General features: G+C 42.5%; 1 protein-coding gene across 1 annotated transcript; it reads right to left on the bottom strand.

Moving 5' to 3' along the window:
• Nucleotides 1-7,596: 7,596 nt before the first annotated feature.
• gabra4 (gamma-aminobutyric acid type A receptor subunit alpha4) lies at nt 7,597-46,949 on the bottom strand. Its single transcript, XM_044127412.1, has 9 exons — nt 44,824-46,949; nt 44,531-44,649; nt 40,394-40,461; nt 39,376-39,596; nt 38,228-38,310; nt 32,362-32,505; nt 31,716-31,868; nt 23,781-24,037; nt 7,597-16,369 (listed from the first exon to the last, which is right to left on the bottom strand). Exons 1-9 carry the CDS (start codon nt 44,910-44,912, stop codon nt 15,833-15,835), a joined length of 1,671 nt encoding a protein of 556 aa, XP_043983347.1. The 5' UTR covers nt 44,913-46,949; the 3' UTR covers nt 7,597-15,832.
• Between the last annotated feature and the right edge of the window lie 9,415 nt (nt 46,950-56,364).

The following is a 56,364-nucleotide window of genomic DNA, read 5'->3' as shown; positions in this document are numbered from 1 at the left end:
TATCAGTTCTGTCTGTACTGTATACTTTACCATGACTACAATAAATAAAAAGAGCAGTATATTGCTCATGAACTGAAAAGCTGTTTTTGTTACAAATGTGCGTAAAACTAATGTTGGAAGAGCACAATTTCGCAGTAGCTGTGTTTCCATTATAAGAAACGCCATTAAAATCTCGCGTGAATACGTCTGTTCACGCAATAAGTCATTAAAAAACATGCAGCACTATCATCCTCCAACCACTTTCAGTCGCCTTCTTCTTTGTGGTTTCCAGCAGTAGTAACATCCTGTGACTCGTCTGATGCGAACAAAGTGCTTCCATTGCAGTTTATATAATAATCCTATGGCCGAAAAAAATCACCTCATCTTAGAGCCAAAACGTTTTAGCAAAAAGTGACTTTTTTCGATTGTTTCCATTGTGCAAATTAATTTTCAAAATGTCAAATTGCGGAATTATATGGTGAAATGGAAACACAGCTACTGACATCCAAAACTAAAACACTCAAATATAATAATATAGCCAAGAAAGTATTTATTTGATGGACGGCTTTATTAAAGCTCCAAATATATCTTGTTGTATATATTTTTCAAACTACTCCTGTATTTTAGCACCTGTGTTTGTGTGTGTGTGTGTGTGTGTCCGTGCGTGCGCATAGGTGTGTGTGTGTGTGTGTGTGTGTGTGTGTGTGTGTGTGTGTGACATGGTGGATGGCTGGCCCTCTTGTCATCATGTTGTTAGGCCTGTCAATTGTGATGGAAACAACAACTCTCTTTTTTTGGACACCTATTATAGTTGCAGTGTTTACAGCTTCACCCTGTATTCCTCTAGCTCACCTCTGCTATGAAAGACAAAGAACAAACCCAAACCAGAAAACCAAAGGTCCAGTTATCTTTAGAAAATAGTCTTTTGCTGATTTTCGTTGTTGTTTTTGATTTATGTCATCTCCTTCCAGGATTTGGAGGTTCTTTATTCAGGAACACGTGCATGCCTTCATGCATTCTTCTGACACATCCCTTCACTTTGCCACTCTTACATAATGAAAGTTTAAATTAATAGTTTAGGGTTTAGTTTTTACAAGTCAAACAATGTTATGACATGTAATTCCTTTTACTGTAATCAGCTGGACAAGTGTAAGAAACCATCACACAATTTTTGAAGTGAGGTTCTCTCAAAAGGCTATTAGCAGTCGTTTATAGCAATAGATAATGACATATTGATATCTGGGGTTATAATAATTCCAGACTAGTTGTACCCAGAAGTAGAAGGTAACAGTTAGTAAAATCACGGCTAAGACAAAAACAAAAAAATATTCTGTCCTAAAACTTCTTTTATGGATCTTTAAACTGTCACCAAACAGAGAAGCAAATTATTATTTACGCAGGAAACGAAGGTTGGAGGCAGTGCGCTCATCATCATCTACCAGCCAATCAGAGGAGACAAAACAGCTGTATCGACGCGTATCGCCGTTTTCATACGTTTCGAAACAGCCTCATAATCTTTTCATTTAAAAAAAAACCAAAACATGCATTTTTTTTTTTTTTGTGCCAAATTTGCCGTGTTGTCTACACTTATGCTCTTATTACCGCCTTACTTTTATATCAGGCAATTACTGCCTACCCGATAAGGAAAACTCATGACCTCCAATGAACCTATCATGCATGTTTTTGGACTCTTGGAGGAAACCAGAGTACCGCGGGCCAAACATGCAACCTCCAAACATTGAACGACTCCAGCCGAGATTTGTACTCATCTGAAGCATCAGAGGAGCACAGACCGCCACTCCAGAGTTACTGCTTCCCCTTTGCCATCCGTCAGCTAGAAGGTTGGGCCCTTAATCTCCCCAGCATAAATCCATACCTGTGCGTCAGGCGGTGAGTGATGCAGGTCATCTCAGTAACAGAGGCACTTAGGCAGTTTGTCAAAAGCAAAGCAGGAGTCTTATTAAACTGCATCTGCAAGCGTATTTCCTTTTCCTTTAAACAGCGGCCTCTTCGCCCTTTGGGTTACAGCGGCGTTGCTTGTACCGAGACGTTGCGTCATGCTCGACGCGTCGACGGCCGTAAGCGCATCTCTTTAACTGGTGATGCTTGCAGAACGGATCAGTGGAGAGCAACAGGCAAATAAGCTGCATATCTAAATTTATAATTTTTACATTACCGGTTTTTTTTTGTACCTTGGATTTAGTTGCAGACTTTATATGAGTAAGAGTACGATATGTAAATAATTTCATCCTCGTTTTGATACATGAAAGAATGAGAGGGAGCCACCAATCAGTTTGATTGCTGGCATTGACGAAGTTCAATCCTCTCCCTTCCCCCCGGCTCTGATTTAATGGACTGGGAACCAGTAAACAGGAATGATTCCTGGCAGAGAGCTATAAAATTTAAGCTGAGTCAGGGAAAAATTTGACTGCTGAGCTGTGGAGTCGGGGAAAAGAGCAGCTCAATAGTGTCGTATTCATCAAAAACAGCAACATACACAGAGCCGATAGAGACGAAGATGTGCTGCCTCTATCGTCTGGATTACAGATTAAACCGGTTTTATCGTGATGTAAAAAAAAAAAATGTATTGACCCGAAGGCGCTGGTTTACAATTAGCTGAACTGTAAAGGACCAGTATTCTGTAAACTAAACTTTTTGATCTTTACATCATGTTTTAATGTTATTCCTTCATCAAAAACATACCCAGAGTGTTGCTTTGATTATTTAATTCACGGAGAAATCGTTGAATCTCCATGGCAACCGTTCAGCTGTTCAAAACGCCTGGGCGAACCTAGATCCGCCTTTGAGGACGAAGCTCCTCTTTGAAGTTGCAGTTTCCAAAATTCACAGAGCAGCCCTCCTCTGCTCCTTCAGACTAGCCAGAAGCAATTAGCAAACATCATGGTGGAACTGAGTATCAGCTGAGCTCATAAGAAGAAATACTTCTCAGTAAAACGCTGGTAAAAACTTTCTTAAAGGGTTATTAGAGGAGCCATCTTGTGATGACTTCCTAAAGGCAACGATTCAGAAAGACCAGGAGCTTCTTAAAGAGACAGAGGCCCAATTTCACAGAGTTAAATTACAAAGTCAAACGTCTTTTTAATCATATTTCATATATGTAGCATTTTTATAACAACTGAAGATAATTGCGCTACAAAGTGTCACTCTGTGGATAATACTGTCCCTTTAAAGCAGAGGTTGGCATGCTGAAAGCCCATGTGGTGAGACAGGACTCACTGTAGATACTGGCACACAGCGTCCTCTGCTGGACAAACATGGCAGCGCATCACGCAGACTTGGAGAGAGATGAAGCAAGTGGTTGACGCAGCACAAAACGAGATCTCTGCAGCCAACGCCGGCTTTCCGATCCCTGACTCACAGCAGCTTGATTGTTTCTGCAAAGCAGAGACATCCAGCGCATCACCGTTCAAGTGGTTCTGATCAAGCAGCATTTCATAGCACCAGGTGGTTGATCTGTCATGGAGACATTTCAGGAAGAACCCGCGTCCCTCTCTTGTCTGTCCTGCACCATGTCAAACAAGGGGGGTGTCAGCCTGCATGTCAGCATGGCTTGATTCACTAGACGGTGTTGAAAAAGACTGAGCCCGTTACCTTGGCAACAAACCATGCCCCGACAGAAGAAAGATGTTGCGAGAGAGGAAATATGAGGAGCCCACCGAGGGGCTCTGACACTCTTAAAGTGATAGGTCACCTTCTAAAGCCCATGCACAGAGATTTGCACAAAGTCCGGCGCTTGAATCGATTTGATCTCCTGCTTAAAAGAATTTAAAAGAAATACCTTTTAAATTCTGAGAATAAATGGAGAGAAAAAAAGGATTGTGTTCTTTGGCAGTGCACTCTGCCTTTGCGAGACTTGTCACTTTGGAGTTTTTATATGGCAGCTCAACACAAAGTAGTCATTTATTCTAAGGTAAGAGGAGAGGACTCAGTAGTCGTAAAGACTTTTTTACAAATGAAAATCGGAAAAGTGTGGTTTTCAGTTACATTCAGCTTCTACGGAAGAGGATTAAGGAAACTCAGAAGACCAAAGTCAGAGTTCTGAGATTAAAATTTGAATTTTGACACTGAAATCAGGATTCAGAGAAGAAAGTCAGAATTCTAATGGGATGAGAGGGGAAAAATTCTGAGAAATAAAAAAATCTGAATTTTGAGATTAAAAGCAAAATTCTGGGGGAAAAAGTCAGAATTAAAAAAAAAAAAATCAGAAGTCTGAGAAAAAGAATCCAAATTCTGAGGAACAAGTCAAAATTCTTTAAACAAATAAAAAATAAAATCAGAATTCTGAGGGGAAAAGTAAAACACCTGAGAAAAGTCAGAATTCTGTCAGTTGCAACATTTCCCAGCTTTCAACACAGTCCTGTCGTGTGGACAGACAAATCTCTACTTTCTTCACAACTGGGTTTTTCTGGTGAGCCTCAATACTGAGGGCACTACTACTGAATCTTTGCATTTGACTCTATTGTATTTATAGTAAATTTAAGTATAGTAAATGTATATTTCTTGTCATGTCTGTCTTCCTACAAAAAAACAAAACAAAACAAATCATGTGGGGTATAAACCACAGACCACAACGTTGACCAGCTCAGTCAGGCCCAAGATGTCAACACAAGAGTCAGCAGAATGTGCAGAAATGAAAAGCTTGTGATCAGACAGGATCAGTCAGGCCCAGTTGGCAGCGCCAGTGCAAACAGTGCAAACAGAGTCAAGTGAAAGTCAATGTGGAGTTTGTGTTGCTGGATGCCAGATGACCCAACCTGTACAAAACATCCCAAAAGCACACCATCCTTTTTCGTTTTTAGCGGTCTGTATTTAAAGTCACCTTCTGTAGCGCACGCCGCGCCGTTCACGCAGCAGCTTCCACTGCTGTTGCTAATTTCCTCGGTTTGCCATGGAAACTAAGCCCAGAGCGGCTCCTCCGTCCTCCGTGTGCTCTGCCAATCCGTCTGCATCTGCCATCTTCAGCTCCAGAGTTCCCACAATAACTCTCCTTTTATCCGCAGCTAAATTTAACCGCCGCGCTCGTGTACAAACAGCAGAGAGCTAACGCGTGGGTCCTCACACCTGCTCTCAGCTGTCACTGGAAAACCTCTCACATCGCTACAAAGGAGGCAACCGGCGACAGATTTTCTTTGACTCTGTGAGCTTTCTTTGTATTTCGTGACTGAAATTGTACAAAAACATCACTTTCCATTGGAAATAATCAAACTGGGAAAGTTGCGTAACACTGGTGGCTGCAATGCTTGTGTTGCAGACTTCAGAGATTTCTCAGCTAATTGTTCTTTTGGTGCAGATAACCAGACATCGTTGCTATTGAATATAGTGGTACTATTGTGTTGGCAAGACACTGTTACAATAAACTTATGCGAGTGTTTTATATTTGGGTATTTGGGAATCAGAAAGTGAACAAGTGGCAAATTTGTGCCAAATTTACACCAATCGGGTCTTCATTTTGACAATACTGAACTCTTCTGATCTGAAATGGAGTCCTGGTTGTGGGACTTTGGCGTCCAGACATAAAAATGACTTAAACCCAATCAGATTTCATGCATTTTCCTTCACATAGCTACTTTGAGTCATTCGGCATACTTTAACCCTTTGAAACAAACTGAACTTACCATCCTGTTGGTCCGAACTGGGGCAGGTCCGGAGGAGGCCGCCCCATCACAATCCAACCCTGGGACGAATCTGGCTGAGAAAGACGGACAGGGTGAAATTCTCGCTGACAAATTGAAATCTCATCAAAGTGGAATACGTCCAAAGCAACCCGCAAAGTTGCTTTGGACTGTAAAACAACGTCCAAACATTAAGCGATTCAAGTTTCTTCATAAGGAAATGGTTTGCACTAAATATGAGAAACTGTCTTGCTGTGTTGTTGTTACACAGCATTGTTAGCGTCAGCATTACTATGATTACTTTGTTGTTAATATTGTTAGTATATTATCGAACGTATTGTATTAAGCAAGAATCCGAAAGCAGAGTGAAGGTGTTCTGATGCAGGACTTACAAGCAGGATGAGATCATTTTGTGACGTTGCTGGAGGAGGGATGGGTTGTAAACGATGAACGTCCTTTGAGCGTTCATTGTTTGCATTGCTGTCATTTTAATTCTAACTTGACGCGTTCAATAAAATACAATGTGACTTATATGACTTAGACATTATGGGCTGTGGTTATTTAAAAGCAAATAATAACCATTTTATCTGCTTTTATTTTAAGACTTGTTGTAAAAGACTTGGACCTGGAGCTGCACTGAAAGGTAATTTCGCCACAATTTTTTACTTATTTTTATTTTACCGGTAAAAAGAAAGTAAAGCCCAGCGTCATTTTCCTTTCACTTTGGTAAATAATTTCACAAGGTTAGCTAGAGTTGATTGTTTAATGTGCAGGTCTGGTTTGGTGTTTTATTGCTTCTAAATTCTGATTCTTTCGTTTTCGTCTTTGTACATTTGAACATATTATTTCATTTAATGTTGTCACTAAAGGGATATAACTTTGTTGAGCATTTTTTTCCTCTTGTCCATGAAAACAAAGCAACATTGCGTTTATCTAACATGTTTAATTGGGACTAATAAATAAGACAGTTCAAAAAAAATACTTTGTCCCTCGTAGTGCCTGTCGGAAATCATGGCACCAGGACTAATTACACAACCTACAGATCCATCTCACTTTGCTAAAAAAAAAAAAAAGCAGAGCAACATTTTACATACAATTTTAAAATCACATGTGCATCTCTGGAGTCTCGGTTTCTAAAGATGAGTGCAGGAGATATTAGATGGCGCTTTAATAAATGAGTCAATGGGAGATGAGTCCTTTGGTGCCACACTGGTTTTTATTACAAAATCCAGCTGAGATCGTGTACACGTGTGTTAATGCAAAAACCTTATTGCTCCATATTTTTGGTTTCTCTAATGTGGCGAAGATAAAATCTGTCGGGGGCTCCTACAATCATCGTTATTAGAACCGAGAGGCTTCGTTGTGATCTCCAGAAATCTTTACAAACCACGCATCAATGCAAACATTTACCAGTAGAAAAGAACTGGAATCCTCTTCTCTTGGAGGATTCGAGAAAATCACAGAAAGGTGTTCATGTAAAAGAAATAAAAGATAAAAGAAAATAAAACAGTGTAAGAAACTGATGTCTTATCAGCAGGCTTTCTCAAACTGAGGTGCAATTGTCACTGGTGATATCTACGTTGTTTGGTAAATAAAAACACTTTCCCAGCATTTCACTGGCTGCGTTTTCATACTATATAACAGCACAAATTGGAATTATTAAAATAAATTCACATAATGGAAACACAGCAGGGTTGCTCAGTGGCGCAGTTCCCGGCCCGGGGATCTTTCTGCATGGAGTTTGCATGTTCTCCCTGTGCATGCGTGGGTTCTCTCTGGGTTCTCCGGCTTCCTCCCACAGTCCAAAAACATGACTGTCAGGTTAATTGGTCTCTCTAAATTCTCCCTAGGTGTGAGTGTGTGTGTGAGTGTGTTGTTTGTCTTGTATGTCTTTCTGTTGCCCTGCGACAGACTGGCGACCTGTCCAGGGTGAACCCGCCTCTCGCCCGGAACGTACCTGGAGATTTGCACCAGCAACCCTCCTGACCCCATTAAGGACAAAGGGTGAACAGAAAATGGATGGATGGATGGAGGGATGGAAACACGGCAATTTCAAAAAAAAGTTTTTGAGCTAGGAGGAGGTGGTTTTCCAGCCATATCAAGATTAGCGTGTTTTGTAAAAGTGCGATGGAAACACTTTTTTTCCACATCACACGAGTCGTGATCAAGAACCCAATGTTACTACTGGCGGAAACGATGAAGAAGACGACAGGAAGTGGTGGGAGGATGTTGGTGTTTCTCTTTCCATGGAAGCGCTGCAATTACCAAATTGTGTTTTTGCAACATCAGCGGAATATCAACAAAGTTTTTTACGTACATTTGTAATAGAAGCGCAGCTATTGACGCCTTATGTCAAAACTTGGATCGCGGATGACTTCAAAACCAAACTCCACCATGTTACAGCTCCAAGTCTGAAAAAAATAAAATAAAATTGGGGATTTTCTTACTGATGCACTCACTGATTAAGCTAAATGCAACATAAGCTAATAAAGTATTTCTCTCCGATTTGCACAATGCAAAGCTTCAACATGGTCACTAAAAGAGGATTCACAGAAACATAAAACTTTCTGTGAAAGTTTTACGTTTTATGTACAAGGCAGCCATTTTGGATTCTGGGTCAGTGAGAAACCTGCTGATTTTCTCTTAAGTTATGTTTCTGTTCATTCTTCCACCTACAACCTTTCCAACGGAAGAATCAAGCAAATAACAACGAAACACCAGGAGCTTGAGTACCGAGGCAGGCTTGGAAAACGACAACGGAATCAGATGAACTAATCAAAGGAGTTTTGGTCCAGCTGCAGCAGGATGAAAGCAGGGAAACTGAGGGAGGGAGACTAATTAACGCCGAGGGAGCTGAGTTAAAGGATCTACAAAGCAAAAGGGAAAAGGCCTGAAACTAACGCGCAAGAGAAAAAACTCTAAATGTACAGATGAAACTAAGAGGATGAGATGGTCCAACAAATACGGGTTTTGACTACAAACTGAAACTACTAAACAGAGAACCAAATGGGGAAAGTGAAAAATATTTTTGAGAAACACAAGATCTTGATTAAAGCAGTCAAGAACTATAGTTATTTGCCTCAATCTGTTCAATCTATCCAATGATTGAACAGTTTGCTTTTCTCTCTCCCAAATCTGTGCCGTGAGCACAAGGTTCACCATTTTCCATCTTAAATATTACAAAATCTTTGTTATATTTCCTTTTGTAAAATCTTAAATAATTTTCACTGGGTGAAAAGTAAACCATCACAATGAGCTGGATATTCCATTCAGCGGGCTGAAATACATAAGGATTATGACTGGATTTGAAAAATAAGTAAATAAAAATCAGAAAAATATTTCAGAATGACTTTCTTTAAAGACATGAAATCTACTTTGTCTAGGTGTAGTGTAGAAAAATCAGAACCCTATAAAGTTAACAATCCGAACGCCTGAAGTCTGAAAAAGACGGCTGCAGCACCCTCTAGTGGCTCGTTTCAGACACTGCGCTCCGCTTCACGTTTCCACAGTCAGGAATTACTTTAAAAAAAAAGAAGAAGAAGAAAAATTACGCCGCTCATCTTGGAACAAAATGAAAATAAATTTAGTGAGATACCTGCTCTTTGAGTCACAGGCAATCCCCCACACCTTTAAAGGTTCAAAGCTTGCTTTTAGACTAAAATGGCCAATACCAGCAGCTTCAAAAAGAGCCAAGGCCCAATGATGTTTAATTCCCACAATGCGAAAATATGATCTCACAAACTGCATCCCGGCCTTCAATCCATCCAATGGTTAATCCTGTAAATGGTCACTGGGGGGCCGGAGCTTATCCCTCGTGATACCGAAGGAGGGGTGAGGCACAGGCCTTGGAAAATATGAACGTCCTCCAAGTGGATTTGTTAAAAGTACAGAGAAAATGGGCTGATGTGAGAATCTGTAGCTCAAATTGGTGAAGAAGTTGAAGCCAGTTCTGATAGAAAAAAGTCTAACCATTATGTTTGTATATATGTTTGTAAATGGGGATGTGTAGCCACCGAACAATCAGGGTGCCCATTTTGTTCTTGATGTTATGCCAGAATCAGTTTCGCTTTTCAAATTGTGGATTCCTCCTCTTGGTGCTGGACCTCTTCCCTTACCCGGAGAAGGCACTCTTCACTTTTCCAGCTCAAAACCTTCGTGTCAGATTCGGACACACCGATCCTCTTCCCAGCTGTTCACACTTAGCTCCAGTGAAAGCTGTAAATCACCACCTGATGAAGCCAATAGGACCACATCATCTGCAAAAAGTTGGGACGTGACTGGAAGACCACCAAGAAGGATCCCTTCAATGCCTTTGCTGCAAATTCCATCTACGAAGGTTACAAACAGAAATGGTGACAAAGTGAAACCTTGATGGAGTCCAAGCTGCGTTGACCTTTGGCTTACTGCCAGCTGTCATAAGGTGATCCCTTATTACACCGGCCTTGAAGGGTTCTAACAGCCCGTACCAAAGGACCTGGTACCCCACACCCTATGACCTCTTGGTCATCAGTGGTTTTGACCTTGAAACTCTCCCATGGTTGCCTCTCTTTTACTGCTGAATCATGAACACTGACCAAATGACCTTGTGAATATTTCAAGTCTGGTAAATATAAGGGACTTTGTGTTTAATCTATTTGATATTTCATGTTTTTATTAGAGCAAGGTGGGTGTTGCTTTTTGAGATCTTTCAGCCTATCTCATGTTGCCAGACAAGTTCTGTCAGATTTCTTGCACAATCAGGCCTGGACACAGATTGACATTAAACCCAATTATCCCCCCCCAAAAAAAGGATAATTTGAGCCAAACTATCATGATTCCAAGATGAGAGCAATCAGTTTTCCACATAATGACACGTTGGCTTGGATAACTCCCTCATTTGAATGTAGTTGTCATTGAAAAACTCAATTTTGTACTCACTGAGGTTATCTTTTTTCCAATGACATTTGTTTGATGATGTGAAATATTTACATGTGCCAAAAAACAAAACAAAACTAAAACTAAAATTACTTTTAAAAATAATAGACATTTGAAATGGTGCAAATACTTTTTCACAGCATTGTCTGTCCCTAAAACCAAATCTCGAAGTAAATGAAATTTCTTATGTGCCTCGTATGGGTAAATGGCAAGCAAATTTAGTGGTGAACTGAACCACTAGAGGGCGGGAGAAGCCATGTTTTGCCTCCTGAGTCCCGTGTAAAACTTCCATCACGGACCCACTCAAAGGCAAACTGTTTGCCTTTGCCGCTTCAGGTTTCCTTGATAGTGATAAATTGAAAGCTCTTCTCGTGGGGACTTTGTATGCCGATCCTCCGATCAAAATGTCAAAGTGAGCATCTTTAATCTGTTTATCTAGAAAGAAAAACAAAAACAAAGCACCAAAACTCCCCCCCCACAACCTTACATTGGCAGCTCCAATCAATCACGCTCATGCTCAGAGAAATCACAGAATATAGGGTTACGGTTGGAGCAGCAAGCATCAATTTGTTGCTGACAGGGTCCTCATTAGTCCCCCGGACGTCTTGTGTTGTCTGAGTGGGATATGCTTTGTTCTACCCTATTAGAGACAAATACAGAAAAATAAAACAACAACAAAAAAACAAACAAACCAGAGATCAATGGAGAGCTAATGATGCCAAAATCAATTTCACACATGGTTAACTGCAGGAGAGCAGAGTGGTGTGTGGAGTTTCTTGATCTGCCTATCAGCCCCGTGTGTTTCTCAACATCAGCACTCCAACCAATCGACGAGAAGCAACAACCACACATGGACGATACGGTTATTATCAGAGGCAGAAACGAGGCACAAATTGCATCATGAATCCCCGTCCATGTGACAGGTCCGTCAGCAGACGCGCTCATCCACCAACTGTTCAGTGAGACAACTGGTACCACCTCATTTTGGTTAGTCACTGGTCCAAAATGGAAGGTTTTATGCCGCACATGGTAACTTTCTCATCCATAAGCAGAGCACACCGAACAACAACTCCTATCCTCTTCTCTTGTTGTGGTTTCTCAACTATATTTTCTTGTGTATTTGCACCAACACACTACAGTCCATTTTCTTAGGCAGCTCGCTCAATGACTTCTCTACTTCACCTCCACCAGCCTATTACAGCAATAGAAGACCCGGGAGGACAATTTAGTATCGTCATGTTGTCTATCGTTATCGGGATAATGGTGTGCGAACTTTGGTCACACAAGAATCAAATTACCGCCAACGGACTCTGGCTTTTGATTTTTTCACCAGGTTTTCATGTAGTGCCACACTGGATTTAATAACATACTTCAGAGTTTCCTGTCTGACTCGGACATTAGTGTGAACACTGAGGTAGATCTATTTTCTTGGCGCTAGGTTTAAAGTAGAGCTGGACGTTATGGTTGAAAAACAATAACACGAAACAAGCGTTTCATATCAGTCAATATCGATAATTGTTGATTAGTCTTTTGTTTTAAATATCTCAAATACTGTCAAACTGATGCTGTGGCTTTAACTGTTTTACCCGGCTTTCACTTCACGTTTATTTTTAAGCAGTTACGAGGCACAGTGGCGAAAAATTAAACTGCTGCCGCAAATTACTCAACAAGTTGTTGCTAGGTAACGAAAGAGCGAGTGAGTTGAAGCCACCAACTGTGCTTATCTAGCCGTAAGAATTTGAACGGCTAAAGTATTTCCTCCTTTGCCTACATCCCCCAGAATGCTGTGCGGTTCTTGATAGAAGTTCAGTGAAATTTCTGAGTATTCTATGGTACAGTCAAAGGAAAAAGGTAATAACTGTTGAACGGTCTTGTTCTTCTTCTTCTCCATTCCCTCTCCTGTCTCGCGCCACCTATGGTCAGGGTTGGTAATACGTTTACTGACGTGTCAGCAAACGCACAGTAATGATATTAATCACGTGTCTGTTGCGCTATTTTTATGGTTATTGTTATTATCCAGTCCTAGGTTAAAGCGTGGAGATTTGATGAAGATCAGTCGTTGAGACATTGCATTCACTATCTTATTTCCACAAGTGCAGATTTATAAATAAAGTAAGAAAAGTCGAGTTTTAGCTATTAACAGCCACAGATGGAACAGATCCACTTGGGTTTGTGAAGGTTTTAAAACACACACACTTTCCATCTGTACCCTTCATGGGGTCTGAAGTCCACCAATTACAATTTATCTGATTGGCATAGTCATAGTGTTGAAACAAAAAGAGGAGGTCACTTAAAAAAAACAAAACCCCCCCCCAAAAAAACCTACTATTTTAAAGCTAAAATAATGTCAGCAAAAGAAGGAAATAGCAAGCGTCTCTCACATGCATCACAGGTTCAATTTAATACAGTAGAAGATTTTTCACAACACTGCAGGTGCGTGCTGCAGGTAGACTGCACAAATCCCAAACTGTTGCCAAGTATCAAATACCTTAGTACACTTGAAATAAGACAAACTAACTTACAAGTCACTTTTCAGCAACATGTGGGAGCTTAAGTGAATAATTCCTTAATGTTGATAAAAAAGTACTAACTATAATTGAAATAATCTATCAGTGGAACAAGCCTTTTTATGTTATCATGCTGTAGGATAGAATGTATTATTCCACAGGCAGGTTATTTCACTTACAACCAGTATGTTTTCATCAATATTAATGAATGACGGAGTTTAAAAAAAATCCTATTTTTTGCTGAAAACTTTCTTGTAAATAGGCTTTGCCTTATTTCAAGTGTACTACGTTGTCTGCACTGGAAACCAAAGATGCTTTTTAACGTTCTGTGTTTTTGCAGTGCAGACCGTTAACCAATTGAGATGCAACGCAAACAGAAAGTAAGGCATATAAACATCTTCTGCAAATCTTCTGCATACATTGCAATTCTACTGAAAGCTGTCACACTGCGTGAGAATCTCGCACCAGCCCAGAATCTCTTCCACGCCCAGCAGAGGGAAGAGATTTCATGTTTAGTGAAGGCAACATTTAAGCTCCGCATCGCCATTTCACCTAAGAAAAACGAGGGATGGATTTTTGCATTTCTCATTTTAAGTGGATGTGCCGGCGACAGCATGGGAATCTGGGTCACCGAGTGTTGAAGCGTTAACCTGAGTCAAACAGTTGATAAACGTGGCCTCGTTTGTCGCTTGACATTGAAGGGATAGACAGAGGTTCGCCAAAGTCTTCATCACTAGTTGTGACGCAGTCTGCAGCAAACAGAGCCCTGCAAAAAACACTAAATCTCACCAAGTAGTTTTGTTTGTTTTGTCTAGTTTCTCGGTGAAACTTGTCTAGTTTTGCAAATACCTCAGTACACTGGGAATAGGACAAAACAAGAAACTTTTCAAGCAATATATAGGAGCTTGTTTTAAGTCAGTAATTCCTTCATACTCATGAAGAAGTGCTAGCGTCTCTGGCAGATCTTTTCACTTGTACCACACGTGTCAAATTCAAGGCCTGTGGGCCAAATCTGGCCCGCCACAGCTTTTAATGTGGTCCTCTAGATTCAACACCAAGTGTGCTTAAATATTATGTTTTCAATCAAATCAGTGCAGTTTTTATCTGTTTACTGTCAAGTTACATCAATCAGCCCCTCCAGTTTCTTGAAAGTCATTGTGGAAATTCACGCAAAATCAAACAAATCCCTGCACTTTTTGTACTAATAGTTGGGAGACACCCGTGATTTATAACATGTTATAAGTTAAATAATCTATTAGTGAAACTAGAACTCCTACTTCTTGCTGAGAAGTTACCTGTAAGTTAGTTTTGTCTTATTTCAAGTACTACGATACCTGCACTGGAAATTAGAGCAAAAAATACTTTCTAAGGTTTAGTGATTTTAACTGGAGGTCTCCGTTTAACCTGCTGACTCAATCCTGGATTGGATATGAAACTCACTCCGGTTTCCAAACTCCCAAGTCAGAATTTGGTTTTGACCTTCCACTCCTCTGAGGATTTCTTCAGACTTTCAGCAGCATGACATCTGCCGCGTGTTGTAAGGGAACTATCGCTGATGATATAATTCACGCAAAACCTCACCTTGAAGAAACCGAACGATCCTTTCAATGAAAGGAAAGCAAGGGCACCGCTAAGTGTTGGAGCTGCAGGAAAACGAAGCGCCGCCGTCTGAGTGACCAACAGCTGCACTGATAATAAGGTAACATCTGGCTGCCTGAAACAAGATGAAGCCCCATCCGGGTGTCTGGGTTGACGACGCCCTTGAGCGGGTTCAGTAACACCGTTACTGTGTCTCAGAGCCTTTCTGTGTCGCACAGCAGATGATCTCCAGCGAAACGCATTAAAAAGAGCAACATGGCTCCAGAAGAAACAGCAACTTACTCCCCCCCACTATGATCTACTAGTCAATGTCTTTCCACTCTCTTTGTTTTTGTTTGATTATGTGGATTTCTTTCCTTTTTTTTTTTAAACATTTTACGTAATCAAAGTATGAATCTTGGCCAGACAGTGAAGAAGCTTAAACCTTTCTACTGTAAGCACATCTCAGCCGCTTCCTTCCTGATTTATCCCCACATTTCATCTTGGTTTTTTTTGGAGGGGGAGGGGGGCGTTCTCTCTCTCTCCGTATTGCTTAATCCATCTTGTACAACGCAGATTCTCCACACGGAGATTCGGCGCAAGAAGCTTCCGCCGCTCATCCAGTTGTGGATGGATAAGCCTCGGTTTGAGGACTTGATGCTCATTTTTCCAGAGAGCATTTAAGACCAACGCGGATCTCTTTGTGCTCTCTGATGGATTTAATCCTTAAATCTACTGGCACAGCAGTGCATCAGGTTTGTACATTAAATATAAATCTGTTTAGCCTAAGAAATAAATATTTATGTATATATATATATATATTTTACATTGTGGACAAGGTTCAGTTCCGATTGATGACATATCCAAGCATCCCGAAAGGTTACAGGGTACAAAAACAGCAAAATGACAAATCCTTCTGCTTTCTCCAGGCCTAATGGATCACCAGGCAGTTGGAGACCTTTACAATCAGATGTGAAATAGAAAGAGGATGGTGGAGTACTCCAGTGTGCGCATGTTCTTTCTGAAGCCGAGCCAGTTCGTTCTAATTATAACAATTTGTTTCCACGCTTGTGGTCCTTCAGCAAATGCATCCCAACCGCGTTCCCCAGGATCCACTGCTGACCGATGAGCACATTGAACTGTCTGGAAAGAGCCAGCAGTGTGTTGTTGTTGTATCCATGCTAGAGGAAATCACCATCAACCTTAAAGCCAGAGTGAGATTTACCCGCCTTTGGCCACCATTGTGTCTTTCGACAGGTAGACCACCCAGTAGACCATGTTGAACGCCCCAAAGGACACTGGGAACAGGATCCGGGCGTATTTGTCAATTTTGCTGGTTCCGCCCATGCCGGCGGCGGTCGGCTGGGAGCACGGCGTCTGTTTCGGCTCCAGCTTGTTGCCCATCATCTGGATGCGCTCCAGCTTGGGCCCGAGCAGGTGCTGCAGAGATGCCGGGCTGGCGGGAGGCCGGCCCGGCGTCCCCGCCATCACGTCCGGGCTGGACGCCGCGGGCTGAGGCGTGCCCTTCACCAGCTGCGCCGAGGACGAGGCCACGCTCAGCAGGCTCTCGGACTTGGGGCTGGCGCGGGAGAGGGTGGAGGAGCTGCCGTTGGCGCCGCCAGCCAGAGCTCTCAGCCGCCTTCCTCTTCCCAGCCCTGAGATGTTGGTGGTGGACTGGGCTCTCGGCTGGCCCGCCGGGTCTTGGTGTGAGACGTAGTTCACCCGTTTCCTCAGGGAACCGTTGGTGTCGGGAACTTGCTGCGAAGGATGAGAGAAAGCCATGTCAATAGAGCCTTTCAAGATGTTCTTTACTTAGGCGGAGGCGAATTCATGAGGTAAAAACACTCTGAAGAGATATATAATATCCTTTCATTGGTCCAAAACACCCAGAAAAATAGAAAAACATGAGAAATCTTGTAATCCTGTAGCATAACGTTGTTTCTTTCTCTGTTGTTAACCCTTTGCACGACGCCTAACCCTTAACTCACTTGGACTTGGCTAACTAAAGTCACACTTAACTCCACCCAAAACACCTTGGAAATGCCCAGGCATGCTCTGAAACACACCTGAACAAGCTTTCACACTCACTGCAACCTCTGACCTTCTGGCTCCGGTCCTTGGCGGGTCACTAGAGCACAGGGAACCAGCGAATTTATCTGTTATTCTTTGTGTTTAGTGACATCCTAGGTTTTGACTGACCGCCACAACACGATCGCTCCACTTGGGATGCCACTGATGTACACACTCTTTTGTCACCGAGTGTGTACATCCCGCTCCTGCAGCTACCACAATAATATTTTTATATAAGCTAAAATCAGAACCTACAAAGTGAATGGTTTCTAGAGCATGTGATGCTCTATGCTCAACCAGCCTGGATTGTTTCAGTGAAAAGTGCATCAGGCAAACATCAGCCTTGTGCTATTGATCAGATTATACCCCCCCTCCCCGCCGCCTCTCTCCTCCTCTGACACAGATGGCGGACGAAAGGGCGCGTGCATCACAGATGTCACTTAACGAGGATTTCACTCATTTCACACAGGCTTAAGACAGAAAGTAAGTAGCGCTTGCATCCGGGTGGTAATGAGTGTAGCGTCAAAGGAGCTTATCCTTCGAGAGTTGATGTTTTTTTTTTTTTTTCCCCCAAGCGGGGAGAGAGTGATGCCGGTACTGAGGCATTTGCAGAAATAATCCAACCCCCACCACAAATATCCACTCTGAAAATTGAAAGGATCCGAAATTATTATTGTTTCCAAAGCATGGCTGGGGATGGCTGAGTGTGTGTGTGTGTGTGTGTGTGTGTGTGTTGGCGTGGAAAAGCCAGACGTCTGAGAGGCTAAACCCATCAACGACCCCCAGGCCCGTGTGCCGGGCCTCGGACTAACGGGGCCTCCTCCTCTCTCTCCCTGTCGAGGAAACCAGCACTAATTCCCCTGCCGCCTCTCTGGCTCTCTGAAACCTATACAGATGTACCAGGGCTCCGTTGCCGTGGCAACCTGCTAATCCACTGAAGTGCCGTTGTCACTGTGCCGCATTCAGGCACGGATACGCCACGCTGGGATTTGGACCGGAGGGGGCAACTCAAAGTGTTTAGTGTAAAAACAGGCGCACTGTACGCGCTGCCGTGTTGTGTCAGCGTCACCGATCAGCTAACAGTAGATCTATATATATGGTTTAGTGTTATTGCCGCAGAGAGATTCACACACCGCACACACACACACACCCACGCACGCACACACACACACACACACATACACACACGGGGAAATGAGCGCCCTTCTTCTCGCCTCCACAGCTGAATAAAGTATAAAAACTGGGTTTTAAGAACACACAGAATCTGGCAGTAACTTTGTGGCGTGTATTCAACAAATTCAATATGTGTTGAATCTCTACAGTAGCTACATGGCATGCTCACTGGTCCTGATTCACTTGGCATGTCAGCTCCCACGCTACACGTGCACTCTGCCTCGCAAAAGTAATCACACCCCTGGAACTTAAAGGGGCGGCATCACATGTGTTCCAGTTGCATAGTGCCATTTTAAACCACAACCAAGTGTGGTGCACCTAAATATCCCACCACAATCTTTAGGTTTTTTTTTTTAAATTAATTTGTAAATAAGTTTCAGATAAAATTTATTCTATGTTCTAAAAGAAATATAACAAATTGCATTTTTGTTTACAGTTTTAATGCTTTCCTGGGGTGGGGACGGGAGTGGTGGCGGTGAGGCGGAACCTTCGTTTGGGGGCGGGGCGTTGCTTCCAGGTTGGTTTTGGGATGGACTTCCGCTCTGTCCCAAACGCAATCTGGAAGCTAAGGACAGCGTTGCGCTTCACTGCTGACTCCTCTCTGTTCTTCCCTTTAGGTCAGTATATAGTGAAGAAAGCCCACCGGGACGACTTTGTGGGATGTTTGTGTATTGACTGTATTGACTGTCGCTGATCCGCGGTTTCTGTGCGCTTTGTTGTTAGTGTTTTCGGGCGAGGGTTGCTGTTGTGCTCTCTCGCTCTGGGGACCGTTATGTTCCCAGAGCGACCGTTGGGACCGTTGAAATATAACGTATTTTTTTTAGGACCGTTATACTTTAATGTGGAGTAATTTGCTTCTGTATATTTTAAAGGTTTTGTGTGTTCACAAATAAAAAAAAAACCGCAATCTGGAAGCTAAGGACAGCGTTGCGCTTCACTGCTGACTCCTCTCTGTTCTTCCCTTTAGATTACACCAATACTATTACAATAGTTCTGATACTCAGGACGTGTAATAGATTGTGGGGGCTCGCCCGGGATCAGCACACCACACATCCATGGGCTACTGCTGATCCAATGATACTGATTGCCAGGACCTCTCGTGTTATATGTTCCTGGAGCCAGGAGTGACCCAGTGCGCGGTAAAGAGGCCAATAACCGGTGAAAAGGGTGTATTAGCCTACAGAGTGCAGCACTGTGGACTCAAGCGTCCAAGATCAGCAAGATGTCTTCTGGTGAGAGAAAACAACTAGTATGGAGCATCAAGAAAAAGTTACACCAACTAACAGGTAGTGAAGCCCACCTCATCGCAACTTCTCTTGGAGAAATAGAAGGACTGGACTACAGTCAGCTGAATCAGAATGATGAAGAAAGTTGTGTTGAGTATCTGACTACCTACCTGACATGTTCAACAATCCTGGGTCGGGAGGACCAGGGCTTGCCATTATTAAAAAGACTGGAATGTTTAATAGATGGCGCTATAATGAATCGTGGGCATACTGCTGTACCCCTTGAAGCAGAAGCAAATACAAGTGAGCAGGTCATTTCCCTGCTCAGCCACAAAGGTGATACAGACATACAGACATTATTGGCCCACTATGACACCATTCGAGCTCAACTAAACCAAGCCTTACCCACTTCTGCTTCTCCAGACCCACAGCGACGGAATCCAACACCACCACCTCGCACCAGCCAATCTCGCAACCAGCAGGCAACTTGGGCATCAGTTCCACCAGCTACAGGGGAACCACTTCTCCAGTCTTCCCAACTCCATCAACAGCTGTGCTCACCACAGTATTCTGTTCCTCATTCAGGGAACATTCCTAGTCACGCTGGTGAGAGTATGATAGCCATGAAAGATTTGCCACTGCTGTCCCGCAGAGAATTCAAAGTGCATGGGGGAATGATTAGTGACACAACATCAGAAATTTGCTACAATAGCATCTGTAAGCAAATAGATGAGGGTCTCGGGGAGAATTACACTCCAAATGAGGTGATTAGAGGAGTGTTACGTGCTATTAAGCCAGGTAACTTCCGAGATATGTTAACAATAAAAGACGACCTCACAGTTTCTGAGCTTAAAAGTTTCCTGCAGTCTCACTTAGGTGAGAAAGGTAGCACAGAACTCTTCCAAGATTTAATGTGTGCTAGGCAGTCTGAAAATGAGACCCCTCAACAGTTTTTGTATAGAATGATTGGACTGAAGCAAAAGATCCTGTTCTCCCTCAGACAACCAGACTCAGTTGTTAAGTATGATATTTCCACAATTCAATGCATCTTTCTCAACACTATTTGCCAGGGCATAGGGGAGAAGTATGACAGTGTTCGTCGAGACCTCAAGACCCTCCTAGGTGATGAAACTGTCAGTGATGAGGCACTGCTTCGCCAGGTAATAAAGACCACGGCAGAGGAAAGTGAGCGGAAGCGTCGACTTGGCCGAAGTTCTACCATCAAAGTGAGTCATGCCCACGCTGCAGACAGTGAGTTGAAAGAGAAAACTAAAGACAATGTGAAAGTAAATCAGATTAATAATGACTTCACACTTCAAAGACTAAGTGCCCAAGTAGAAGCACTGACACAGGCTATGGAAAGCCTGAAAGCTCATGTTTTAGCACCAGAGCAGAGGAGCTCAAAACCCCAACCAGAAAAAAAAACCTAAAGATTGTGGTGGGATTTTTAGGTGCACCACACACTCCCCGACTTAAAAGGTGGCTCCCGACACTTCAAAGCCAGTGATGACAATTCACCAAATATTAACTATCCAATTACATTACTTAAAAAGTAAAGTATTCCTTCTAACTTGTGTAGAAATCAACGGTTCACATGGCTGGACGATGGCAACGTGAAGCTCACTCCACCCACTCGGCCCGGGTATCTCCGGCAGGGGGCACCGGGAGGGGTGGACTGGCGAGGGAGGAACCCGGCAGTGGAGCCGCAGGAACAGGTCCTCGGGGCCACCCCCCAGGCGGGCAGCGGCACGCCCCCAACCCCTTTAGACGAGAACAGGAGCAGGAACCGGAGTACGACCAGGATCAGCAGGAACCACAGGGGGAGCCAGAAGACGGAGAGCGGGAATACGACACGGAGGAGAATGGCTCATTTACGTTTGAGGAAGATCCAGAGGAGGGGGAGGGTGCAGATACGGAAGCAGGCTCTGAAGACCACACGCCCGTACGCAGATGGGGCCCCGCTGACAACGCAGAGGTGTTTGCGGCGCTGGTGCAGGGTGGCGGGGTCCTGCCATGCATGTTCCCCTATCTGAACGTGGAGCCATTCTCTCTGGAGGTGATGGGGGGCCGAGGATTCGCGTCGAACACCTGGCTATGATTGGCGTCTTATGTGCGCTGCGAGTCGATCGGGATCAGCCGGCGTTAGTGCGGCAGCAGATAATTGCCGAAGCGATTGCCCCCAACCTACCGGTCAGGCAGTTCTTGGCTGAGGCCGAGGCCCGCACCGAACTGGAAAGGGTGCTACGGGACACACAGCGACTGCGAGACGCCGGCTGGTTTTCCGATGGGGTGGCCAGGTTGGCTGACGCGGACCTCGCGGGGGTGTATGACAAGGCGGCCGGGGCTTGGGATCCGAAAGCCACCCTGGAAGAAAAACTGCAGCTCATACGGCGGCTGATACTGCACCCCGAGTGCCGGGAGCGGCAGCGGTGCCTTTACGGCATATTCATCATGCTGATAGCTTTTGCCACTAGGGGGACTATCAGCAACCGAAAGGCTGACCGGATAATGGGGGAACTCAGGCAGCTAATGCCTACGGTTGTCCAGATGTTTCAGTACTCTGATGTGGCCTTGACGTACCAAAACTTTGGACACCTTATCCATGAGGAGAACGCACATCTCATCATGGCCCGATGGCTTAGAGAGATCCCCCAGGCAGCCATTCGATTGCGGGTCCTGCTAGCCCAGGCTGCTGGGTCCGGAATAACTGCCCTTGATCTGGTGGCTCGCGCCATTCACATTCACCCCAACTTCGAATGGGTCGCTATCAGGCGGCTATACCCAGATCAATGGGACAATGTCCAGCAGGCGTTCCGAGAGGTAGACGGCCGGATCTATTATGGCTTCCGGAATGACCTGGGCGCTGTGCGGGCGACTCGATTTCGGTCCATCACCTGGGTGGCACACCGACTCCTGGTCCAACTCGGGGACCGCGATCTTGCCGGGTATCGGGGGGTCACACCCGACTCGCGACGGGAAGGACTAATCGATCGGCTAATAGCCGCTTATATGGCGGTAATGGAAGACGATAGCCACGTCCACGGGCCCATGACCGAAGAAGAGGAGGCAGCATTCAGCGAGTGTCGGTCCGCGGTGGCAAACCATCCGAGTATCGCGATCGAGGTGGCGTCGTTGGAGGGACATCGGGAGTCTCGGGTTCCCGGTTACGCCTAGTTGGAAGGTCTGATGGGGTCTGGCAAGGGAGGGACGTACCTGGGAGGGCTGGGCCACCGTGTGTCGGGTTGTTACTTGTTATTCGGCCGGTCATCCGCATTGAGAATGCTGGGATGTAAACGCACTTTTATCTTCTGTGGTTTAACCATTTGTTTGCACTGATGTGCCCAGCGAGAGCCTTGGGTCCAGAGCTGGAGTATTAGGTCACACAGTAGTCGCTGATGTCATTGTTTTAAAAAAAAAAAAAAAAAAACCTAAAGATTGTGGTGGGATTTTTAGGTGCACCACACAAGGAACTATGCTGCCTTCAGTAAAAATGCTGTTTATGTCCAATATACCTTAAAACCAATTCAAATTTGTAAATTAGCGTCTTGAAATTGGGCCTCTGTCTCTTTAAGAAGCTCCTGCTCTTTTTTTAAACTCCACCTTCAGGAAGCCATTATAGCATTATTCCTCTATTAACCCTTTAACAACGTTTTTACCAGCGTTTCACTGAGAAGCAGCTCCTATGATGAGCTCAGCTGACGCTCAGCTCCACCAGGTGTTTGCTAATTGCTGCGGGCTAGTCTGTAGGAGCTGAGTGGGGGAGACCTGCTCTGTGAGGCAGAAGCTTCAAAGCTTGGAAACTGGAGCTTCACCTCAAAAGGCGAAGCTCGATCCACCCAGGCGGTTTTTACCAATGAATGGTTACCGTGGAGATTAAAGGATTTCTCAAGCATGCATGAAAGAATCTAAGCAACACTCCAGGTACGTTTTTGATGAGGGGATAACTTTGTAGCATCATGTAAAGCTACAAAGAGTCGATTACTCATATTAATGCCCCTTTAATCATAAACTTGAACACAATAATTAGGATTTTACGTTTGATCCACACAAATTAGCACACAATTGTGGGATGGAATAAAATTTTGCTTGGCCAACATGACATCTGAAAGCTGTGGTGTCCATCTGTCCCCAAATGACACTCCAAAGTAACATTTGATACGGTCGGCTCTCGTTGCTGAATGAACTTTAAAATGGATCCATAAACGGCTCCGTCAATTGTTACTTCGGTAAACATTGTGCTGCTGTGTGACGACAACGTTCTTCTTCTTCTGCGCACGCCAGTCACTTTGGGGTTATAAACCAGTCTAAACCATTCAACCCCAAGTCTCACAGTTCATTGAATCAGCAGAATGAACAACCAGGCTAAGAGCAAAAAAAGAAAACCCAAAAAAACAAAAACAAAAAAACCCTGCTGTGTGAACGCAGCCACAGATTCAGAGAATATCACGTCCTGGAATCAGGTCTTGCTCGATTCAGCTGCAAAATCCTCCACACACACTCACAAGGGCACAGCTAATTATTCTCAAGCGCACTCTCTTCACGTCATTCAAGGGTCTAGGCTAAGTGCCAGGTACAGAGAGCCCATGCCATGGGCTATGCTGCCCGAGAGCCTCTTGAGGTAAAAATGCGATCAGATTATTGAGCCAGCCTGAGAGGCGTAGAGGGAAAATAAGAAAAAAAACAAACACACACCACCTCACCTGCTGCACTTCCTCTGTGTCCTTCACCTTGACGGGCGTGCTTTGGGGCACGGGGGGACACTTGCCTGGCTTCTTCTTGGCCCTCTCAATCTGTGCGTTGGTGAAATAGTTGACGGCAGCAAACTCGATGAGGGCAGAGAAGACAAAGGCGAAGCAGACGGCGATGAACCAGTCCATGGCAGTTGCGTACGAGACCTTGGGGAGAGAGTGGCGGGCGCTGATGCTGAGTGTCGTCATGGTCAGGACGGTGGTGATGCCTAGAAAATAAAACGAGTCAAGAAAATTAGACGAGTCGCACGAATGTTTGCACTTTCTTTTTCTAAACAAGCATTCGCTTGAATTCAGCTTCTTCACTCCAACACTAGAAGAGAGTTTGGTACAGAAAACAAACAAGATCGTCAAAACCGAGGATCGTCCTACATTTAAGTCGTATTTTAAGACGAAGTTGGGCTACAGGACAGTATAGAAAGATTGTCATGAAAACTCTATGTAGTACATAATGTGTGCATGGTATTAGTACAGCACAACTGAAATCTAGGGGTGTACAGATTGCAGTTTTCTTTAAAATGTATGACGATTCCAATATTGGCCTATAGCGATTTTACAAAAGAAGAAAAGCCTGTAAATATAGTCAAAATTGCTACGTTGGCGATGGTGGTTTTTGTTGAAAGAAAACCATTAAGTAGGTTCCAAATTATAAATGCTACAAACTTTACAAGTTTAAATAATCTCTTAAACATATTTCTAATTTAGTTCACCATTCTATAATTGGTCGTAAAGCTCTAGCTTAAACATTGCTGTCGTAACGTTGCTTCACGTTTGTTTGTGGCGGCGTTATGTTGCAGTTTGCATCCATGAAATGTTTGTTAAAGATGACAGTACCCGACCATTAGGTTCATTCAAATGGGGTTTTTTTCTGTTACAAGGTGATTTATTTCTGTTTGCTGCTTTCATAATGTCACTGATTACCAGCTGCAATCACATTTTATTTTTGTTTGGTATTGCTCATTTTCTTTAAAGTGACCTTCGGAGTTACCCTGCATTAAATGTTTTACTTCATAGCTCATTTAATTGTGTAGATGAGTTTGTAAACTAGATGTGAAAGTCCTTGCTTTGGTCTGATCTATTTTCTAACCGTGCAAACTAGTGAAGTGCAGATGTGTTTCCAGTTCTGACTAAAACTTGCAAGATTTTGTCTACTGAGAGGTTAAGACGTCTGAAATACGAAACGTCAGAAAATAAAATCCGCCAAGAAGAAAATTACTCATCACCTTCCTTGGTACTTTTGACTGTGCTGCTTCTCAGTTTGTATTCAGTGCGTCTGAATATATATATATATATATATATAACCTCAGACATCAGGTTTTCACTATATCCATAGAAACACAAACACACTGAACCCAATTAAATTAATGAAGAAGCACATTGCTTTCAGAGTGTGTGCTGTTCTCTCTCTCTCTCTCTGGCTGTGGAAACCGCAGCTTCCATTTGTAGGGAAGCTGCGGATCCTCCTCCTCCTCCTCCCTCCAAAATAACACATTACAAATTGGAATAAAAAAAAACAAAACAAAACAACAAGTGTTCAATAGCCCATGCATGCACAGTAATGTTGCTCTCATCTGCATCTTTCATTAACAGATTGCAGAGTGATAATGAAGCATTTTGCTCTCTGCAATGTGGAACATGTACAAAAAGGACTGGAGTGCTTTTCTCAGCATGAAGGGACTTTTTTCCCTGCTTTTCGGGGAGCTAAATGTTGGCAGATCTGAACCATATGTGCACATCCAGCAGATTAAGGGTAATTTAAGCTTTTTTTTTTGAGGATGAGGCGACGGCAATATTTAACTGGCAACGCTGGTGAAGACTTGAATTCATCTCAGATTGTTCTTAAGACAGATTTAAACTTTAATTAGACGCAGCGAGAGAAAACGGGAGAATGAGGAGGGACGTTTGTGTCTGGTAAACCATTTGTTTGTGTACATATGGTTACTATCATTAATCTGTTGAAACTCCATGACAACGGTGTTTTTTTTTATTTTTATTATTATTATTATTTTACTACAGAACCGGTGAGCCAGCTGCAGTACATCAAATGTTTTGCTATTTCAAAGAAGCCACAAAACTGTGAACTTTAAAACGTTTCCGAGGACGTCGAGTGTCACAGATCCTCCACCACACTGCATCATGGGAACCAGGCTCTTTCCCATTTCGTCCATTTCTTTTACACAAAACCCACCAAAAGTGTTAGTTACTGAAAACACGCAGCTCCAGCTCAAGTCCAAGTAGAGTTTGTTTGACTCTGTACGTTTGTGATGGTGGGACATCAAAAGGCCTTTTTTGTTCTTTCACGTCACTCCCAAACATCAGTTTAATGTGAAAGCGCTCATATAACGGTTGCTATGGAAACCTAGCAGTGCCTATATGCTCTTTGGTGTGTGTTTGAGATTTCTTTTATACCTTCCCATGTGGCACATTTCAGCAACAAGACAGTTCAAAGTGCGTTGCATCTAAAAAAAATGTAGTACAATTATGACACAAGCAATAAACATTACACTTTGTCAAATGCAGTCATTAAAATCATCAACCAAATACACATCAAGTTTGTTGATCAGAGTTTGACTTACTATTAATCAAAGGTAACGTTAAACTGGTGGGTTTTTAGCCTTCATCTAAAGAAACTCAGTGTTCCGGCAGTTTTGCAGTTTTCTGGAGGTTTGTTCCAGATTAGAAGAGCGTCGAATCTGAAAGCTGTTTCTCCACGTTTGGTTCTGGCTCCAGCCATCCTGCTCTCGTTTGCACAGCCGCGATATGAAAGCAGGTCCACGTCCAGCCCGTCAAGCCGGCCAAAACCAGAAAACCCGACCCCGTTTTGAATCCAAAGCAGCTCTGACTCAACAAGACGTGGACTCAGTTTGACCTCTGAAGGTCTGGCGCTGCACCTGGCGACAGGCCACCATGGTAGAGCCTCTCTTTTCTGCTTCCAAAAGCAAAAGTGAACTTTTTTTTGTTTGTTTGTTTGTTTTTTTTAAAGTCACAGGCCAAAAACAAAGACGCCTACAGAATCAGACGTTGCTCAATAAAGACAGTCACCGATGACTGGAGGAAACAGTCATCGCTGAGGTTACATACAGTATATATATATATATATATATATATACACACAAACACACACACACACACGCAGTCGCGCTGTGTGAACGGAAAAACTACGCGTTCCTCTGTTCCAGATGCAACAACAGTCACAGCTGTGCTATTTGTAAAGGGCTGCAGCTGACGATTAGTTTAGTAATCGATTGTTCTATTGATTATTCTGACGATTAATACAGATTATACAGATTCTTTTATTTTACCACTTAAACATTTTTATATAACCTCCCTAATTTTTTAAATAGGAAAATAAACATTATTGCATTTTAGGCTATATTATTGCCTAAAATGCAATAATGTGGAATTCCTTTAATGAATATGAACCAGGTGAAGCTACAACTAGACCAGTTGAGGTTTGGGTTAAACTTATACTTATAAATGCATATTTTGCACAGTTTTGGCTTAATTAAGGCTCTGAATATGTTGGGATTTTAATTGATTGATTACTAAGTTAGTTGACAATTATTTCAATAATTGAAGTAACATGATTAATAGTCCAGAACTAATGGCAAATGGACTGAAAGCTCTTTACACATTGGCCCATTGTGAAACACACATTAATACGCAATACACAGATTAGTAGGCAACCATGTGCCTCGTCACATTGACATGAGGAAACTGGAATCGAACCTACAACCTTCCGATCACAAGACCACTTACTCTACCCACAGATCCACAGTCGCCTCCAACAAAGGAGGAGGTTTGAAAGACAAAAGAAAAGATCTCCTAAAATCTCCTGGCAACAACAACAACAACACTGAGGATTACTAAAAGACCCCCAGAGGCAGAGAGCTTCACGCTTCAAACACGACACTAAATGGCTAAAAGTGTGAACAGTTCCAAACGGCGCTGAGCAAAGAGACAAACTTTCCAGTCTCTGCTAGAAACGATGACGGATGGGATGGGATCAGTTCGACAAACTAACAGCTTCACGGGAACTTTGGACGTTTTGGATCGGACCAGCCAGAGTCCAGAGCTAAATTTGACAAGAGAATTTGTGGGTGCGCTTCAGAGGTGTCTTCACAGTCTGATAGATCTGGAGCCTCTTTGCAGGGTAGAGTGGGTAAAAACCGTCAAATTGAGACACGGCATGCTCATCGACCTTAACCAAAGAAGATTGATTTGCAGAGACTGACAAGCCTTTTTCTAACAACTTCTATTTCCAATAACCTTAGTTGCTTTTCAGTCGAATTGGACTGAAATAAAGGTCACATTACATGTAGAAACACGTAGATTTATATTGTCTCATCTCTTAACGTCACAATAACCTGGCCTCATCAGTTGGCAGAGATATTTCTTCCCCTGAGCAACCCTACGTTACTTCAGATGAGTCTGCAAATCACGAATCCATCCCTCACGCCACCCTAAACACGACCCCTGACCTTCTCCGCTTCAGGCACAGACTGAACCGCTCAGCTGGAAAATTCTGTCTGAATTCTCAGCTTCAAATTTAAACGAAGTGAGTCTGTCAAACTTGAACTCCTCGGTTTGAAAATCTCTGTTTCCTACTGATTTAAGACTTCTGAGGACTTGGTATTATTTTCCCGAAGGTACAAAAGCTCCAAATCACGTCCCAGATTGTCATTTGATGCTACTGCTAATCAGAATCGGTTATTATCATGCTAAGTAACTGAATCATATGTCTAAATCCAACATGTATTTCCTACACTGGGTGAGTCAACAGTGGCTGACGAGGCTAAATACCATAATCGTTAAAGTAAAGGAGCGACAAATGAAAGGCTTTGTGGCGTCTGTGCAGCTCTTTCATATCGACTAGGATTATTCCTGCTAGCATGCAAGCTCTGCCTCCAAATGCTATTCTTGTATCAAAAGACCCAACGCCACCAGCTTAGAGTTGAATGAACCGCATCTCTTCTGCTCCATCGTCTTTATCTGCGACTCTCTCCCACAGCGGAAGCAAAGGTAGAAAGTAAAGGGGTGTTTATACGTCACAGAGCCAGAGGACACATCGACCGAGCCTCATGTTCCTCGCACATCACGGATGTTTGTAAGAGAGACGCCGCTGCTCCAAGAAGAAAGGCCCCACCGAACGAAAAGACAAGGTTGTGTGTGTAGATCGCTGCTCGTCCTTGGGATTATTAACAAACAGCAATAATCTGATTTGGAGAAAATCCCCTTCGGTCGCAGGAACAAGAACAGGAACGGGGCGCTCTTTAAAGTCCTTGTTGCCCAGACGTGACCGCCATATAATTTACCTGTCAGTCAAAAGCTGGCGGTTGACATTGACAGGTGACCTGCGGCTAAAGTGAACACGCGGAGAAAACTGCCTCGAAATGTTGCAGTGAGCTCGAAAACTTAAAAAGATAAACCACTGGTTCAGTAAGAGCGCTAATGGAAAATCCCATTTGCTGTGAAAGTGGCGTTCTGTTTGGATAATTAATTCAGTGTGGAGGATTTACTGCCGGAAATGGCAATTAGCTTAGCTTGTTTCAATGGCTACGGACACAAGCCGTTCCAAACAAATCAACAACAGGGTCCGCACAGCGAACGTCAGGGTTTCATTCAGATAAACAAACTGGTTTGACTGGTTACACAAGATTATCGATACGTCATAAAAGAGATTCTGGTTCATTTGTTGGGTTTGCACTTTGACTAAGGAGACAGAGAAAAATACGTCTTTACAACATGCGGCTAAGGAAGGAGGCTCGAGATCTGTGTCAGAAAAGACAGACAAGAACATAACCTGAACGATTAATCGTGATGATTGATTATTCAAATAGTCGGCAACTATTTTAGTAATTGATTAGTCATTAACCAGAGGGTATAGACTCAAAAAAAAGGCCAGCCTGTGAAAGAACATTATATACAGAGCTTTAATTAAGTCAAAATTATACAAAAAAAACAAACATGTATTTTGCATTTAAGATAAAAAAAATAAAAAAACTAACTTTGTAAGTATGCTTTACCCAGAACTCTTCAAGTGGCAGTTTTAGCTTCACCTGGTTCAAATGATTGAAACAAAATCTCCTTTTAGGCGCCACTTGATATTCAATTATTGATTGGTTGATCCATCAACAGATTTATTTCTAATATTGTATTAAAAACGCTTAATTTATCTGTTGCTTTATTGGAAGAGGGCTGAAACTGGTGCAATCCAATGTGTTATTTTTTCGCATGCACCATGTCGTCAGTATTATATTGTTAAGTGTATTAATAGGTGTAAATGTTAAGTAAGAATTGTATATTGTCATTTGTTTGGGTCTAATAAAAATATTTGGGAAAAAAGGGTTAAATGAAAAATTCCAATTCAATTGATTAATCGCCAGAATAATCGATTAATCGATAACTAAAATAATCGTTAGTTGCAGCCCTAGTTGCCATCCATCCAATCTGACAGCATCAGTTACTTTGTGAAAAAAGGTGCGTAGATATTTTCAGTGTTTAGATGTTTAAAGGTAGCTGATTAAAAATGGACGCCGCCCTTTGTATTTCACTTGTGAAAACGTGTGAGGATCATTTTTTTCATCCACATTGCAGTTATGTGCAACTTTATGTCAGTCTGTCGCACAAAATCCCAGGAAAATGCATTGAGGTCTGTGGTTGTAACGTGACAGACCGTGAACAACACAAGAAGCTGCTGCCTCCCGTTTCTCCTCTTGATGAAACTTTCCCCGTCCTGGAAACGGGTCACTGAGGCTAAAGTCACTGAGACAGGGAGTAGAAACACACTGCAGGTGCAGGGCGGACGGGGACGGATCTGAACGCCGGCCACCCGTTCATCCCAAACGAACACATGCACACGTTCAAAACACCTAAAACAACAGCAGCAGAAACCCCACTCCGACCCCTCTGCCGCACTCAGAGCCTTGGATGACGCCGCTGTGATGCTCCGTCACGCTGAACGCTTTGGGGGAACGGAAGCAGAGGCACTGACATATATGTTGACGACTGCAGGAAAGCGGCCCTAATCCCCCGGGGCTTTATTAAACCACGCAACAACCAACACACGCTTCCACTTAGGGTCACGCAATATCTTTTTACTCAGCAAACAAGCGTGTTAAATATATATTGGTTACAGCGACGTGTAAGGGCTTCTGAAGAGAAAAGTGACCTCAGGCTGAGTCCTAGAGTGCCTTTCGTGGACGACAGCCAAACGTTTACGGATGAATCCCAATTGCCGCCGCTTTAAGTTGGATGAGACATCTGCATCCAAACGTTTCTTTGGATGAACCATGCAAACTCTATCGACGCAGCAGTTTGAGGTTGGATTCTCCAAACCTTCAGACTCTTGTTGGATGTTTTTCCCCATTTCTCTTACTCTCTCTCTGCAAAATTTTGCTCTCTGACTACAAAAACTTAACAAATGTGAATATGAGAGCAGCTTACATCAGCGAAGAAAACAGAAAGGAATGCAGTCAATTTGGACGTCGTCGATATGATATGTAAAAAATACCGCTCTGGAAAAAAACAAGAGCATTTAAAATGATCAGTTTCCATGAATTTTACTCTCTATAGTTGTATGTTTGAGTAAAATGAACTTTGTTGATTGTTCAGTTGATGGCAGGACATAAAAATATTTTTATGATACCTGATTTCTGAGTGTATTAATTTTAAAATTGATTGGAATAAAAACGAGTTCAGCGCACATAAAATGTCCGATACGCCTATTTCTAAAGGCTGCGCAGATTTTTCCGTTATTCTCTCATACAGTGTGTTGTTATTTGTTCATTTATTTTCACTTTTCCTGTGAAACTTTATATCTGCTACACCTACATTTTCCCCCTATGCAGGACAACAAAAGCGGTGGCTAAAAGGCGCGTTACGTACCAAAAACGGTCCGCGCCGGGACCGACTCCTTGTTTATCCAGAAGGACACTTGAGAGAGGATCACTGTCATTATGCAGGGGATGTAGGTCTGAATCATGAAGTAGCCCATCTTCCGCTTCAAGTGGAAGTAGACCGTCATCACCACATATTCACCTGGATCAACAGAAAACCAATCGGCGAACAATCAGTGAAAGACGGCCGTCGTTACATCTCCCGTCTACTCCCAGTCAAATCCGTCATCCGTCCGGCAAAACACAAGCCAGGATAATAAATAAATAAAATCTGTTTTTGGATCCATCAGCTTTTCGGGTGAACCAGTTGGCCTGTGAAATGACTCAATCCGTGATGTTTACTTCATGAGGCTGCTGCTGCGTGCTAGTCAGGCTTCAGCTGACAGACTGTCGTGTCTGTGCAAGTGTCAAGGCTCCAAAAGTCCCTCCGATATCGCCGGCGGAGCCGCATCCAAACATTACGTACATACACAACGCTGTGTGGGGGAATTTAGAAACTCTTTTGTTTTCATTGTATGCAAAATGAGTTGAGGGTGTGGAGGGTTAAAAAAACAAAATAAAAAGAAACAGCTGCCCTTATTTGAAGCAAAAATAAATAAATAAATACAAACGCTGACAGGACATCTGCGGCTCACCTGTGATTGATTTAATGGTCTCGCTGGAAACCGTCTGGCCGATGAGATCATACTGGACGAGGCTGGAGGACTCGGGAGGGACCTCCACCGAATGCTGAGGCCCTTTGGTCCAAGTGTAGATCATCTCCGTTTTGGGATAGGCGTCTGAAGACAGACAGGGGGAACGAATGAGACGTAAAAAAAAATAGAAAGAAAGAAAAAAAAAGAGAGAGAGAAAGTTCCAGCTGTCTGCTTTTAAGCCTCTGGCGCCACAGCTAGATTACTGCTAAGTTTTCTTTTTTTAAATTAATTTTTTTTTTTTTTACAAGTGTCACATTTAAATGTGTGCTGCTTTTTCCACCTTGATTCCAAACATTCAAACATTTCTCTGTCATTTCCAAACCGTAGCTTGCTCTTCCTGTGTGCTTTCTGCCCTCTGTGATAATAAAAAATAAACAAAGAAACTGAGGATGTCCATTTTAAGTGTCTAATCCTCCGTAATAAAAATCCTTATGACTTAAAATCGAAATTGGTAGACTGCATTTTATACAAACCTTCAAATCTGTCGGCTGCCCTGTAAAAACACAAAATCTTACCAGGTATTTTTGGTCTAGTTTCTGCTGCATCTTAGCACACTTGAAATAAGACAAAACTAACTTTACAGAAAGATATATGAGCTTGATTTGAGTCAATAAATCTTTAATATTGATGAAAGAGTAAAATTTCCACTGGTATATTATTTTACTTAGAACATGGCGGGGTTTTTTCCATGTTATGAGAGACATAATCTGCCACTGGAACTATACTAAAGATCAATACTAAAGATTTATTGACTCAAAAGAAGCTTACTTAGAACTTAGTTTGGTCTTCAGAGATTTGCTCCAGAAACTCGACCAGAAGCACTCGGTAGGATTTTGTGTTTTTGCAGTGCAGGAAACGCCTGACTGGTGACTCTAAAATAAATCCTCACAAGCTCTTTTCACTTTCCCATTTGGTTCTCCCTCCCTATCAGCTCTGTGTAGCCGGTGCCAGTCTACTCTGCGTGTGTCACAGACCGTGAGCTGGTCCTCCGCCTTTTGCAGGCGCCAATTTACAAAGTCAAATTTATCTCTGAGCCTGAAAATGTAGATTTCTAACTGCTTAGACTATCGGTAAAAATGGGTTGTATATCAAACAAATTGGTTGTATTAGATATCAACTGTATGTGTTGTTGTTTAATTTCGTATTGTATACTTATAAGTAATCATCAATATTTCCTATCAAACTTTAAATTAATTATGCAACATCCACTTAAGGGCCTTCAAGTGTATCTCAATGTTTTCCAAGCATTTATTTTTCACTGGAACGCTCCTTAAAGAGGGGAAGCCACAAAAGATACAAAAAGGCTAGCTAGCCAGCTAGCAAGGGTAGCTTAGCAGCTAGTTAGCAGTGGTCTTATCTACCTTCCAATGATGGATGCATAAAAGCTAGCTAGCTGGGCAGCAGGGGTATATCAGCAGCTAGGCAGTGGTCGTCTCAACTGTCTCCCAACGACAGACAAAAAAGTTAGTCAGCTAGCTAAGTTAGGGTGACCAGACGTCCTCTTTTTCCCGGACATGTCCTACTTTTCAGACCTAAAAAAATGTCCGGGGGGAATTTAAAAATCGTCCGGGATTTTGGTCAACTGCCTCAAAACACATTACATAGCTTACAGTGCATTGTGATTACATTGCCACTCCGTTCCACTACTCCATTCCAGGTTTCTTTGTATGGCAAATTAGTCACGCCCTTCTCCCCAAATCCAATCACGTTGCATTATGTGGGAAAAGTAAAGATAGGTGAGTTGACTTGTACACCGGCCGGTAGACTATTTAAATCTTGTGTGACAGGCTATAGTACATGTGTGTCCGCCGATTCTACGGCAAAAATGCCTAAACGACAGTGTACGTTTACGGAGGAATTAAAGAAAAGATTCTCGTGCTTTCGTCAAGGTCGTGATCCCTATGAGGCAGAGAGTTTGACGTGTAAGGTAGGCACTAATGTGTGGCAAATAAAGGTGCCAACGACCTGCAAGTGCACGTGAATTCAGCAAAGCACACTGAACACGCGAAAGCAGCCAGAGGCGAAAGCTCTTCGGCTAAACTAAAGTCTCAGATTTCTTTGTGACAAAGTCAGACAGTGCAGCCGTTACTGCAGCAGAAGGAAGCTCTGCTTTCCATGCTGTTAAGCAGTATAAGGTCAGTAACGAGACACAATAATTTTTTTTTTTTTGCCGCCGCCGCCAACAAAAAAAAGTGTCCACCTTTTCAGAAACCCAAATCTGGTCACCCTAGCTAGCAGGGGTATATTAGCAGCTAGTTAGTGGTAGAGTGATCTGCCTCAAAGAAGGCAGCGAAGATGTGTGTGCGACTCCGACATTTGCCTAAAAGAAAAGTCCTGCGAGAAAAATAAACTAGAATATATGAGATTAGTTTGTCCACGACAAAAAAAAAAAGAAAAATACCTGTAATTAATGTGCTACATTTTAAAATGAGTTTAAAGACATTTTAAGGCTTTAATTTTAGACACATGATTTTTAAACTTTCTAAGGATGCGAAGGCGCCCTGAAATTAATAGAAAGAGATGCTTGGAATAGAGGCTTTAGGCTATTCTAAATGGATGCACCTGCCTCGGTGCGAATATGGAGGTTTTCTTATTTGCTCTTGTTGCGCTCCTCCTCATCTCGTTTTTTTCTTCTCTCGCATACGGGCGAGGCTGACCGGTCTGTGCGCGCACAGCTAAAAAGCAGTTGTCTTTGCCTGCCACTCCCGGTGGGACCCCACATCGGTGGGACACCAACTGTTCTGCCAAATGAAATGACTCTGGTGTGTCATGGAGTGGAACGCCGTGCCTGTGCACACAAGCCCAGATGGAGAAGCAGAAAATAAGACGGGGAAGAGAGAGGGAAGGGTTGGGGGGCAGGGGAGATGGTACAGAGAGAGATGTAGGATGATGGAGGAAAAAGTGAAGGAGAGGCAGACAGCGAGAAAAGGAGCTCACATACAGCGGCTATGGAAAATAGCTGCATAGGTCTGTGCCATCCCGAGGCAGAGGAAGGGACCCTGACCTTTCCTCTGCTCGGGGCCTCTGCAGATTCACGGTCGCTTCCTCCTCCTCACCGGAGGCAGGCGGCAGCAGAGCGGGAGGAGCGGGCGAGGAGAGGGGGACGACGAGAACTGAGGAGAGGGGAGTATGTCCTCCGCAATGTCACCGCACCGGGTAATTGACGGCGGGCGTAAATGCGTCTCCTTTCTCTCGTGTCTTGTCGGTCGTAATCTTCACATCGGTGCACTCGACTGATAAGGCGGAGCCGCTCCGCGCAAAACGCGTCTTTGTTTCCGTTGTTTCTACCGACCACGAGGCTCGGATGCTGAGTTAGGGCTTCGTCGCTCGCAACAAAGAACGAAACATGGCGTCCTGTGGTTACGGTGCTCGGTCGCCTCGCGTTTGGCTCCTCAGCAAATCCTTTTTCAGCACAGAGTCCAAGAAATGAAGTCATGCGACTTTCCCGACTTGAACTTTTCCACGTTTTGTCGCTTTTCCACTTAAAGACTTAAATGTTTTTATCAAGGGTGCACCAGTGGCAGTTTCCCAGCCGATGTTTAACAAGCCTGACCCCTCCGATTTTGCCCAATACCAATTGGGAGATACAGCAAGAAAGTTGCTAAGTTGACAACTGTGGGGTGACTATTGTCAACTAATTGCTAACTGTGAGGCTAACAGTCGAACTTCTCTCACAGCAGAGCAAAAGAGGACAGTGTTTGATTTGTAGATTTTTGCAGAGGTAGGCAAGATCAGCGAAAAGGTCGGCTTTATCAGGCAAGTATCAGGCGATCATCGATCTCCCAAAATCAAGAAAATCTGGGCCAATTTATTGGTACAACCCCAATTTTTACAACAGAGATAGAATTAATAATTGCAAACTAGAAGGGAAATTATGTCTGGTTTTCAAAATATGTCAAACAATCGTCTATTTGGGGTGCTGTGGTGGCGTAAGGGTTAAGCACAACCCACATACTTAGACCTCGATGTGGTCGTCGTAGGTTCAATTCCCGGCCTAGTGACCTTTGCCGCCTGTCTTCCCCCTTCTCTCATTACCCACTTCCCTGTCAATTCACTGTCAAATAAAGGCCACTAGAGCCAATAAAATGTTGTTTTTTGAACATCTGAATCGTCTCGTTGTGGCTCTGACTGTATGTTCAGGGTTGATCCCCAACTTCAACTCAAGCTTTCTATGTGTCCATTTATAATAACATGATGCTGCCACCACTGTACTCCATTGTGATTTTGTAGCGTTTGTAGTAGCGTTTGTTTTCACCTACCCTACCTAATTACTTAAATTACCCCTAAACACTTCGCATTTTTGTGAATGTAAAGTGAGAAAATGTGAAGATGTTGGAGGGACATAAATATCATTGCAAGGTACTAAAATATCCTCATGCTTCTCAGTGTTAGCCTGTGAACATAGGACTTGTCAATGTGTAGCTTAAAGGGAGGTATTATGTATTTTCCGGACACATTGTGCTATTTTATAGCACAATGAAGAAACTGTCACCTTCAGTTGTTAACAAAATTCTATTTCAAAAACAACTTAAACCAAACTTGCTGTTTCGTTTAAGTCGTATCTTAAACGATAGACAGCTTTATCTGACAACTTGAAATTGGGTGTCTGTCTCTTTAAGAACTTCCTACCCTTTCCAACACTTCAGCACTTTATCACAACAGTGCTTCTCTATGCCACTGATGCCGTTTACGAACCAATCTTAGTAGAGCTGTAGTTTGTGTAACGCGCTCAGTTCCACCAGTGTTTGCTAATTGCTGCTGCCGCTAGCTGAGCGGAAGAGCAAGCGCTAAGGCGTTCCCAAACGAGACTAAAGGATTTCTCAAACATGCATGAATGAATGAATCAAAACAACAATCCAGGCATGTGTTTAATGAGGGAATGACTTTATAACATGACATAAACCTCTTTAAATACATAATAATCCCACTTTGTGACATCAGTGTTTGAAAAATAGTGTTACATTTGCAGAAGTTCTGTCTTACTTTGTTTGCAGCAAACTTAAAAGACAGCTGACAAAGTGACCCGTTGAACTAGCCTGAGTCCAGATCTCACTCCCAGGCTGACTGATGCAGTAAGCGATTAATAAATTAATCGCAAAATATATTAAAACGAGCTCAATAATTTCCATTTTGGTGGTTAATATTTGTTAAAATGAGAGCTCATACTCTGTTTTATTTATGGTTTTGTTTGGAAGTTTCCGTTTTATTTTTTGCTTTTGGTTGTCGTGTTTCACTTTCAGATGACTAAAATGCCTTCCAGTTGAAGTGTCTTAATAAAGTAAAGTTTATTGACCTTTGAGAGGGCGAACTTCCATTATAATGCCATTCCCAATACATTACTTGAAAATAGCCTCAAGACAACAATATTATCGTTTATCACTATAAATACTGGGACAGTTTGTCGATTTAAATTTATAATGACAGGCCAACACGTCGATTGGTCTCAGTCAAATATAATTGCTCATTAAATAATATCTTAAGCTTGCCTGACATTTTGTTGTGATCCTGCATGTTAACATTAAATACTCAATAATACACTCCCCAAAACAGTGAACCAAATAAATCTGTGAAGCATACAGTAGCTGTAGTAGCAGATACACTGAGAGACGTGTCTGGAAAAGTCTCTCAGCAGGAGCTAAAACGATTATTAAACGTTCATATTTCAGCACAAGCCCAGCCAGCAATCATCTGCCTGCTTTCACAACGAGGTTTTTGCCGGGTTTTTTTTCTGTTGCTGCTCGGTGTTTGGAAGACACATTGCACATTATTTCATCAGGTAAACGCAAACAAGCACCAAGGCACTCACAGCTTCCAAACTTGAGGGGGCAGGCATGTCCGTCCATGGGGAAATCCACCAGCTTCATGGGACACTCGGCGTTAATGGTCAACCTGAAGGAGAATGGTTAAAGCTGGGACCAAGATGAATTTTACATGGCTCTGTCTGCAGCAGAACAGACAGGATCTAAAAAGCAGAATGGGTTGAATTTCTAAATGTATTTGACACTGTTAATCAAAAAGCTTTTTTTAATTATTATTTTTATCATTATTGTCAATGCAATGAAAGTATAAGCTACACCCCATCATTCCCCCTTTAGAAGCAATAGCTTTGGTTTTGGGTTTTGTTTCAGGAGAACTCATTTAGGCGCTCCAGAATGGTTGCTATGGGAGATTCTAAGCTTCCTCAAACACGCATGAAAGAATCAATGCAACACTCTAGGCACGCTTACGATGGGGGAATAATATTGTGACATGATGTCAAGCTCAAAAATGTTCATTTTACACAATATTCCTCCTTTACTAAACACCTGCAGAGCAGCAGATTACCAAAACCCTTCCTAACATAGAGATTATTTAAACACATTTAATCAGCAGTACCTGAGTGAAACTCTCATTTTTAGATCCTCTGGATACTGTAAGTTACTTTTGATAGTAGAGGAAACTTTTTTTTTTGTTTTATTTTTTTACAGTGTCTGCATTTACAGTTTCTGCAAAAAGAAAAAAAAAACATACTTCTTTAGAACAAATCTACAAAATATAAAATTGCATCTTCCAGTGTCTTCCTGTGCCAGGAAGACACTGCTGAAGGGTACACAAATCAAGGGAAGCTTTTAGCTTGTTAATTTCCTACTTTGGCCCACGTTGCTCTGAGTTGAAAAAGGCGTAAAACGTTTGGCATCTGCACCCCCTCTGAGCAGCTTTCTGCTGTTTACACTGAGAACCTTGGTTGGATTCCACACTAGATCCCTTTTATTACTTTATAGCAAACACAGTCTGTCATCTTTTCTAGCAAAAAAAAAAAAAAAGATTAAAAAAAATACAGAAATATGGAAATGTGTAATATGTGAAGTGTTTGCAACGTAATCACAAGCCAACATTTTTGAAGGTTATGGAATTAGATGCAAAGCAGCAGGCTGTTGGTAAGATGGAGGCACAGTTAAGAGGTTTGCTTTTTACCTCATGGTGTAAAGGATGGTGCCGTTCTTCATGATGCGGAAGAGCTTGTTGGGCGCGGTCATGTTGTGGGCGACCGACCGCTTGCCGTTCCTGAAGAAAGTGTCCGGTGTCCAGACCTTGGTCACCATCAGATTGTTGAGTCTCAGTATCTCCACTGGACCCTCGTACATCAACCTCCGATCAACCCAGGTCTGCCGAAAGAATACATCCATAGTGTATTCCTAATGGAGGGAAAACAGACATTACAAAAAACATGGATTCTACAAAATATCAAATGCAGTAATGCTTTGGTTGAACACCCAAATAATGCAGTGCTACGGCTGCACAACATTTAAAAAACATGATGTGTGATAAAATTGGTGAATAACAGTATTATTTAAGAAAAGGGTTGTCAAAATAATCGATGTTTCGATGTTATCTAACATGCTTTTGTCAAACTGATCCATTCACATTTTTCTAAATTGTCACACTTCTGTCAAAATTTAAAACCTTCGGTGGAGGTTTTAAAATTCGCTTTCATGGGTGATACACAACACAACTTTAAAAAATGAGAGCTCTTTATCCGACAAAGCAAACACAAAAGCTTTGTTAGAGGTACTTTCCCTAACAGGCAGACACACAGGAAAAAAAACGACGTGACATTCTAGCTGTGCTAGCATGTTAATGAAAAGATAATGAAAAAGGAGTACAAAAATCACAAGGAGCCAAGCCAAAAAACATAAACCAGCAGGGAAACAAGAGGGGGGAACACAGGTTGGAGGAAGTGGCAGGAGTAGATGAAAGGAACAGGCGAGGAGTGACTGAGGTTGAGGTGCTTAAGTACTGGGGAGATTGAATGCTGAACAAAAGACCTGGGCTGATTAGCTAACCGATTAGATTTCTTTACCATATGCATACTGCGCACAGTGATATTGTGTTAACATAAATTTGTGACATATGTTGAATTGCAATCTGATAGCGCAAAAAGTTGCGTAAAAGTAAGAACAGAATTCAACATGAGAAGAGTTTAGCTACGTACCATTTCAACGTCTGAGACTGGCCCAAAGCTCGTCACATAAATGTCAGTTTTCACCTCTGTCACAGGACCTGTCGGGTCAATTAAACACACCACAGAAATCACATTCATTGACATTTTCTCAGAAAGTTATCTTATCCAAATAGGTGTTGTAAGCTGTTTTGAGGTCTACTGCTCCTCAGAATAAAATCTAGGAGACTTGCAGTAGCTCATCTCTTCTGGAGCTGTGTAGTACTCTGCATAATGCAATGGAGAAAATAGCTTAGAAGATGTAAAAAAAAAAAAAAACATAAAAAAAAACATAATCCTGTTTGATTTTTTCCCCCTTCATTGAACGGATGTGGAGTCCCAGTGAGAAGGCGAGCTGTAAGCGTGCGCCTGCGCGCGGACATTCCCGTTGACAGGCCGCTTTGCGCAGTCAACCAGTTTTCGCTGCTTCCCAACATGAATATTCAGCAGACATCATGCATGAAAACCAAATCCATACTTTTTACCTCTTGAACCGAGCATTACACATTTGTCCTGAAACGTACAGGGGATTATGTAACTGCCCTCTGTCATATGCACATGGCACCGGGGCCGCTCGTTTTAAAGGCAAACCCGTCACACTGGACGTACGAAGAGCAAGACGGCGTTTCAGCAGGCGTCGTGTTATGAGTTTATAAACCAGCGCCTTACCTACAGTGCTCATCTTGCGATGCGAGTTAGAGAGATGGAGCATAGAAGCACGATGTTGTTGACATGAAGACTTCCTCTGTCCTGAATGGAGGATTTCCTCAGGCTTCATCTGCCTATGAGCGTCTTAAAATCGAATAAATTGATTGTAATTCTTTGCATTTCCTGCTAACTGCATTTGATATTTTTTTGTTTGTTTCCCAATAGTTAATATTTAGGAAGTAAAGCAGGGTTGCTTTGGCTGCCTTTAAAACTGCAGTATGTAACTTCTAACAAGCTATCACTATGTTGTAACAGTATGTTATGACACAGGACATCAGTGAAAACATCGCTCTCCTCCACATCCTTCCTGACATGATATTGCCATCTGAAGAAATGCACCACTCCAACCAAAACCAACCAGTCAGTGCCAGGAGGAGAATCTCAGTGCCTCAAATCATCCCTGTGAATGCGCTGCTAAATGTGCTAATGGCGGAGAAACAACTCACTGCTTATCCTTAGCTTACGCTAACTGTTCTTAGCATTCACGATAGACAATTGTTGCTGCCAGTGACGTGCGGTCAGGGGAGGCAGGTGAGGCAGTGCCTCACCAGCCGTCATGGAAAGAAAGAAAATATATAATCATAAAGTAATTTAAATTGTTATATTCATCCGGTGGTTTGTACTAAAAAATATTTATTTTTCATGTAGCTTCACCAATTTCGATTTTTATTTGTTAAAAATCGCTGAATTTTCTTATTTTCCCATTCAAATGCTTGGAAGCGATGCGGTGAGGCAGCAGCGAGCTCTGCCTCACAACCCTGGTTCTGCCTGGCTGCTAAGCGGAGAGAGCATGTTGCTGTACGGCGTCAATAAAATGGTTTAAACTAATTTAATATGTGAACTTATTTCCAATAATTTAGCTTATGTATATAATGTACAGTGCTTTTTGTCACCAACTGTGTTTGTGTAACGTGTTTCGTGTAATGAGCGATTATAAACGGCAGAGAACAGGTTCGAGGTGAGGCAGGCAGTTCTCTTGCCTCATGGCAGGGGGCGCTCAAGATCCCAGACGTTCGTCTTGTTCACTCCTCAACTGCCGAGTAAGTGACAGCGAGCTAGGCTAAACGATTCGGGAAGCAAGTCAAGTGCAGCGATAGATTATAATAGAGATAGTGATTTTTTCCTCTCGCTTATCCCGACTTTCGACATGGATGACTACATTACAACACTAAAAAAGTTTTCTCAAGTGGACTTTCAATCGAAGCAGGAGATAATATGTGTGTTTTGTGAGCTACAGTTTGTATGTGTAAGGATGCAGAAGTGAAACATAACCTGTAAACTGCTGTCAATCTATGCATCTATTTGCAAATCTGATTCTGATGACGTCAGTGCCTCACCAGCTATGAACCTCACCGCACGTCACTGGTTGCTGCACTGTAGCAGAGAGCAAAGGAGAGCGGTTGTGGGGGGAGTTGTGATGGTGATTGACAGCGCTAAGTCCCGCCTCCTGGCTCTGATTGGTTGATTCTAGTTTGGAGAAAAATAGCACAGTTTCTAGTGGTTTTTAAATGGTTTTTAAACATGATCAATTAGAATTTATTGTGACAGCGATAAATCAAAAACTTGTTGCGATAAGAAATTTATCACGATAAATGATAAACGATTCGATAAATGCCCACCTCTAGACTAGTCTTAGTTTAGTGCTGCTTCCAACATCTTGCTCTCTATTTAGTTCCTCTCTGCTTCCCATCATCTCTTTTTCTATGTCTGCTAAAGAAAAGTATCAATGCACAGCACAATGCTGCCACTTCCAAGTTTCACAACGATGTGGAGAGTCGGTTTACTGCCACGCATTGCGTTTCTGCATCGATAACTAGCTTAAGTCTCGCTGTTGAGAAGAGATTTCTTTTTTTGCCAGTCCTCCAGTAAAAGGCGAGACCAGTGGAGTCCAGAGTAAACAGTTGCCCTGCTGGGCGCAGAGCCACAGTGTTGACATGAACTCCATGGATCTTCAGAGGCTCTGAGGGCGTTAAGATCAAATGAAGTGACTAGAATTTGATTTATTTTTCTGCTTACTTCACACTTTGGCGTTTTAAACCCTTTTTCTTGGTCGTTCATCCTAAGGATTTGGACAGAGCCTTCGGGGAGTACATTCAACAAATTTTCACTATTCTGTAAAATTGTTTGGTTGGAGAAAAAGTGCAATTAGTTCAGGCCCCCTGCTGACCAAAACAAAGAGCTGCTACAAGTTTTAAACACCAGTACTCCTGTCACAATAGCAAATTTTACAGGGTGATATATTGTTTCCCAGAAGTTATTACGATAAACGATAATATCACTGTTTTGAGACCACTTTTTCAAGTTTCACAATGGGATAATATTGTAAGAACAGATTCTCAAAGCTCAATAAAGCTTTCACTTCTAATGAACATGTAACACTGGAACTGGAGGACATTTTAAATATCAAACGAGAACAACAAATAAAATGAAGTCTCTGCAAACAAAACTGTCCTTCAAACAAATGGCTAGTTGAGACCAAAGCACCAGACTGAAGACTTTCGTCACCCGGTTTTTGGTAGAAAGAGAGAAAAATGAAGAACAATAAACGATAAAAGGGAAAATTATTGAATTCGTTTTTATTTGTTGTGCAATTAATTGATTTTTTGCTTATCGTGACAATATGATGAATATTTCAAGAGAAAAACTGATTCTCTATTTTTTTCTTTTTTTTTTTGTCTAAACAATGTCTGACGTGTTCCCTAATATTTAGAAGACGTTGCCACAGTATTTTCCTCTCTATTCATATTTGAAATTTTATCCTCATAATCTTTTACCTACGAAGTAAAACTTTTTTTTTAAATTTGAAAATATGCCAGCTGTCAGATTTCAATTTAACGAGTTTTGTTGTTTGCTTCTCGGAAAGAGGTTCCTTTAATTTACAGACACTGAACAAAACAAATTGTTTATACCTTAAACTTTCTGCCATCTTTTCCTGAACCTGGACATTCACACCAAACCCAGCCAACTCCCGCTGGTTTTCTGAATCTCAACAACCCACTCAACTCGGGTGTGACGTCATTCTGAGCTCTGACCACAGAAACAAACTGAATGCAGAACAGCTGAAGGACAAAGCTGGAGCTCAGGGCCGCGGACAACCTCGGGTCGGTCCTGCGCAAAAAAAAGTTTATGCGATTTTTTTTTCCTAATGTAGTGAAAAAAAAAGAAGAAAAAAGTTAAGAAGGAGACGCTAAAGCTGGGTGTTGGATAATAATTTTGACCTTTTAGGGCTCAAATTGTTTGTACTTCTACGCCTCCTTAGAGAGAAGATGTTTTAAGTGGTTCTTCGGCAAACAGTGACATCATTTTCGTTTTCAATCTTTTCATTAAAGCCGATAATTTAATTTCCAAAGTGACGCCAAAGTGCTGTGAATTGTGTGATGCTCGTTCTGCGGTGCGCAAAAATTGCGCTCCTCCTCTGAATACCTCCGAATCCAGGTCGCAGCCTGTTGTCGTAGCCGTCCAGGAGTCGGTCCAAAATCCGAGTAAAATTCTCCGGGTAAATCCTCTCATCCTTCCTTGCTTGTCCGGAGATTGTTTTCGCACTACGAGAAAAATATAAAATAAATTAAAAAATAAAAATAAAAAACCCTGAACTTTCAGGTGTGAACTAATCCGATCCGTCACGTTTTCTTTTTTCTTTCTTTATTTACTTATTTGTTTTTTGTTTTGTTTTTTTTTTTTTTGGGGGGGGGGGGGGGTTTCGGCACCGCACTCACCAAGTCGTCAAACAGAAAAAGTAGACCAGGGTCCGAATGAACGCGGGTCGCGTCGCCGTCACCATCTCCTTCTTCTTTGCGAACAGCATCCTCGCATGCCATACTTCAAGCCTCTTCACATCTCACCGCGCCAAGCCGCCTGTGTCCCGGTAGAAGAGACTGGGGGGAAAGACGCGGCGGTGGCGGCAGCGGCAGCGGCGCAGCGCAGCGGCGCAGGGAGGATGCTGGAAGTTGTGTGGATTTCTCTCTGCGGTCTCTCCGCCACAAGCGCAACACAGTCTCACACACCCACACACACGCACGCATACACACGCACCCACACACACTTTCACCCTACAACACCGGGCGGTCACCTCCTGTCCGGATCCTTCCCAATGTCTCACCTTCTTTCTCTCATTCCCTCTCTTCTCTCCATCCCTGCCTGTTTTCTCCTTTCCCTCTCACACATTAAAACCCTGGCACATTTCTGAGAAGGACTCCCCCCACTCCCCACCTCTCCTCTTCTCTAAGCTCCAGCCTCCCTGACCCCGCTCCCAGGGGCGCCTCCAGAAAGTTTAGCCACATTTGTGGAGGTGGGGGTTGGGGGGCACTGATAAATTTGAGGCGCTATCTACCAAAATCAGTGATGGAGCAAAAGTCCTGTGGAAGAATTAAGAGCTGGTGATATTTTTAAAACGACGGTGAAATACTCATTTAGCTCTTGTCAGGAAGCTGTGAATCTCAATACCAGTTTCACTCATGAAGAGGCAGATTTTTTTATTTGCATATTCTTCTGGACTGAGGCTGCCTATAAACCCCAACTTCAGTCGTCTGCCTTAAAGGGCCAGTGTTATGTTTTCCATCCACATACTGCCACTAACTGTCTTACCTTCACTTTTTCTGAGAAAGCAGTTTATATGCTTAATATTACTTAAGAGAAATGTGACTTTATGATTTGGTGTCTAGAAATTGGGCTTCTGTCTCTTTAAGAAGCTCCTGCTCTTTCTCAAGCTCCGCCTTCAGGAAGTCATCACAACATGGCTCCTCTATTAACCGTTTAACAACGTTTTCACCAGCACTGTACTGAGAGGAAATGAGCTCAGCAGTCCCACCAGGTGCTTGCCAATTGCTGCCGGCTAGTCTGAAGGAGCTGAGTGGGGGAGTCGCCTGAGAGAGCTGCTCTGTTGAGGGGAAGCTTGGTTGCCATGGAGATCAAAGGATTTCTCAAACATGCATGAAAGAATCAAAGCAACGCTCCAGGTGATTTTTTTGCCATCATGTAAACATTGATCAAAATCAAAAAGTTGATTCTGCATAATACCGCACTGAATACAGTCCGGTAATCAGTGGGTCACCACTTCGAGCCCCCGCTCTTTGGGTAAGACACCTGACCCACCCTGCCTGCTGGTGGTTGTCAGAGGCCCAAGGGGGCACCGGCCAGCCTCACCTCCGAATGCAACGTGAGACGCTTTGGAGTCCTCTGGACTTGATAAAGCGCTTTGCCAATACAGTACATTTAACATGTAACATAAAAGCTGAGATGGATGAAAAAATTATCAAGCATATTCAAGGTTGCAGCTTACAGAAGACTGTCATTTCCTGTCTTGAACAATATCGTCAAGACAACAAATTCAAGTGGGTGTCCACTCCCCACCCGTTCACCTCTTTGATGGCGCCACCACCCCTTCTTTCCTTCCTCCCTATATTTCTGCAGACTACAGCAAATGTATTTTTCTTTTTTGGCATTAAATTTATAGTTGCAAATACACGCCAACAATTCCACCGTGCTCTTTGACCTCTCTGCCAGCCAGTGCCCACCTGGCGCCCACCACTCTCTGCCATGCGGAAGCGCCAGCTGCAGCTTAACCTACATGTTGAACTAGTTTCAGGCAACGCATCGGCGAGCGCCTGTATCAGGATTCAAATGGGTCAGTCTTGTCGCAATACGCAGTTGCGCGCGCGCGTCCGCACACAGGTACTGTAGAGGAACTGGGACAAGCCACATGCTGCTTCACAGATTTCTCTGCACCTGGGACAAGAACAAGACCTTCACTCTTCGTGTGTGCTACCTTTTGTGTGTGTGTGTGTGTAGGGGTGAGTGCGTGTGTGTCTCTGAAGGTGAAACGCGGGTGAATCAAGATGTCTGGATTCCACCACACTGGCTTTCCTGATGAGTTTGAAAGTGTAAGAAAGGCACACACACACACACACACACACACACACGAGAGGTTTTTCGTGTGCGTGTTGTTTTTGAGGGGGAAAATGAGGAAGCATTATGTAGATACAGTATCTTTTATGCGAGCTGAAGTCATGCAACTCTTGCAAGGCAGCTCTCAATCTCCTGCACAGCCACCCACCCCCAGTCCTCCCACAATACACCAGGGCAAGGCGGCTCTGTGGGGGATGAGTAATGCACGCGCTCCTTGTGGGGGCTGGCGTTCGTCCGAGGGAATCTTTCTTTTTGTTTGTTTCTCATCTTTTTGGGCGTCTGATTACCGTTTGCTCTTTTAAGCGAGGCTCTTGCGGCAGACCGCACAACAAGGCTGCTGTCACGCATCGACTGAACCGCCGTCGAACGCCTGAAAATGTCACGCAGATTTAAGAAACGACGCTCCGGCCTTATTATGCCTCTTGACCTTTTCCTCGTGGCTTCTGGCTGGCGTTTAAAATTTCCCGTTCCCGGCGTTCCTCGGCGTCGACGCTCGTGGCCCGAAGACACGTTCGGTGCCTGTCACACGCTGAGGAGTTTTTAGAGGTCCTTTAATTGCATTTCAGTGATTGTGCGACTCCGTCGTGAGGCGGGCTTGTACAGAATCCTCTGCTATTGTAAGCTGCATGCCCTGCAGTGCACATAGACTGCGATGATAATCTAGTTTTTGCATCTCTCCGAGCTCCTGTGTGTGCTTGCAAAATGGAAGCAGAAAAAGGTGAGGGGATTTGGGGAGCAGATCTAAAGGGAGCTGGCTTTGAATGCCTTTGTCTTGCACCCAAAGATAAGGGTTCACAATGGCAACCCCTGAGGAGTCTCAATCTGACCACAAATGCATCTCCTTCAGCCAGAGCAAACACAGTAAAATCCACAGTTTGCTGTCCGTACTGCACTGTAGAAACTTCTTCAATGCTAACCCAGCATAGGGGAGGTTCTGCTAAATCCTTAGAAGTAAATAACTGTCTTACCGTCTTCCTTCAGTTTACCACAATCCATCAATGACGTTTCAGAGAATGCTAAAAGTCACCTTTGAAATAAAGACATTGGCCGTTTATTACGTTTCAAAATACATATTGCAATATTTGCAATATGATTGCAATGATTCATCATTTAGGATTTTATGCATCAAATATTGAAAGTTTAGCTCTCTATTACATGAGGTGTTATGGATAAAATGTCAATTTGATCTTTCTGGTGTTCTTGGATGCCCCCTGGTGGCTTGGAGGTCTATGCTCTGCCCTCCAACGATATAACACGGTTTGATCAATATAAATGTCATTGTTTCTTCAAAAGGCCAAACAAAGTAGCTGTTTCTAGGCTTCAACGTTCCTTTACAGTATTTTAATGTTGACATTTTTATGCACCACTGATGTAAAAATCCCACGACTAATGTCCAGGAGGATCAAAAATGATGGCACGGTTGCCATAGTGACAGATCAAGTTTGTCCTCTGGGGTACGCGGTGTGTCAATGACACTCAGGTTATCGGTGTCATCCAGTTTCCGTTGCGATTGTCGTGGCTCAGCAGAACGGCTCAGTTAAAGTGTGGTGGCTGCAGCTGCTGCTGCTGGTGGGCGGCCCCCGGCTGCTGCTGTGGAGCAGAGCAGAAACATGCTTTCTGTCAAAGAAATTCCCTGCACCACACTGAAAAGGACCACGTTTTGTTCACTTTTGACTCTAGAGACTAACGAGAAATGACTCAACGTAATAGTTTCGTTTTGCAATTTAAAGTCAAATCAGTTTATGCCACTGAATAGACAGTATTTACATTTTCTCCCTTGGTTTCAAAACATCCCTCCGTTTTTGTCTGAATTCATGCAACTGATTTGGGCTTTGTTCCTTTTACGTTCACAGAGGAACTTTATTTCCGCGTGTGATTGGAAGCAACGCTGGAGTGTTTAGAGATTTATTCATGAGAAGAACACTGGCATAAGGGCATGTGCACAAAAAGAGCACCGACACAACACGTGCTGCAGGGCAAACGCTCTCCCACCAACATTTACGCCTCTTCTTCCATCTCCCACCGGCCACCTCCCCTGCAGAAATATCCAAATCATCCAGAGAACCGCTCTATAAATGTGTAATCGCCTCATTTCCGTCTGTGTTTACCCAAAAAATTAAAAATAAAAATGCTGCTCACAACAGTTGTGGTAGTCTTCTGTCTCAGTGATGTGTGTTTATGTGGTTTAGATCTAGAAAACATTTCTACTTTTTTCTCAGAAAGGAATGGAAAATGTGCATATTCTACAGGAACAAGGTGCAACAATTCTGCTTTCATTGGATACACAGTTAAAAATAGATTCAAACTTCATTGCTAACATTTAAAAAAAAAAAAACTTTACTTAGCATACCTGCTTTAAGTATAAATAGTTACAGAGGGAGGACAACAGACACAGTTAAGAAGTGCACTATTACTGCAGTGTGGTATTTATATTGCAGTATATACAGCCATCATCAATAAATTCATTTATGGATTCAAATGAGGCCCTTTTGTCAGGTTAAATCTGTTTGAACTGGGATATTTGCCAGAAAAAACACATGATTTGTTCTTAAATAAATCAATCTTTTGAACAACTTTTTGAAAGCAGCAATTTAAAGCGCTAATTATCTCATTCTACTGTGCTGATGAAAATTCCCTCACTTCTGGATGCTGAATGCTTGAAAATGAAAGTAAAAATGACAGCATTAATCCTGCCAAAAATTGTCTGACCTCTGTAAGTCAGAAATTTATTTTCAGACTGTTAAATTTTTTAATGACTAAAATGCTACTGAAAAATATTAAATCTCATTAGAATTATGATAAATTTTCTTACAACACAAATTATTCATCATACATTTAGTACCGCACATGTCTTAACCTACCTTCATTTTAAATTCAGAACAAACTATGAATTTTGCTATGAAATTGACTAGAGCCAATTCAGTTATACACGGCTAACAAAATTGACATATTTTGCACTCCTATTGCTGAGAATTGACAAATAAGTATTTTCCTAGACTAAGCAAAGAGGGACTTCCCGTCCCCCCACCCCAAAATAAAGAGAAATTATATGCATTTCTTCACGATAAAAACTGCAGAAGGGTTAAGAAGTTTGTTTGGTTGGAAGTAAAAAAGGGATCACTTGATTTTAAGCGATTTATTTGAGTTGACTGGTAACATCAATGTTTCTCTTGCTAATTTCCATGTTGGCGCTATGACCCGTCCAGGTGGACTCGCCATCCCCGCCAGAAGAAATTTCAACAGTCCTGTTAAATCTCATGTTTTCCAATCAGAACAAACAGTAACCACCACCCACTTTAGCTGCGCTCATTTATATATTTTTTTAAATTTTTTTGCTTTGTTTTCCACACTCAAAAAGCCCCATTCTTCTTTTAAGTCTATATTTGCTTGCGTGGCCCTTACAAATATAGACTTAACAATGACGCTGAGTGACAACAGCCCCATTGTTCCGTAATACAGCAGCTCTTCCCACTAAAATGCATACACATCAATTAGACTCTTTGATTGCACCTCCAATGCTGACTTGAAGGCTTATGTAACGTAGACCTCCCCCTTCTCATACACATACACACACACACACACACGCATACACACACATCCTCCATTTCAGCTCACACACACAGGACACAACAGAGGTGAGTTAGTCCTGCCTAAAACAGGTAGAGAGAGCAACGCAATGCTCTCTCCCTTAAGCAGAAAAAGAAGTACAGTCCCCATAAGTAAGCTACAGTCATATTAAATAGGCCAAACCGCCTATACTTAGAAGCTGGGATGTCAGAGAAAACAAGGTTTTGGAACTTTGGGGGTAATAATGAAACGGGGGATATTTTCTGCATTAACGTGGAAAAAAAAAAAAAAGATAAAAAGTTTGGATTTGGACACAAGCCCCTACTTGTGACTTTCAGTCGCCCATCATCCAAGACCTAAACTTTCAGAGGGCAACGAACTAGGAGAAAAAGTCTAGGAAGAGGAAAGAGAGCACTCAAGTATTGTCAAGTACGCTAATATAATGGGTGGGTGGGCTGACTGAAAGAGATGAGGGGGCCCTGCGGAGCGTAAATGACACCTAATCACTCAGATTCACAAGTGGATAATGGTTTAGCACTTTTAATTTGGATCGGAGCATCTTCACTGTCGATGGCGAAAGCCCTTCTCACCTGGCATGAGACGGCAGGCTGCTCTTTTACGAATGCGCTGTGATGTGAGGACACTTTACGCGTTTGAAGATCCAGCTTGAAGTCATCTTTTCAGAGGATAGTTAAGGATCTGGAGAGTCGGAGTCACAATCCGGTGACTTTCCTTTCTTTATGGTCTCTTTCCATAAATGACTCAAAAAAATATATAAAAAATAAGCAGGAATTATCCAGTATCACAAAGGGAAGGTTGATGGTTGCCATGCCTTAAGGAAAGATTTTATGTCAATATTTTTTTGTGTGTGAAGGTGGAAGACTGAAACATCTAGTTATTTTTATATATGTTCATGTCAGAGAAAGGTTTGCCTTTTATACTGTTCAACCCTGAGGGGAGACTCTCTCTGAATCAAACGCCACCTCCACACAGGGGTCAGACACCCAGGGTCAGTCGAACCAAACAGCATTCAGATCCCTGAGATAAAGGTCCAAGCTGCCCAGCTCAAGCTTACTTAACTATGTTTAAAAAAAAATTTAAAAAAAGCTGCTAGATATTCTATGCACCGTCCGGTTCAAGGAGACCCAGTGTCGGTGGAAATAAACATACCTTTGATGGATTGTACAGCAAAGCAATTTTGAAAGTTCACTTACGGTGGCTATTGCAGAAACCGATCTGCCACGGAGCGACACAGAAACGCTGCTGGTTAAGAAACAAAACGCAGTGAAAAGCAGAGGTACAAACGTCTGAAAACATAACTCATCCACATTCAGAGCTACGCAAAGCCAGAGGTGGATGTGTCTAAAGATGGAGCCTTTAGACACGTTTATCCAGCAGATAGAGGACTTTCAGCAACATAAAACGTGTCAAAAAGTTCTGAATCAGTAGCTTGACTCCAGTTTTTCTTTCTTCTTTTTTGCGGTTTTCACAGGAAACTAAAAAACAAAATAGTCGGATAGGTCAGACTTTATTCAAATCGTTAACAATAACTGTCAATATTACACAAAAAAGTACACTCACTTTTTCAATCATTCATCTTCTACGAATCCATCAAATTCTTCGTCTTCGGAATCTAACTGTTGGGCGATAGCGGCATCAAGCAAGCCCCGATCCCTCTCGTCACCAGAAGTGCCGTACGCATCAGGAAAAGTGGTTCGCCGCCCCAAAACAAGTTTCTGACCAGGTTTCAACAATCAAGGGGAGTGGCTACGCCGCTCGCCAAAGTTGTAATAAAACATATGGTACACTGTTCACACATAAGGTGCACCGTAATACAAGGTACATTGTTGATTTTTTTTTGCAAATATAGGGATTTTATGTACGCCTTATAGTCCGAAAAATACAGTAATTTGTGTTGGTCTGTTGAATGAAATCCCAGTAATTGCCAGTTTTCATTCGTAGCTGAAAACTGGACAAGTTGGTTTACAGGTTCCTGCAAATTAGAGGTGTGGAAAACTGCATATTTCGGTATCAATCCAAAATATGCAATAGCAATATCAGTATCGGTATTAGTAATACAGATACTGATATTAAAGTTTGATATATAGTCAAACTTCTGACCTATTTGTTTTTGTGTTTTTTCCTTTGAATTACTTTTATTTAAACCCAAGACAGAATTTGAATAACGTCTATAGGTGTCTACAAAATACGTTGATAACTTTAACATGATTTATGTGCATTTAAAAAAAAAAAGAGTTTTTGAGAACAAGGCAAACCTTTTTTTTTTTTGGTAGAGTTGAGAAACAATGCAAATATAAAAATGAAATAAAATTCAAAGATGGGATCTGAACCTAAAGTATTGATATTAGGAGGGTAGTATCAATCTGATACAATCATGTATTGATATTTTTTGGATCAATACGCCCTACTTCTTCTACTGCAGATATATTGAGAATCCTACCCAACCCAGGATATTGGGACTACTTGAAACTTGTACTTCCGAGTTCCAACAAAACAGTGTCACTGCTGATGTTTATATTATATAATGCTGGGATGCATTGAAAGCCAAAAGGTACGACTGGGAAGAGACAGCCTTAAGTCAAGTTGCTGATCTGATGCAGCGAGAAAGCTGACAGAAACATCTTAAGCACTGTCAACGTGTTTCTTTTCTGAAGCCCATCTTTTACAATCACAGCTCTATTTTTAAAACCTACTCCTTCCATTATTTTCTGTATGAAGTGCTGAAGACATATATACATTTTTTTTTTTTTTTTGATAATTAGTCATTTTCAGGCGAGCGGACGGAAATTCGTCTTGGGGAGAAATAATTTACAGCAGAACAGAAGCTTGTCTCTGGTGTCTCGTTTTGGTCGTCAGTCGTCTCTGCAGCTGCGTTCGTTCGGAGTCGACCGTGTCAAGTTGTGTCTTTTTTTAGAGGGGGTGTTGGTGCTGGTGTGATTTCCCAACAGCTTGACTCGTGGTTCTGACTCATTAGCTTCCTGCACTGCCACAATGAGCCTCATCAATCGTAACTCAGAGCGCAGACTGAGCCGCTTTCCCCCTACCTGGCCTTTATGGCTTACTTTGTTCCACAATCCGACCCGGAAACAACTGGTTCGCTCGGTCCATTTGTGTAAGGGTTTGATCTGTGGGTTTGCACAAATGGGATATGTTTAAATCAATAAAGTTGACAGTAAAGATCAGAGGCGTGCACAGATGTTTTGGGGGGCAGTTGTTAAACGCTCATCTGACTTCGCAGTCTGAGATTTAGACAGTATAGCAATGCAACAGCACAGAATACGGCCTTCTGTGGAGAATTAGCTATGTGTGTGTTAGACGTTTGATGCAGCAGTGTTGGAATACAGATGATATCGTCAGGTTGTTTTGATTACTTGGTTCTAGTTTTACTATTATTCCTTATTCCTCGATGAGCTGAAATGACTGAACATAAGCTTCTGTTCAGGGGATCGAACAGTCTTGGAGCAACTATGTTGGAGGCTGTCCCAGTTGTACGCAATTTTAAAATCTGCACTTCTTCTCAGCTGTGAATTTGGTTTGTGGTCAGAAAAAAAAAAACATATGAAATCAGAGCTCACCATCAGCTGCATTTAAAATAAAAAGAAATACTAGCTCAGACGCTCTAATATCTCATGACCTGCAGTATATGAAGTGTTACTTCTTTCCCCTTTTCTTTTCAGAAAGCTCATGCTGGGACAGAGGTTTTCGTGGAACATTGTGTGGGAAAGTGAGGACTGCAACAGGACTACATTGAATCAGCGTCTCCTCTGTGGATTCTGCTTTCAGCCAAACGCGTTCACACTCTGTCAACAGAGAAGCAGCCTCAACGTTACATCCCTGATGCAACACTTTCTTCAGGTGCTGGGCGGTGGTGTTGATGTGGTCTCTTTGCTTCTGGGATATAATAAAAACTTACATTTTCTCTGTTTTAATTTTAATTCTTGGACATTCAGTAGGGCTGGACAATTAATCAATAACAATATATATCGCAATATCGATAGATAACAAGCCTGATGGAATATTCACTGAACACCACACAGAATTCTGGGTGATGTAGGAAATGAGGCTTTAGCTACTCAACTTCTGGCCTCAAGCTAAGCAAGATGAGTGGCATTCACTCACTCACTCGGTTTTTGGTCACCCTGTTGTGTTGAGTAACTCGCGCCAATTGCAGTTTCAAGTTTTGCCAGCTTAAAAATGAGAGATGGCGTGGAGTGAGATCTGTGGATAAAATATTAAATGTCACACCACCAGTTTGGCTGTATTTCAGATATTTAAAACAAAAACCTAATCAATAATTATTGAAATATTGATATGAAAGGCTTTGTATGGCAGTGCCTCAAACCCAAGGAAACACAGACAGCTTCGACGGATGCAGAAGATTCACATTTACTTCCTAAGAAAGTTTTCCTGAAGTGCACCAAATACACCGTGAAAACTTAAAATAAAAATAAAATATTTTATTTTATTAGTAACATGAATACATCATGTTACTAAGGTACTCATTAGTAACATGATGCTCTAAACATGTAGCTACCTCGCTCCGCTGTCTAAGGGCTGCAACGGACTTTACGGGTTGTGCTCCCTAGCAGCACAACCCGTAAAGTCCGTGTTGTGCTGCTAGGGAGCCTTGACCTGTATTCTGTAGAATGTGCGTTACAGTCCAGAGTCACAAAGATGAAGAACATCTTCTTCCTCTAGTCCGGGGTAGGGTACTGAAACCAAGGTACTGACCGACAGGACGCTTAGCAAAACTTCCTATCTCTTGTTTTCCGGTTTTAATGAAGACACATCTCATCACGAACTAAGCTGCAGCACCCCCTAGTGTACATTATGGGTAACAACCTCTATTCAACTTATAAACAGAACGGACATTTACACTTTTATTGTTTTACGTTTTTCAGCCATATTTTCCAGCCCTAGCATTCAGGTACTGCAAGGTTTTCCAAACTCCAGGATGTCGCTTTTAGTTGCTAGAAGCAGAATTGTCTTTATCTGGAGATATGAGACTCTTTAGCACACATAATATGTGCTTACAAATTGCTAAGGAGAGGAAAAAAAAAAAAACATCAGGCAACAACAGCAACACCTTAGAGCAGAAACTGTTTCTGTCCTTCGATCTGGAAAAGGCCTTTTTCTAATTTTCATTCTGCAGTGAGAATGATTTTTCACAAGTCGGAGTTAAGATAGCCTCCCAGCCATTCCAGCAGAAATACTGAAAGGTAAGACCAGGGAGAAGTAACAAAAGAACTGTCAGAAATTATAGGTTTTAGTCAATCATTGTACTCTATTCTTGACATCTTTGTGTCCATTTTACAAAAAAATGCTAGCATGTTGAATATTCATGACAGGACTGTTAGCTAAAAACTGAATAAATATAACTTGTTTGGGAGAATTGTGAAGAGAAAGTAATTTCTCCCTTAAAAGAATGAAGTTGCAGAAGAAGCACAAGACAGAGACTTAAAGAAATAATGAAGCTGTGACGTTATTGTATTGCAAAGATAACATTATCGTCAATGTTTTCCTCACTCCATAGGAAGACCATATCAATTTATTTGAGTTTTAGTATCTTGATTGCTAATCTCTACATCAGACAAGAGCTTAAACTAGAGGGGAAAAGTTATTTCAGCTGTCCAAATATACAGCTTTGTCAAACAGTTTTGATGCATTGCACTAAAACATTATAGAAAACCAGATATGTTTACCTCTGCAATTGCAGTTGTGAGCTGATATCAGAACATAAATGCCTCATACTAACTGTAGGGTGT

The sequence above is a fragment of the Gambusia affinis genome, linkage group LG09 (genome assembly GCF_019740435.1).
Source record: "Gambusia affinis linkage group LG09, SWU_Gaff_1.0, whole genome shotgun sequence".
Lineage (NCBI taxonomy): Eukaryota > Metazoa > Chordata > Actinopteri > Cyprinodontiformes > Poeciliidae > Gambusia > Gambusia affinis.
The sequence above is the reverse complement of the archived record's forward strand: the minus strand, read 5'-3'. Positions and strand labels throughout refer to the sequence as shown.

What these genes read in the sequence shown, in the direction of transcription:
- gabra4 (XM_044127412.1), bottom strand. Translation starts at nt 44,912, where the DNA reads ATGCTGTTCGCAAAGAAGAAGGAGATGGTGACGGCGACGCGACCCGCG. An exon ending in GACCATTAAATCAATCACAG is followed by an intron (nt 31,869 to 32,361) that starts GTGAGCCGCAGA and finishes CTGTTGATCCAG; the next exon opens with GTGAATATGTGGTGATGACG. An exon ending in ACACAGAGGAAGTGCAGCAG is followed by an intron (nt 16,370 to 23,780) that starts GTGAGGTGGTGT and finishes CATCCTTCGCAG; the next exon opens with CAAGTTCCCGACACCAACGG.